The sequence below is a fragment of the Emys orbicularis genome, chromosome 2 (assembly GCF_028017835.1).
Source record: "Emys orbicularis isolate rEmyOrb1 chromosome 2, rEmyOrb1.hap1, whole genome shotgun sequence".
NCBI classification, from domain to species: Eukaryota; Metazoa; Chordata; order Testudines; family Emydidae; genus Emys; species Emys orbicularis.
In genome coordinates, this window is record NC_088684.1 from 205,554,850 (window position 1) to 205,626,938 (window position 72,089).

Here is a 72,089-nt window from a genome sequence, read left to right on the forward strand (position 1 = left end):
CGCTGATGAACAAAGAGATAAAGAATGGTTAATATGTGGAACCCAGTAATTGTTGGTCATAGCGTAGCTTGACCAAAAGGAGGGATTGTGAAAGTAGGATGAATTATATTGTAAAAACAGAATGGATTAAAGAAATGCTGTATGTATCTTTAAGCAGAAATAAGGAATGTTGAAATACAGGTGTCAGGAAAAGGAACATTAAGGCATAAACAATGAGTCCACTTAAGCTAATGGTGGAACATTAGCCGGAGATCTGTAAAAGTTAGTAAGGAAATTGAATATGTATGTCTAGCCTCAGGTAAACTTGTCAGTTCTGCTTTTTTGTCCTCTTGTTAAGTTCGTGCCCTTTTTATCTGTATAAAATAAGGTAGTGTGGGTCTTGTATGGTGCTCACATTATCTGAATGTATTAGCAGAGAGCTGTGCTAATAAACAGAGTGGTCTAACAAATCTAACTTTGACAGGAGTTAGAGGTGGGATCCACAAAGGTACTTAGGTGCCTAAGTCCCATTTTTAGGCCCCACTGAGATCCACAAAACTCCCCTTTGACTGCTGCTTACCCCTTTTCATTCCTAAACTAATTCAGTGCCGAATCAGGTGCAGAGGGAGTACCCTAGGTGCCTACATTTCTGCCTGTGTGCATGTGCTCTGCTGCCTCACCGTAGGTGCCCAGACGCTATCTCCTGTCTATGCTCCAGACTGATCCACAAACCAGGGAAGACTGGCATTTGTCCACCTAAATTGCATGCTGGGCCTGATCAGGTAGGCATGCCCAGAGGCAGCTTACTGGATTGGGCCCATTAGGTGAGTTAACACAACAGTTGCAGGTGGTGGAGGGAACCTTCCTTTGTAACCTTTAGCTTAGTGGTTATGGGATGTGAGAGACCCCCAGTTCAAGTCCCTCCTCTGCCTGATGAAGAGAAGGAATTTTAACAGGGATCTACATCGCTCAGGTGAGTGCTCTAATCACTAAGCTATAGTGTCATTTAACTTTGTCTAGCCCAATTAATATATAATTATTTAATTTAAGTTGAAAAACTTCAATAGAAGAGACTGAGGGAGCCCCATATCAGGATATTCCATACCATAGTGATTAGGGTTCTCACCTCAGATGTGGCAGATCCCTGTTCAAATCCCTGCTTCCTCTCAGGAGGTTGGGGGGGGGGACTTGAATGGGTGGGGGGTTCTCTTCCACATCTTGGGTGAGTACTCTAACCACTAGGCTAAAGGTTATAAGAGAGCTGCTCTCTGTCTCTCTTTCTCCCCCCCCCCCCACCCCAGCTGATTTGTGTAAACTCATCTAAAAGTCCTGATCCAGTTGGTGGCATCTGAGCACACATGTCAAATCAGGCCCATTCACCACCTAGGTGGCCTAATGCCTTTCTTACCTCAGTTCATGGATCTCTAGCAGAGGTAGGTGCTGAACTCTGAGAGAAGCGTGGGACTTAGGATACGCCCCTGTTGTCTGCATCTCCCGCTGGCTGGCTTAGGTGGCTCCTACCATGCTGGCTTTGTGGATTGCATTCAAAGGTGCTTATCGCTTTGCCTAGGGGCCTAAAAGTTAGGTGTTGTGACACTGATCATCCTATGCCTAAATCCCTTTTGTATATATTAGCCTAGGTACCTCAATACCGTTGAGGAACTGGGCCAAACACATTTCGATGTTGGTGAGAGATAGCTGGCTGACTTGATATTTTATGGACCTAGTGCTGCAACCCTTACTCAGATCTGAATTGTACTTACGCTTGTGGGCCTGTGTGATGGGGTTTCCACCCCACACAAGGCATGAAGATGAAGATTAGGCCAATTAGGCCTTAACATTTCCTGGCTTTCCTCCATGTGCAGCCTATAGGTAAATTGGCATAACTTACCCCTTCAGGCCTTGTTTGGGGATGAACACCGCATCACAGCCTGCTTGCATGAATCTGCACCACTCAGGAGTAAAAGATGCAAAACCCAGAGCTTTTATTTGAAAGGATATTTATCAAAATCTTTGTAGAGAGGTGAAGTGTGTAATGTAGCTCTCCTGTCTTATTTTAGTAAAGTCCATTTGTGTGGAGGGTTGGTTATTTATGAAAGTCTCCAGGTTGGAGAGCTCTTTTTTGATGTTTTCCTGTTTACTGTTTGTTCTCCTACAGGTTTTTGTATATTGCCATTCCTAATATCTGACTTGTGTCCATTTATGCTTTTACATAGGGACTGTCCAGTTTGGCCGATGTACATAGCAGAGGGGCATTGCTGGCACATGATGGTGTATATAACATTGGTGGACGTGCAGGTGAATGAACCGGTGATGTTGTAGCTGATCTGGTTAGGTCCTGTGATGGTGTCACTGGTGTAAATATGTGGGCAGAGTTGGCATCGAGCTTTGTTGCATGGATTGGAGTTAGAGTTGCTATGGTGCGGTGTGTGGTTGCTGGTGAGAATATGCTTAAGGTTGGCGGGTTGTCCGTGGGCGAGGACTGGCCTGCCTTCCAAGGTCTGTGAAAGTGAGGGATCATTGTCCAGGATGGGTTGTAGATCACTGATGATGCGTTGGAGAGGTTTAAGCTGAGGACTGTAGGTGATGGCCAGTGGAGTTCTGTTGGCTTCTTTCTTGGGCTTGTCTTGCAGGAGGAGGCTTCTGGGTACACGTCTGGCTCTGTTGATTTGTTTCTTTATTTCCTCGTGCGGGTATCGTAGTTTTGAGAATGCTTGGTGAAGATCTTGTAGGTGTTGGTCTCTGTCTGAGGGGTTGGAGCAAATGCGGTTGTACCTCAGTGCTTGGCTGTAGACGATGGATCATGTGGTGTGTCCGGGATGGAAGCTGGAGGCATGAAGGTAGGCATAGCGGTCGGTGGGTTTTTGCATATTATTGGCTGTGGCTTCTGAAGGTTCCTAAAGAAGATGTCATCAACCTGAAATAAGAGAAATGGAAATAGAATATTAGACACAGCTGAACAATCCCCATTTTACCTCTCCCATATGCTTTTATTGTCCATGTTAATATACCCTCAACTTCCCTAGCCAGCTGGATCTACATGACTCTTCAAAAGGATAAAATACAGAGCCGTCTTCCCTACAGTGGATCAGAAGAAGCAAGCACAGAACTGTGGGTAGAGAACAGTAGACTCCAGTATATCCCAAAGTGTTTAGTAGAGTGAACCCCACTGATTTGCATGTCTAGCTAATCTGTATTGTTCTGGGGAAGGTTGCAGGAGACAATGCCAAGGAACTGTGGGAAACTAGATCCTGTTCCCAATCTCATAAGCATGAATAATCAGAGTAGCTGCTAATGATTGTGTTTGACAAGAGGGAGGAACTAGGCAAGGGCAGGAGAACTAGTGACTCCAGGCCTTAACAGTAAAATTAATTTAATATTGCAGATAACTGAGTCTGTGATAAAGGAAACAAGGCCCTCACTCACATAACAGAGAAGGAACAAGATAGCATGATACAGGGTAAAGATAGGGAGAGGAAAAGGATTTACTGCCGGGGGAATTCATATGGGGGAATTCATGTGGCCCGCATTTTTCTGTGCCCTTGCACAGAAAAATGCAAATAAAATCTACCGGGGGACACGGCCTCTTCCCCAGCAGCGCGTCTGTTCCAGCATGCATGGAGCAACCTCAGAGAGGGGGTCGGGGGGCTGGCTATGCATGCCTGCGTGATCACCGGCGGGGGGGGAGGCTGGTGGTATGTGGGTGAACAATCGAGAGAGAGACTCTGTCCCTCTCCCTTGCTACCATAGCTCACTGGTGTGGAAGGGTAGGGCTTTTTATTATGCAAGAGGCAGTCTAGAGGCACAAATGTAGTAGCCCTGCCTGAGTTAATTGATTCATTCTCTGAGGCATTAGCAGCCTGACTATGTAGTTAGTAACATCATTAAAGTTGCTGTTGATGGTTAATTGATCTCATTCTCTGAAGCAGAAATGTAGCAGCCTGACTGTTAAAGTTAATGTTTTTAATGTTGCTATTGTTAGTTAATTGTTCCCATTCTCAGTCAATTTCCCCAGGAGCATAAAACCTGTAAAAGTTTTAAGGCCCCTACATTGCCAGAGTGATGTAAAGGAGCCTTATTATAAATGATAGTAAGGGAATCCTCAGCTAGGAAGATCTATGTGCTTTCTCACTTTATTTCTGTGCCAAAGTGGCACAATGGGGTTAGCATACAGCTCAGGATTTATTTTACTTGCCCATTAAAAAAAAGACTTTGAGGGTAAATAAAACATTTACCAAAGAGTCAATAAAATGTCAGGACAATCAGAACCAAGCACTTCCAAAGTACCCAGCCAGGTCCAGGACAATGATTACCAAAACTGTATCACTTTCATGTGTGAAAGTCTGAACAATTTAAAATGACATTCTACTTTTTTTTTTTTTTTTTTTTTTTTTTTTTTTTTGCTGTTTGGTGTTCTGTAATGTAATTTAAATGAAAGGGTATTAGTTACCAAGTGTTTGTAACTTAACTTTCATGTGCTTAGGAAATGCTGAATAGTTATTGTGATTTTTCTGTATTGTAGTTTAAGTAAATTACCAAAACAGTTGAATCTGGTGTGATTATATTGCATTATTTTGACAAATAAAGAATGCAGAATTTTGATTTTTTTTTTTTTTGCTGCAGAATTCCCCCAGGGGTAAAGGCTTATTGACATTTGAAGGAGATGCTAAAATGAGAAGCTATGACCAAGTTTTGTCTTCACTGCGGTGAGTCGCCTGCTGCCGCTCCACTGTTGACTCTGCCTGCGCTTGTCGTGGTGGCGGAGTACAAGAGTTGATGGGAGAGCGCTAGGGGGTCGATTTATTGCGTCTAGACTAGACATGATAAATTGACCCCCACTGGATCGATTGCTGCCCACCGATCCAACAGGTAGTGTAGACATACCCTGAGTCTTTGAATCACTCTGCAAATATGTTAAGACTTTCCCCTTCCACTGAAGTGCAGTGATAGGGGAGAATATGACAGTCACTAACTAGATAGTAGCAGGGTGAAGTCAGGATTGCGGGAAAGGTGTATTTGCATTGCAAGAGAATGTTAACGTGAGGAGGAATGGTTGGAGCTGGTTGTTGGTCAGAAAATGCCTAGGGTGAGAGAGAATGTAGTTCTTCCTTACAATGACTGCAGAGAATATGTTGTTATGTGTTTATCTTTTTAGAAATGTGGTAACCATATTGTCTACACCCAAAGCCCTGCACAAACTTGGACATGCACCCTCCCCAATATGCATACAGATAAAGAAGTGAAGAAATCCCAATACTCACTCAGGGGTAGAGGGTCCGGTCTGTTTGAGGAACCTTTCATAAAGCCCAAAGAACTGAGTCTCGGGGAGTACAGGGGCAGGTAAGGGAGAGTCGCTGATTAAATGAAGCCATGCTGAAGTATTCATCCTAAAATAACATGAATGGAAAGGAAATATGAGTATCAGGAAAGGAATTCTCTCCTGTATCTCCTGCCTCCTCATATACCATAATTTACATTAATAACACTGAATGATCCCACCACCTGGTAAAATCAATGTTAATGTAACTTTCTTCCATCGTCCAATAAAATCTCTATTGTTTCATTAACAGAAATTTCAAATCAATTTGGGGAACTGGGCTCCTGCAGACTCCTAAATTCTCATATCAACTAAATGGGCAAGAGAGAGGAAAAGCAGTGAGCCCCATGACTCCCTAATCCCTATATGGCCATCAGCTCTCCCAGTGCAGGAGCCCAGTTCCCCAAATTGATTTGAAATTTCTGTTGATGAAACAATAGAGATTTTATTGGACGATGGAAGAAAGTTACATTAACATTGATTTTACCATGTGCTTTATTTCATCAGCCATTCTTCTTGGTCTTGGTCATTACCAAAGGAGAAAATAAACTCCATTGAATCAGGGATGGAGCGTTACATTACTCACGGGCAAAGGATTTTAGGGAATAATCTCTTTACAAGTGATTGAGATCTTTGGAGGAGCTCTCAGTTGCCCCTTCCCCAAACTGCACTGTAGAAATACCTTTGTAAGTACGTTGTCCTCTTAGTAGAGCTGTTCCTCGCCCCCTGCCTACCCTACAGTCCCAGTGAAATACAGAGAGCAAAGTTGAGATCACACTAAACATGTGTAAACTGCTGCATTTTCTGTTCCTAATTCCCTTCTTTTCTCACTCTTGAGAGCATCATAAACTAGAAAAATGGGTCCCAAGCTCCAGATGTGGGCATTCCCAGACTTTGCTGGGGTCCAGGCAGGGGACACACCCCTGGCTAAGGAAGAGTTTTTTTAACAGTGCTGCATCCACATTTTCAGAAAGATGGGCGTCCTGTTCCATACATGTACCTGAAACTCTGCAGCCCCCAAAGTACTCTAACCTAGAGCAAGGAGTATGCTCATTGCCAGAATTACCTGATGACTGAGGCTGGATCTGGCTTTTTGAAAGGTGAAGAGACTTCATTTGGCAAGAAAAAGTACGTGAGGGGCCAAAAAGTATCTGAAAATTGGGTGTGGACACGTGGTCTGGCCCTTGATGGAGCCTTCATCCTAAATTAAATGGAAACAACAAAATGTTAGGAATGGGTAGGGCACTGAGAGGAGTCTATATATTTAGGGTTGGAATACACAGTATGGTTATTATTCTGTTCCTCTGTGTAAAATGACAGACAATATCCCAATGAGTTCCTAATAAGAGTATTTTACCAATAACCAAAGCAATTTATGAACTGTGGGTTTAAGGAATGCTGTGAACAGTAGAGGAGCTAAAGGATTGCTGACTCCAGCATTGAGCAGGAAACCTGATTTAAAAAGGTGGTTTAATGAATTTTTGAGGCACCTAAAAATATTATTTTAGGAAGGGATCTCTGAGAGGAACCCAGACATTTAACCACTCAACTGTTAGGGGGTTCAGAAGAAGACATGCAACACTATACACTAAGCAGAGCTGCCTGCAGGATTATGTGTGAAGCTGCCAGTGGCCTACATGGTATTCTGAGGCTTTTTGGCTACACTATGTGGCTCAAACTCTGACCTTTTCCCCTGTCACTTCCCCCCCCCCACACACACACACTCTCTCTCACTCTGTACAGTGTGGTACAATGTAAAACTTTTCTTATCTTCTTACCAAGAATCCAACATGGACTTCAGGTAGTCCATCGTCCACTAATGGGTTCTGAGACCTTAATTGAATAAAAATAGAGAAATTTACATTAGACATTAGGGAAATCTTCCATGTGGTTAAAGAGAGATGATCGGACAATGGGAGTATCTTGTCTTCTGAAAGTGACCAGTGCCAGATGCTTCAGAAGGAATGAACATTACTGGGCAATTTCAAGTGTTGTACAGTCCCAGCTTCTAGCACTAGAGGTTTAGGATACCTGGAGCATGGGGTTTGAGTCCCTGACCATCTTGACTAATAGCCACTGATGGATCTATCCTCCATGAATTTATCTAATTCTTTTTTGAACCCAGTTATACTTTTGGTCTTCACAACATCCCTTGGCAATGAATTCCACAGGTTGACTATGCATTGTGTGAAGAAGTACTTCATTTTGTTTTAAATCTACTGCCTATTAATTTCATTGGGTGACCCCTTTTTCTTGTGTTATGTGAGAGGTAAATAATACTTCCCTACTTTGATAGATGGATAGAGAGATGTTGTGGTGATTGGATATATATATTTAGTCTCACTGGCTAGACAGAGGATTATTATTGACTTTTGAAGATAGGACTGTTTTTCAGGTTGGTACTCATCTCATTAGTGATAGGGCAAAGGAATTAATTAAACAATGAGGTGATCTCTGCAGCTGAAGATGGCCTTAAAACTGTTCCCATATCTCACACAATATCCCTCTGTTTAAGAGACTGATTAAGTCCTATTTAAGGTTTTTTCCAGCAAACAAACCCAGTAAGCTAATGCAACAGTGGAGTAGGCTCCGCTGCTTTCTTTAGGACAAGTTCAAAATTAGGTTTGTAGCAGTTGGAAAGGCATTTAGCAGCTGCCTTTTCAATGCAGTTAATATGATCATGAAATAAATTAAAAACCAGCATTGTAAACCAAGAGTCAAATAACTTCTGAGCAATTCTTATGGCATTAACTCTCTGAGTCCTTATTTCTATAATGAAGTTAATAGTCCTTCAATATAAAGAAAAGTCAGACTGTGAAGCCCTTGGTGCTGCAGGGCAAGACATGCTCCTTGAACAATCCTTTACCAGATCTACCCATTGTGCCCACAGAAGTGGAAAATACACAGGCTACTGCACTAATCACCTAATCAATGTCTTTGCAATCCATAAAACAGGGAGTGGGCACAAGTGAGGGGATAGTGAAACAACTAGATTTTAACTTGCAAGGGGTAACCCATTTTATAATGGACACAGATACCACTAATATGTGCATATATGGGATAAAGTGAGCCTCACTGATATTGAATTTATAAGACACATAACAATACGTGACATGGACTCCTGGATTAGTATGGGGAGAATTATTTAAGGGCCATACATTTATTTTCCTAGATTATTTCAAGCAGGATGGATTTTATTCTGAGTCTTTTAAGATCTCATAATTTGAAGTAGAACTGACGTGAATAAAATACATTATGAAGAGAACTGAGTGGATTAGGGGATTGATCCCGAGAACACTGCTCTTTATATGGGCCAGATCAGTATTGAAAGCAAGCCAATGGCAAAGCTGGGGACTAGATCTCAGAAGTCTGGCTCTCAACCCCCAGCACTAACTACAATGAAAATATCCACCCGAACAACAAATGATCCACGTTAAAACCCCCATGACTGAAGGAGTTGAAATCACTGGTGTAAGTAGACAACAGACAGTTTAAAAAAGAATAGACACCAAGTAATGTTCAGGTATGCTTGAAATGTCTTGAAAGTCAAAGCTGATGTTTGATTCAGCATTCTGTCTATCATTCCTGCCATACTAGGTTAAGATTCTTTTCAGGCTTTTCTTTGTTAGCTTTGTTTTCGTTTGGAATCATCTAGGTTCAAAGTTACAGGAATAATCTATCTAATGCCCATGAAGAACTAGTCTGAAACTCCTGTGGCCCCACAACTCCATTCATAAAAAAACTCACACAGTTCTGTTATATTGGGTACATGAAAAAATTCACTTACTTCTGAGGTCTGAATGCCAAATCTTGAACTTATGTAAAAAAACTGTCAAAATTGCTGCAGTACAGCACAGCACCAACTGTCTCTCTCTGAGGCCAAGTTGAGCACTGACTTTTGTCCATTGCCTCAATAGCTTTGCTTGGGCTAGAGGATGTCACAATGAAGGATGTGGTGCAATTGCCATGACAACCAGGTGTTAACTCACAAAAAGGGGGTGATCTAGTGGCTGTTATGTATGTGTGCATCCCTGCCTGCCCTGCCTATTTGTTTATGAGTATATGCCCTCTCTAGAGTCTAGCCCAAAAAGATAAATAAAAGCTCCAATTTTAGGGAGAACTAGTGGTAATTCTCCTTTTGCTCAAGTGAAAGAGGCCTTTTTGGAGCTGAAGATCCCGAGTTCTGCTTCCCATGCTTGGCTAACAGCTGGCATCTCTGGTGTCTATCTGCAGTCAGCCCTGGTTCAGTAAAAGTAGTTCATCACATAAGGTGTAGTTCATCACATGACAGGTAGGTCTAGAGAGGAGGATAAAACAGGAGAATCAGGATATCTGAGTTCTTTTTATGGTTCTGCTTCGACTGACTGTGACTTGTAGAAATTGCTTAACATCTGTGCCCCAGGGACAGAATACAGATAATATTTAATTATCTACTTTGTCTTTTTAAGTAACGTACCTGCTGAAGAAAAGCATTATATATCTTTTTCATCAAGCTATACATTGTACAAATACATTTATAAACTGACAACTGCTCTAAATATCAGATATTAAAGCAATACCCTAATTAACTCTTTCTGATCCTTTCATCATCAAATATTGAAGTGCCAAACATTAATTAAGCAACAGAACACCCTTGTGAAGTAATTAATTATTATTAACCTCATTTTGGTGGAGTGAGTGTAAGTGGTGTAAGGGAAGTCAGTGACAGAGGTGGGAACTGAATTCAAGTTTTGATTTTCATACCCCTGCTCTAACTACTAAAAAACACTGATATGGTCTTAAGACATTTTGTGTTACTGACTACAGGTTAACTGACCTTACTTTTAAAAATAAAACTGCTCCATGGATGTGATATCTCAAACTTTACTTAGCACATACTACGTAGATATGTAATACTACTATGTACAAAAGGGCTCAGTTACCTTAAGTTCCTTTGGCCATTTGTCATTCACTCTAATTCCCTTAGTGTGGTATGCTACATGAAATGCTGTAGCAAGAGTGTCTCTCTTTTGGCTTTTTAAACCATACAATTAAGCATTGGTCTCTGCTGCTATGGGTCTTACCAGAAGATACAAAAAGCTCTGATGTGATTTCTACATTCTTGCCAGAAAGCACCACATATGAGATTGCCGAACATGATGGGTGTGATCAAAGACGTGAGCCCCGCTAAACATTAGTGCCCTGCCTTAGCTGTTCTGAAAGCCAGAGGTGCATGGTTCTGCAGTGATTACAAGGAAACTGTTGAAGTAGAACTTGTTGCCATGGAGCTGCTGACACAGAGGTTTCAGGAGTGTTCCAGAACTTGGATGGTGAAGGAAATGGATTGTTGTGGCTGGATTCTTAGGAGGGTTTTTTCCTCAAAAGGTTCAGCAGTCTGGTGTGTTGGGAGCTGTTATTCCCACAAGTGCTTGTCCTAATTTGTGCCCACAGCTTCTGCAAGCAGTGTCTGGTAAAGAGCCTTATCTGCCAGAACCGAGGTCATGTAATAGATGATTCTGCTTCTTTCTGTGCAGGAAAGTAAGTACAGATGTTCATTTAGTCTAGTCGCAAAACACAGTGTGGAGCAGATAGGTCTTCTCTCCATTTTAAAGATGGATAAACTGCGGCACAGTGAGAATTAATACTGATAAATAGCCTATTAAATATCAAACATGAAATGTATCACCTTTTTATTTATCTGCAACACTTTTTATGTATCTCATGTAATAGAACTGTCATATTCACATGTACATTAATCAATGATATAATGCTTCCCTCTCTTAGTTTCTCCAAGTCTTTCTCCCAGTATCCTAGTTTATTTATTTATATTCTCTGAAAAGAACACAGAAAACAAGAAAAAACTTGTCTGTTTTATTTATCTATCACAACTTAATATTTGTCAAAAAAGAACATGAAATCCCTGATAGCACAGTATGAACTGTCATACAGAGCTAGTAATTCCACAGGCTGTTAGTACTGCTTCCTCTCTCTAGTTTTTAAATTCTTTTTTCTGACTCTACATTGTTTTTAGTTTCTAATTTTATTTTCACTTTTTTGTCACTTTTGCAGAGATATGCACATGACCCCTGAAAGCACATATTTGTTGTAGTTGTGTGCTTTTTCAGATATCCAAGTCATGTGTAACTTACAGAGTGACTTTGTGTGGTAACATGCTGAAAAACTTAACACATTTTAATTCAACAACAAACTAAACAGAATGACTGATGGCTGTGGAGGTGGGAAGATGGCAGAATGCAACTCATTCATCAGAATAGCTCGATATTAATAGATTATAAACAAATGTTCTCTATTACTAACTGCTGTTTGCAAGAGATTTGTGTATCTGGCGATGTGGGCATCATGGCAAATTTTAGTAGAAGTCATAGAAAGGTCATAGTTATGTTTGGATACAACCAAATTTGGTTGTATCCAAATTAACCCCTTTAACTTTATAACAATAGTATTCATCAGATACCTTCTCCCTACCAAAGCACTCAGAATACAGTACAACTGTATTATTCAGTTACATTACATATTTATGTATGCACACGTGTATATGTGTGTGTTTGTGTGTGTGTGTGTATCTATCTATCTATCTATCTATCTATCTATCTATTAATAAATAAATAAAATTAAAGCCTTTACGAAAAATAGAAATGGAATTTCTAAGATTTAAACAATTTTGATTGAAAAAGATGTTGAGAAGATAACAACCCAGAAGAAAAGATGGGAGAGGGATTTGGAGAAAGAAATTGATCTGCACGAGTGGGCATATGTGTGGGAAAGGGGATATATATCTTCAATTTGTGTAGCTCATAAATAAAATTTATATAAATTTAGTGTGTAAATGACATTAGACTTCAGTTAAGATCCATCATATTGTTGCTGCTAGAGAAAAGCTCTGTTAGAGAGATTGTGGGGGAAATGGGAACATACTTGCACATGTGGTAGTTGTGTCCAGGAATTAGAAAGTTTTGAGAGGAAATTATTAAAGAGATTTATCTTATGACAAAATGCTGGCTTCTTAGAGATCCCCTGACCTCCTTACTTAATTCTCCAGTAAAGGATCTGCATTTTAAACAGAATGACAAAGTATTTTCTTCTTATTGCTAGCAGCTAGACTTTGTATTGCACATTACTGGAAAAATGTGACTCCTCCTCCTCCTATGGAATTGTATTATATAAATAGGGTGTGTTATATAAGAAAGTAAAATGTGGGCTGTCCTTGTAGTGGAAAAGCTTTCACACCAGGCACTTACACAAGCGAAACTCCAGAAAGAGGATAGTTTTTTAGAAATTTGGTCATCCTTTTTAACACAGGAGGAGAACTCAGTCAGCAAACCAGAATGTTTAGCCAGGTTCTCTGAATATTAATCTGATCCTGAATAAGTAATAAGTAATGTATAATTAGTATGATTACAACCAGTAATGTAACTTTGCCTTAATACAAAAAATTCAAAAATACAAATAAATTAAAAGAACCAAAATACTGAGAGTTTTTCCAGCACTTATGGAATAAACTTGTCTCCAGTGGTTTCAGGAAGACCAGGATGAAATGGTTAAGTCAGATCATCAGTGGTATAAGAACAGTAAGAAAAATGTATGCACAGTGCTAAAAGTGGTGAGCTTTGGACACTTTCCTTTTCCTAGAAACACTTCTTGGTACAGTAAATCCTCACTTAAAGTTGTCCCGGTTAACGTTGCTGATCAATTAGGGAACATGCTTGTTTAAAGTTGTGCAATGCTCCCTTTTAACGTCGTTTGGCAGCTGCCTGCTTTGTCCACTGCTTGCAGGAAGAGCAGCCCGTTGCAGCTAGCTGGTGGGGGCTTGGAACCAGGGTGGACCGGCAGCCCCCCCATCAGCTCCCCGCTCCCCTAAGTTCCCTGTGCGGCAGCCGCCCAGCAGGCTATCAATTGCCAGCAGTTCAGCTGTCCCTTCCCCCACTGCCATGTGCTGCTCCTGCCCTCTGCCTTGGAACTGCTCCCAGAGACTCCTGCTTGCTGTGCGGGGGGGAGGGAAAGGGGGGCTAATGTCAGGGTGTCCCCCTCCCCCCAGTCCTGCACCCCTCTTACCCCTTCTCCATATAGAGCAGGGAGGGGACACGGATGGAGAGAGACAGAGAGTGCTTGGGGCAGCAGCTGCTGTCTCAACTTCCTGATCCACTTAAAAAGACAATGCACTTAAGAGTGGGTCAGCTTACTTAAAGGGGCAGTGTGCATCTCTCTCTCTCTCTCCCACAAACAAGGTGTGTGTCTGTCTCTGTCTGCTGTGCTGTCTCCCCTCCCTCCTGTTCGTGCTGCCTTGTGTGAGAGGCTACATTAACAACAATGTGTTAACCCTTGAGGGCTCAGCCAAGTGCTAGTTCATCATTTAGCAGCAAGGCATTCCCTGGGAAATATCCCTCCCTCTTCCACCCTCTAACTTCACCACCTCAACCAAGCTTCACAATCATCATAGCTGTGAACAGTATTAAATTGTTTGTTTAAAACGTATACTGTGTGTATATCTATATAATATGTAGTTTTTTGTCTGGTGAAAAAATTTTCCCTGGAACCTAACCCCCCCATTTACATTAATTCTTACGGGGAAATTGGATTCGCTTAACATCGTTTAGCTTAAAGTCACATTTTTCAGGAACATATCTACAATGTTAAGCGAGGACTTACTGTACACCTTGCGCCTAGAAAGTGATGGCCATTCATATGTAAGCATTTGTTAACAGTTATTGCATCATGGCATCTGAGATTATTTCTTGGCATCTGTTAACTTTTAGTACCTTCTTGGATATGTAGAAAAAATAGAAACAATTAAAAATTCTATTTGGACAATTCCTAGCAAGGCAGCAACAAAATGGAGGATTGTGAACAATCCGGACAAGAAGGGCAATAAAGAAAGCAGACAAATAAATGCAACTGTGATGGGGTGTTCACCCCACACTTTCCTTGAAAGCGTTAATGCAGACTGAGAAGAGGGCTAATTAACCCAATAGGCCACAGCGGAGAGGAATCAGGTGACTAAGCAATCCACTGATTGAATGAGGAAGCCAGCTGAGGAGGGGATTATAAAGGCTGGAAATTGGCAGCAAAGGAGGGGAAAGTCTGCAGTCACTCCCTGGGAGAAGGGAGGTGTGTTTGGGCTGGCAAACCCAGTGAGAGGAGAAGCCAGGACAGGGCTCAGGGAAAGGCAGTAAGGTCTAGAAGGGAACAGGCTTTGATTGCTGGCTAGAGGGTCCCTGAGCCAGAACCCAGTGTAACGGGCTGGCCCGTGTTTCCTTGCCAGCCATTGAGGGAGTGGCACTACAAGGCAGTGAATGGGAAGACTGCTTAGGACTGCTGAAGGAAGTCTTTGATACCCCAGGAGAGGAAAACAAGAAGAGTGACTGGTTGGCGTCATAAAGAGGCAGCAACAGCTCATAGTGTGATAGAGGGGATGCAGACTCAAAGAGAGGTGGAGAGACAGTGGACAACTGCAGAAAGAGGTGATGCTCTTGCAAGCTATTCTCCAGAACCTCCAAGAGGAGGTGCCATCTTAGCGGTGTGTGGAACCCCTCATCACAGCATCTTTTATTTATCTAAAGAAATAGTATTCTTCTTCAAGTGCTTGTCCATGTCCATTCCAATCAGGTGTGCGTGCGCGCCGCGTGCACGCCAACCAGAAGATTTTCCCCTTAGCAGCGTCTGTAGGGTTGGCCTGGGTGCCCCCTGGAGTTGCGCCTTCCTGGCATCCAATATGCAGCCCTGCTGATCTGCCATCCCCTCAGTTCCTTCTTACCGCCGGTGACGGCTAGCTGGAACAACTGTTGCTCTTGCATTGCAAGCGTTTTTGGCAGTGTCCACTTCAGTTTTCATACTTTAAATAGTTAGTTATTAGTCATAGTTGTTGTAGTTGTTAAGAGTTCTTGGGGGTTCCCCCCCAAGCAATGTTTTCCCTGGTTCTGGGGTATGCCCGGATCCCTAGGTTTCAAACTCTGCGAGGACTGTGGCAAGTTTATGCCGAAGAGTGACCCGCAGTCTTCCTGTCTACGGTGCCTCGGGGAGAGCCACCAGAAGGATAAGTGCAGAATCTGCAAGGGATTTCACCCTAGGACCCTTAAAGACATCAAAGGTTGAAAATCCTGCTAATGGAAGCAGCACTTCAAGCGCAATCCGACTCAGGGTTGGCAGAATCCATGCCGAACACTTCCTCGTCGGTCCGCAGTGCTCCGGTGCTGTCGGTGCACTAGCCGGTGCCGAAGAAAGACCCTAAGGACTCACGGCACTGCCACGGCTCCGCCCAAAAGAAACCTTCTTCTGTCTGGCACCGTTCTCAGTCCCTGGTGTCACAGAAGAAGAAAAGGCCAGATAGGGGTCGCTCTCCCCCTCCAAAGACCAAGGGACCTGCAACGTCGAAGCACATTTTGAGCCAGGCCACCTCTTCTCTCCCACCTTCCAGGGTCTCGTTGACTCCTGCCCCATCTCGGATACAGTTGAGTCTGAACCCTCAACGGTCCCCGGACCGCCAAGGGGATCACCTCCAGCTCCCTTCAACGCCAGAGGCATTTGAAGCAGCCAAGGACCTTATATGCCTCACGGTGCCTTCCTCCCTACAGAGGAGAGACAAGTCGCCAGTGACTTTGCGGCCCCAGTTCCAATCAAGCGGCAAACCAGCGATGATAGGGCGCCAATCACCATCTTCGGTGCACCTCTCCCCGGCATGTCCCACTCACGCTGGGGAGCTGCACTGCTCTCCGGCGGCCCAGAGTACTACTCCTCCTACTTGGAGACCTCGGAGTCGGAATTCTACTGCTCCGATAGGACCAGAAGCAGGAGGTCCAGATCCCGCCATGACCAGCCCTACCCTGCACCGTGGCCTCCATAGTGCCAACCTTCAATGCAGTGGCCCTTTTGGACACCCTGGGTGTATCACCAGAGCCAGGGACAGATCCAGGGCTCAAGGTCCAGGTCGGCATCGTTGTCCTCAGCATCCTTCATCCCCCTGCAGGCAGCGGAATCACCAGCAGAAGCACCACTGACACCGTTATTGTCCCCTGCAGTTCTGGCACCGACCCTCTCAACAACGGCACCGCTGACAACTTCATCCTTGGTGCCACCGGTGTCAACGATATCGGCACCGCCGGAATCAACAACTTTGGCACCGCCTGTCTCTGCACCGATATTTCCGCTCCCAGTGGCCCTGGCACTGCATGCTTTCGACCTAGGGGGTCAGCAATGCTGCGAGACCCTTGGGGCGCTGAAGGGAGTGAGCAGGGCCCGCTGCCAGGCCTCTCTTCCTCATCCTTCCCCGATGAAGCTGTGGCGGGGACGTCGATGGCCCCAGCTTTGGAGGATAACAGGGTCCTCCAGCAGCTGTTATGTTGCATTGCCCAGAACTCGGGCATACAGGTGGAGGAGGTGGTGGAGGAATCCGACCCAGTTGTTGACATCCGTGCGCCCTCTGGACCCTCTCGTATCGCCTTGCCCTTAATAAAGGTGATTACAGAGACAACGAAAACCCTATGGCAGACCCCTGCATCTCTGGCCCCTTTGGCCAAGAGGAATGAGAGTTGGTACTTTGTCCCTTCTAAGGGATATGAACATTTGTACATCCACCCACTCCCCGAGTCCCTGGTGGTTGATGCAGCCAATCAGCGAGAGCGCCAGGGCTACCAGGGCCCCTCCCCTAAGAATAGGGATCCAAAAAGATTAGACCTTTTTGGCAGGAAGGTCTATTCCACTGGAGGGACTATAGCTCCGCATTTCAAATCAAAAGGCCATTGTGAGCAGATACGCACACAATATGCGCTGCGATGGCCAAGTTTGTGGAGCTCCTGCCGCAGGACTCTCGCACAGAGTTCTCGGCATTAGTGGAGGAGGGAAAGCTGGTCTCCCGAGCGTCCCTACAGGCGGCATTGGATGCAGCAGACGCAGCCTCACGTACAATGGCCACAGGGGTTGTAATGAGGAGGAGTTCCTGGTTGCAGGTCTCTGGTCTGCCCCATGAGGTCCAACAAACAATCCAGGACTTCCCCTTCGAGGGTTTGGCCCTCTTCTCTGATAAGACAGATAAAAGACTCCATAGTCTGAAAGACTCAAGGGCCACCTTCAGATCTTTGGGGCTCCATACCCCCGCCACTCAACGTAGGCATTTCTGGCTGCAGCCTCCCTCTAGGTTCTACCAAGCTCAGAACCGTGAGGACTCTCCTTGTAGGAGGAATAGGAGTGGTAGAAGAAGGCAACACCCCTCCTCAGGCCAGGGCTTGGGCCGGTCCAAGCCACCGCCCGGCCCCAGACCAGCCTTTTCAGGGTGTGATTGAGGATGGTACACCAGTGCTGGAACTGGATCCAACCTTACTTACCGTTTCATCCCAATTATCCCCTTTCTACCGTGCATGGTCCCATATCACTTCAGACTGCTGGGTGCTCCACACAGAAGAAAGGGGATATTCCATCCAATTCTGTGCCCTCCCACTCTTCCACCCCTCTTCCCATCTCTCTTCAGGGCAACTTCTTATACAGGAGGTGCACTAGCTCCTCTCTGTAGGGACAGTGGAAGAGGTTCCTCGGGAGCAAAGGGACAAGGGCTTCTACTCCCGGTATTTCCTAATACCGAAAGCCAAGGGTGGGCTCAGGCTCATCCTAGACCTGCAAGAACTCAACAAGTTCATCAAAAAACTCAAGTTCCACATAGTTTCTTTGGCCTCCATTATCCCCTCACTGGATTCAGGAGACTGGTATGCTGCCTTCGACTTGAAGGACGCATACTTTCACATAACGATAATTCCACCCCACAGAAAATACCTCAGGTTTGTGGTGAACAGCCACTATCAGTTTATTGTCCTCCCATTTGGCCTGTCGGCGGCATCTCGGGTGTTCACCAAGTGCATGGCAGTCGTGGCGGCATTCCTGTGTAAGCAGCGGGTACAGGTGTTCCTGTATCTCGATGACTGGCTGATCAAAGGCCACTCCAGATCTCGAGTGGAGGTGCAGGCTGGCCTCATAAGAAGGACGTTTGATGAACGAGGCCAAATTGACACTCTTCCCTGTACAGAGGATAGAGTTTATAGGGGCAGTGGTAGACTCGACTCAAGCCAGGGCATACCTCCCAGAAGCCAGGTTTTGGTCACTGGGCGACATAATACGGGGCCTCAGGCAGTTTCCCACCACTACAGCAAGGAATTGCCTGAAACTGTTGAGGCATATGGCCACTTGTACCTACGCAATACAACATGCCAGACTCAGGCTTCGCCCGCTTCAGTCGTGGCTAGCGTCAGTATATCGACCAGTTCGAGACGCTTTAGACAGTATCATAACCCTGCCTTGCCCGTTACTGGACTCCCTCCTGTGGTAGCTCAACCTGCAGATAGTAAGTGCAGGGGTCCCCTTCACCAGCCCACAGCCATCCCTCTCGTTAGCGACAGATGTGTCAGATTTGAGATGGGGGGCACATTTGGGAGACCTCAGAACACAAGGCCTCTGGTCTCAGGCAGACCTTGCTCTGCATATCAATGTCAGAGAACTGAGAGCGGTGCGCCTGGCGAGCCAGGCTTTCAGAGTCCATATATGAGGGAGATGTGTATCAGTTTGTGGGGGAATTGGACCTATGTCATACAATAACTAGGACAATTTTAGCTTGATTACTATAGTGCTCTATACTGCAACTCCTGCTGTAGTTGTTTGTATCCTTCTTCTGTATCCCCCTCAACAGTTCTGCAAGGCAGCTGACTGAATTCTTACAGGGCTAAGAGACCAAATTAGATGGTTTCACTGCTTTTCAGGGAGCTGACTTTAAATCTCTGGTCCATACGGATTAACCAATAATCATATTTTATACCAGTTCATTTATATAATAGGTACCCCTACAGGAAGGTTATGCTAATTAGAGATTGGAACCAAGTTCCAGGTACAGTTTGTGTACACAAATGGTATGGGTATATCTGAATATAGAAATATGCCTCCCCACTCTGACACTGAAGGCAGAAACACAGTTTGGGCCAGCTCCTAGAGGAGGTGCAGGAACCCAAGCTGCTGTGTGTTTAAAGCCAATTTTCTTGTTTAATAATCCAGATATTCTCTTCTGTATTTTATTATATAATTTATTTTGATTTTGATTACTTTTTACACTGAAAAAACCAGCACAGGAGCAATGTCCATTGCACCACAAAATTTGAATGCAACAACATTTTGCTGTGGTGGAGTTGTGCTAATGCAATACAAGAGTGTTTTTTTGTAAAGCCTGACAATGCACCTCATTTTTCTGATGCTGAGAGCAGTGCAAGATGCTGCTCTGAACATGGAACCAGGAATTCCTGAGTTCTAATTCTAGATCTAGCCCTTACTCCCTCTAATGGTGAGTAGAAGCTTTATACAAGTAGAGAGCAGGGAAGGGGTTAATTCAGGTCAGAGGGAGATTGGCAGTGGGTCAGGTGGGGTCCATTAATAAAAAGACTGGGTTTTCATAGACCACCCTCTTTGAGACAGCAGAGAATGAAGCTCTAGAGTAGGCTTTACGCACCCCCAGGTACTTTCATATGTGGAAGTCTGTGTACCCTGACTTTCGCCAGTATGCCTAGAGCATAAAACTGCCCTTCCTGCCAGCCAAGCTGGGAACAACTGGGAGACTGAGGTAGCAACTGTACCCAGCAGAAAGAGGTAAGGCACTCCTACACAATCCCACTGTGATGCTAGTCCTGTCACTTGACTTCTCTGTCCCTAAGGGCCCACCATGTAAAATGAGTTTAATGTAACTATCCAATTTAAAAGCATGTGATGTGTGTAAATTGACCTGTACTGGGAATATTCTTTGAGATGGAGAAGCTAAGTATTTTGTTCTTGCTATAGGAAAAGTAAGAACGTCCTTAAGAAACAAAGAACACTATTAGCCTTAATGAGAAGTGCTACAATCTTAGAGGCCACAGGGCTGTGAGAAAACAATAGTAAAGATCAAAGGGAAACAGTGTCTAAGAAACACTGAATCCTGCAGGAGAAGCACAGGCAGCCTCATTCCGTGCCCCTTTATTTACACTGGTGTGCAGCAGGAGTAATTCTCCTCAAGTCAGTGGCAACACAGCAGTGGAAAACCAGCATGAGGTTGGAATCCAGCCTGGACTCTGGAAGTTTTGATTATTAGCTAGAATCAAAAAATCACTGGAGAGAGTGCTAATGAATGGATACAGTCATTAAGGAGAACCTGATAAATGACCCTGCTTGTAAGAGGAGACTTCATTAGATTCAGTCTGGTTTTAGCTACAGTAGCAACAGAGCAAATAGATGCAGTTTTGCATAAACAGTTGAAATAGCACGTTAAAGAAATAATGCTAACCCAGCTCAAGATCTACATTTTGTTTTTTCATTCAAAAGCAGTTACACTATGCTGGCTACTAATATTAAAGATCTCAACGTGCTTTACAAACAGTAATTAGTTTAGTGTGTCATCACTCCTGGGAGTTAAGCAAGGTAAGAAAATAGGCAACATTTTAAAAAATGGATAAAAAGGAAACTTTTTTTTGTAAAACATGATGCATAATTAACACGTTTAACAGTGCGATTCAACTGAGATATCACTCAGGCCAAGATATTAGCATGTTTAAAACGTAAACATAAGGATTAGTCAATTTTTATACAGAATAAAGCCAACATTCACAGTGATTAGATAGGCTAGTAAAATGTATCAAGGGTGTAAACCTTCATGCAGGAGGGCATAAACCAGCCACTGGCTATCTGGGTTAGGAAGAACTCTTTCCTATGGACAGGTTATTCCATAACTGTCCATCTTTGGGTTGGTTGCACTTTTCTCTGAAGCAGCTAACACTGGCCTCTATGGGAACAGGACACTGGACTGTGTGGCTCGTGGGTTTGATTTGTTATGGCAATTTCTATGATATCCTCCTTTTGAAGATGAAAAAAAATGAGGTAAAATACACAGTGCTAAACTTGCTCACAGTTACACTGCAAAGCCTGAATTATAACTCGCATCCCTGGGCTTCCGGGCCTGGGTCTTAACCCCCAATCCATCTCTCCTCCCAAATCCTGAAATAGAGATTACAGAAGAAAAAGGGTTAATCCAAATGGTTACTAATCAAGTGTTTAGATTCTGCGATCTCAAGATTCTTGTGCAGAATAGAGATGGAAGGGAGGAACTGGCAATAGTGATGTTGAAGTGGTCCTATATAAAGAGGATTATAGGGATCTATTAAATGGCAGCAAAAGAAATGCTGCTTCTTGAAGGAGAGCCAGTCAGGATTCACAAAAGGAAAAACCCTCAATTTCATTACTAATCTTAACCTGAGTCAAGAGATCTTTTCTTCCAGAGCTGTCATTTGCTTGCATAAAAAAGGCAAATGGCTGAAGGAGCCACTTAATGATTATGAAGCAACTGAGAGAAGAGAACTTCAGTTATGTGCTGTGATAATTGTGTGACTTTGGTTAATTAAGGCTTTAATTGTATTGCCAAGTCTGCAGCTAAATGGTATTTAATATCCAATATCCTGCCCTAATGACTTTTCATTGCCTCTCTGAGGCCATGTTTCAGATTTCAGATTTGTTTTATCATTTTATAACTTTTCTGACTAAATCAAAGAATAAAACTATCTCTTCCCTACATGAATGAGCATAAAATTAGTGACCAGGACCCAGATCCTCAAATGAATGTTGTCACCTAATTCCCACTGCAACCAATGGGAGTGTGAAAGTAGAATGAATTATATTGTAAAAATAGAATGGATTAAAGAAATGCTTTATGTACCTTTAAGCAGAAATAAGGAATGTTGAAATACAGGTGTCAGGAAAAGGAACATTAAGGCATAAACAATGAGTCCACTTAAGCTAATGGTGGAACATTAGCCGGAGATCTGTAAAAGTTAGTAAGGAAATTGAATATGTATGTCTAGCCTCAGGTAAACTTGTCAGTTCTGCTTTCTTTGTCCTCTTGTTAAGTTCGCGTCCTTTTTATCTGTATAAAATAAGGTAGTGTGGTGCTCACATTATCTGAATGTATTAGCAGAGCGCTGTGCTAATAAACAGAGTGGTCTAACAAATTGTGAGTCCTGAATCTAACTTTGACAATTTGGAGGTTCCACCGAGATGGCAACCGTCTTCACTGGGGCCGTGTGATTCCTGACCGTTTTTGTAGGACGACCGTGGCAGTCGGCACCTGGGCATTTGGCCCGAGCAGTCCTCCTCCTGAACGGAAGGGCGCACGACCACAGTGAAGTCTACGCCATCAAACCTGTTGGTTCCCACTCTGTTCTGGTAGGGATCCTGGGATCTGACATCAGGAATCTGGTCAGGTAATTATTTCTGTGTTTTGTCCGGACTGAGGACTGTCCTGTCTCTGGCCAGGTCTACACTAACCCCCCAATTCGAACTAAGGTACACAACTTCAGCTACGTGAATAACGTAGCTGAAGTTCGAAGTACCTTAGTTCGAACTTACCTCGGTCCACACGCGGCAGGCAGGCTCCCCCGTTGACTCCGCGGTACTCCTCTCGCCAAGCAGGAGTACCGCAGTCGACGGCGAGCACTTCCGGGTTCGACTTATCACGTCCAGACAAGACGCGATAAGCCTTGCGTTGGATCAATGGACGATCACCAGCCTCCCCAGTTCAGGAACAATTCTCAGAGGTCACCAGTTCAGACCAGTCTGGGCCATCCAATGCCGCCCAGACCCATTCCTCCGGTACCGCTCAGGCCTGTAAAGAACCCCCCAGTCTGCCTGACTACTCTGCTTTTTCTTATACATGCAAACATAGCCTGAATAAGGATGGGGCCCGTTGCTTGCGCTCTAGCTCTAAAACTGTCCAGGCTCCCCTCCGAATCCTGCATACTGGGGGCCAAGAAGGGGTCCCACTTGGAGCTATTAACCCTGGACTCACTCAGAGCTCCTTTCAATTGTAAAAGGCTTTCTGAAGCCCCTGGAAAATCCTACCAAATTCGCAGAGGAATTTTTGTTAGTATGCGACACCTATGAACCCTCTGAGGCAGCTGTGTAAGCTACTTGTAACCCCTAGTGAACATGAAAAATGGCTCACAGCAGCAAATTGGCCCGTCAGTGAGCGCCACTCTAATTTGCCAGACACCGGTCCTGACGCTGAATACCAGAAAAAATTTAAGGACCGAGCTAAAAATCTACTTGAAGCCATCCCTCGAGTATGGACTCCTAAAATCAACTGGACGGCCATACACTGCTGTAAACAGAGAAAACCCGGGCGACTATCGCACCCGGCTGACTGATGTTTTTCTGCAACATTCTGGTATACAGCAACCGGATAAAAACGGACAGGGTGCCCTAGCTCATGCGTTTGTTAATGGCCTCCTAACTGCTATTGGCAGTATGCTAAAGCGAATAAGTGTTGGGTGGGAGACTGAAACCATGGACAAATTGCAAACAGTGGCAGAGCACTGCCAACACACTCTGAAAGGAAAGGAGGAACAGTCCTCTAAAAAATTAATGGCCCTGCAAATACAACATTATTCAGGGCAGGGCAAACAGTACCAGGGACGGGGAAGGTTCCGGGGATGTGGTTGCGGGGGAGTCGTGGAACTGGATTTTCGGGTTTTCAGGATGTTTGTAATTACTGTAAGCAGCCCAGACTTTGGAAGAACGAGTGTCCGAACCGGCCTGATAGCTCTGTAAATAACCAATTAGACCCCCTGTCGGCACAGCCCGACAATCCCCAGCCTTACTTTGTCCCACAACAATGACGGGACGACAGGGAACTTCAGGAAATTTTAGTTCCTTTACTACCACTCATTCCCATGGGTGAGTGTGTTTTGACTATTAATGAGCTTTCTCTCCCTTTCCTTGTTGTTACGGGAGCTTCGCTCTCTGCATTTCGTACTACTGATCTGCCTGCGGTTCCCCGCTCCGGAAAAAAATGTGTCCGCTGTGGGTATTACAGGAGTCCCAACCCCTTATCCCCTTTCAAAACCTCTACCGGTCCAAGTTGGTCCCCTTTCCGTGGATCATGTATTCCTTCTCTCTGATTCCACTCCGGTAAACCTTTTGGGTCGGGATCTGTTATGTAAACTTGGCTGTACCATCTATTGTTCCCCGGATGGTGTCTACTTACAAATTCCCCAGTCTTCTCTGAGCGATCCTGTGGCCTCCCTGCTGTCTGAAACTTCTCTTTCCACTCCAGTTCCCTGAGACGGTATTGATGTGATATTTTTTTTTTGGTATTATGGAGTCATAGAATAGTAGGACGGAAAGGGACCTCAGTAGACCATATAGTCCAGTCTCCTGCACTGAGGAGGAGGCAGGACTAAGTATTATCTCCCTGACAGGTGTTTGTCTCACCTCTTCTTAAAAACCTCCAGTGACAGAGATCCACAACTTCCCTAGGTAATTTGTTCCAGTGCTTAATTACCCTGACAGTTAGAAAGCTTTTCCTGATGTCTAACCTAAATCTCCCTTCTCCAATTTAAGCCCATTATTTCTTGTCCTGTCCCAGGGGTGAAAGTAGAAATAGGGACTTACCGGTATGGGGCTGGATTGGGGCCGGCTCTGGCCCCCGGAAGGGGTGGGGCCTTGAGTGGAAGGGGCGGGGATGGGGGGGTCAGAGCCAGCCCCGGCCTGCCCTGTACCGGTAAGTGCCCTCCCCCGCCGGGGTAGCAGCAGCAGCTGGGGGCTCCGGCAGCAGTTTAAAGGGCCCAGGGCTCAGCCACTGCTACGGCCCCGGCCCTTTAAACCTCAGGGCTCCGGCAGCAAGGCTACTGGGGCTATTTAAAGGGCCCGGGGCTCCCCTGCCTCTACCGCCCTGGGCCCTTTAAATAGCCGTCAGAGCCTGCCAGAGCAGCGGCTGGAGCCCAAGGTGCTTTAAATTGCCACCTGGGGAAGCCGGGCCACCCCGGTATGGCGCACCGGCTCTTCCGGTACACCATACCAGGGCGTACCGGCTTACTTTCACCTCTGTCCTGTCCTCAGTGGCTAAGCAGAACAATTTATCACCCTCCTCTTTATAACAATCTTGTATGTACTTGAAGACTGTTATCATGTACCCTCAGTCTTCTCTTCTTCAGACTAAACAAACCCACTTTTTTTCAATCTTTCCTCATACACCATGTTTTCTAGACCTTTAATCATTTTTGTTGCTCTCTTCAGTTTGTCCACACTTCTTTCCTGAAGTGTGATGTCCAGAACTGGACACAGTACTCTAGCTGAAGCCTTATCAGTGCTGAGTTGAGTGGAAGAATTACTTCTTGTGTCTTGCTTGAAACACACCTGCTAATACACCCCAGAATTATGTTTGCTTTTTCTTTTCCCCCCCAACTGTAGCGTGTAAAGGTAGTGGGTAATTATCTCTCTAATGTGACTGTCTGTCTCTGGTGTTTCAATACATCCCTCTTTTTCCCATTCTTCTCTGTTCTTGTTCTAAAAGATTTACAAGCCAGAAAGCATGAGAGTGATGGGAGCTCTATTTTTATGTGATTTTTCTTGGGCTGTGACTAGTAACACAGAAAAGCAGAAAATAATGAGGAAAGCAGTCATATTCATGATGCAGGCTGGAGGTTGGTTTTATGGAAGCTTCTACTTCAGGACACTCAACAAATTGTTGTCTCCCTCTTCCCTTTCTATACTTCCACTGACATACAATTCTCTCTCCTAATCTAGTCAGATCCCAGGCCACTGCCTTTGTCTAAACTTTATGAGTTGGACTAGCATATCTGCTCTGCCCAAAAAATGTTTTAAATGTTGGCCAGGCGCAAAGGAACATTAAGATGAAGAATAAGAGAAAGATGGGGGAAAGAGATTGAAATACAGTATCAGAACTAGGTGAGAAAGTTCAGCTGTTTCTTCCCAAATACCTGTTTTGCCTAACTTTCCTTTGGCTGTTATGGAAAGCACCTTTCCTTTTTGCCCAGCTAAGGATACACAGCAGGCCCTGGTCCTGCTCTCCAGAATGGAGTTACTCCTGATCATGCTGATGTTTCTGAGGGTATGTCTACACTATGAAATTAGGTCGAATTTATAGAAGCCGGTTTTATAGAAATCGGTTGTATACAGCCGATTGTGTGTGTTCCCACATAAAATGCTCTAAGTGCATTAAGTCGGCGGACCGCGTCCACAGTACCGAGGCTAGCGTCGACTTCCGGAGCGTTGCACTGTGGGTAGCTATCCCACAGTTCCCGCAGTCTCCACCACCCATTGGAATTCTGGGTTGAGATCCCAATGCCTGAATGATGCAAAACAGTGTCGCGGGGGGTTCTGGGTACATGTCGTCAGGCACCTCCCCCTCCGTCAGAGCAACGGCAGACAATCGATTCACGCCTTTTTACCTGGGTTACCTGTGCAGACAACATACCACGCCAAGCATGGAGCCCGCTCAGCTCAGCTCAGCTCACCGTCACCATATGTCCTCTGGGTGCCGGCAGACGTGGTACTGCATTGCTACACAGCAGCAGCTAATTGCCTTTTGGCAGTAGACCGTGCAGTATGACTGGTAGCCTTCATCGGCGATCTGGGTGTTGGCAGACGTGGGGCTGGCAGACGTGGGGCTGCATTGCACACAGCAGCAGCCCCTTGTCTTTTGGTAGAAGATGGTATATTATGACTGGTATCCGTCGTCATCGTACTGCAGTGGCTGTCAATCATGGGCACCTGGACAGACATGCTCAGTCCTATCGAACTGTCTTGACGATGATGGCTATCAGTCGTAGTATGCTATTTTCTGCCAAGCGCCCAGTATTTGCTGCCAAGCACCCAGAAGATGCCGAGGGCTATCAGTCATGCTGCACCGTCGTCCGCCAGCTTAAGATTTAAAAAATAGATTTGTTCTGTATTCATTTGCTTCCCCCTCCCTCCGTGAAATCAACGGCCTGCTAAACCCAGGGTTTTGAGTTCAATCTTTGGGGGGCCATTCTCTGTGACAGTTGTTTGTGTTTCTCCCTGATGCACAGCCACCTTTGTTGATTTTAATTCCCTGTACCTGTACGCCATGTCGTCACTCGCCCCCCCTCCCTCCCTCCGTCCGTCAGATACTAGTTTCGTGCCTTTTTTCAGATCAGACGCTGCTGTGTCCACTGGGATCATGGAGCCCGTTCAGATCACCGCGGCAATTATGAGCACTATGAACACCACGCGCATTGTCCTGGAGTATATGCAGAGCCAGGACATGCCAAAGCAAAACCAGGACCAGCCGAGGAGGCGATTGCAGCACGGCGACGAGAGTGATGAGGAAATTGACATGGACATAGACCTCTCACAAGGCACAGGCCCCAGCAATGTGGAAATCATGGTGTTACTGGGGCAGGTTCATGCCGTGGAACGCCGATTCTGGGCCCGGGAAACAAGCACAGACTGGTGGGACCGCATCGTGCTGCAGGTGTGGGACGATTCCCAGTGGCTGCGAAACTTTCGCATGCGTAAGGGCACTTTCATGGAACTTTCCCCTGCCCTGAAGCGCCAGAATACCAGGATGAGAGCAGCCCTCACAGTTGAGAAGCGAGTGGCGATAGCCCTGTGGAAGCTTGCAACGCCAGACAGCTACCGGTCAGTCGGGAATCAATTTGGAGTGGGCAAATCTACTGTGGGGGCTGCTGTGATCCAAGTTGCCAGGGCAATGAAAGACCTGGTGATATCAAGGGTAGTGACTCTGGAAAACGTGCAGGCCATAGTGGATGGCTTTGCTGCAATGGGATTCCCAAACTGTGGTGGGGCGATAGACGTAACCCATATCCCTATCTTGGCACCGGAGCACCAAGCCACCGAGTACATAAACCGCAAGGGGTACTTTTCAATGCTGCTGCAAGCCCTGGTGGATCACAAGGGATGTTTCACCAACATCAACGTGGGATGGCCGGGAAAGGTACATGATGCTCGCATCTTCAGGCACTCTGGTCTGTTTCGAAAGCTGGAGGAAGGGACTTTCTTCCCGGACCAGAAAATAACCGTTGGGGATGTTGAAATGCCTATCGTGATCCTTGGGGACCCAGCCTACCCCTTAATGCCATGGCTCATGAAGCCGTACACGGGCAGCCTGGACAGTAGTCAGGACCTGTTCAACTACAGGCTGAGCAAGTGCTGAATGGTGGTGGAATGTGCATTTGGACATTTAAAAGCGCGCTGGCACAGCTTACTGACTCGCTCAGACCTCAGCAAAAAGAATATCCCCATTGTTATTGCTGCTTGCTGTGCGCTCCACAATATCTGTGAGAGTAAAGGGGAGACATTTATGGCGGGGTGGGAGGTTGAGGCAAATCGCCTGGCAACTGATTACGCGCAGCGACACCAGGGCGGTTAGAAGAGCACAGCAGGACGCGGTACGCATCAGAGAAGCTTTGAAAACGAGTTTTGTGACTGGCCAGGCTACGGTGTGAAACTTCTGTTTGTTTCTCCTTGATGAACCCTCCGCCCCCCCCCCCCCACCCGGTTCACTCTACTTCCCTGTAAACCAACCACCCCACCCTCCCCTCCCCCCTTCGAGCACCGCTTGCAGAGGCAATAAAGTCATTGTTACTTCACATTCATGCATTCTTTATTAATTCATCACACAACTAGGGGGATAATTGCCAAGGTAGCCCGGGATGGGTGGGGGAGGAGGGAAGGAAAAGGACACACTGCAGTTTAAAACTTTAACTCTTATTGAAGGCCAGCCTTCTGATGCTCGGGCAATCATCTGGGGTGGAGTGACTGGGTGGCCAGAGGCCCCCCCACCGTGTTCTTGGGCGTCTGGGTGAGGAGGCTATGGAACTTGGGGAGGAGGGCTGTTGGTTACACAGGTGCTGTAGCGGCGGTCTCTGCTCCTGCTGCCTTTCCTGCAGCTCAACCATACGCTGGAGCATATCAGTTTGATGCTCCAGCAGCCGGAGCATCGACTCTTGCCTTCTGTCTGCAAGCTGACGCCACCTATCATCTTCAGCCCGCCACTTGCTCTGTTCATCCCGCGATTCAGCCCGCCACCTCTCCTCTCATTCATACTGTGCTTTTCTGTAGTCTGACATTGACTGCCTCCACGCATTCTGCTGTGCTCTTTCAGCATGGGAGGACATCTGGAGCTCCGTGAACATATCATCCCAAGTCCGCTGTTTTCTCCTTCTAATCTTCACTAGCCTCTGTGAAGGAGAAACATTTGCAGCTGGTGGAGGAGAAGGGAGAGGTGGTTAAAAAAGACACATTTTAGAGAACAATGGGTACACTCTTTCACGTTAAATTTTGCTGTTCACATTACACAGCACATGTGCTTTCGTTACAAGGTCGCATTTTTCCTCTTATATTGAGGGCCTGCCGGTTTGGTGTGAGAGATCACTCACGCAGTGCCAGGCAACAGATTTCGGCTTGCAGGCAGCCATGGTAAGCCACAGCCTTTTGGCTTTTTTAACCTTCTTAACATGTGGGAATGGTTTCAAACAGTAGCGCCCTCATTTCCCATACCAAGCACCCATTGGGTTGGCCATTTAAAATGGGTTTGCAATGTAAAAGGAGGGGCTGCGGTTTCTGGGTTAACATGCAGCACAAACCCAACTAACCCCCCTCCCTCCCCATACCCAATTATCGGGGATGATCACTTCACCCCTCCCCCCCACCGCGTGGCTAACAGCGGGGAACATTTCTGTTCAGCAGAGCAGGAAGGGGCACCTCTGAATGTCCCCTTAATAAAATCGCCCCATTTCAACCAGGTGACCGTGAATGATATCACTCTCCTGAGGATAACAAAGAGCGATAAGGAATGGATGTTGTCTGCATGCCAGCAAACACCGGGACCATACGCTGCCATGCTTTGTTATGCAATGATTCCAGACTACGTGCTACTGGCCTGGCGTGGTAAAGCGTCCTACCATGGCGGACGGGATAAGGCAGCCCTCCCCAGAAACCTTTTGCAAAGGCTTTGGGAGTACATGAAGGAGAGCTTTCTGGAGATGTCCCTGGAGGATTTCCGCTCCATCCCCATACACGTTAACAAACTTTTCCAGTAGCTGTACTGGCCGCGATTGCCAGGGCAAATTAATCATTAATCATTAAACACGCTTGCTTTTAAACCATGTGTAATATTTAAAAAGGTACACTCACCAGAGGTCCCCTGTGTGCCCTCAGGGTCTGGGAGCATGCCTTGGGTGAGTTCGGGGGTTACTGGTTCCAGGTCCAGGGTGATAAACATATCCTGGCTGTTGGGGAAACCGGTTTCTCCGCTTCCTTGCTGCTGTGAGCTATCTACATTATCTTCATCCTCATCTTCCTTGTACCCCGACCCGCTTCCCTGTGTGTTTCTCCAGTGAAGGAGTCATAGCACACGATTGGGGTAGTGGTGGCTGCACCCCCTAGCATGGCATGCAGCTCCGCGTAGAAGCGGCATGTTTGCGGCTCTGCCCCGGACCTTCCGTTTGCCTCTCTGGCTTTGTGGTAGGCTTGCCTTAGCTCCTTAATTTTCACGCGGCACTGCTGTGCGTCCCTGTTATGGCCTCTGTCCTTCATGGCCTTGGAGACCTTTTCTAATATTTTGCCATTTCGTTTACTGCTACCGAGTTCAGCTAGCACTGATTCATCTCCCCATATGGCGAGCAGATCCCGTACCTCCCGTTCGGTCCATGATGGAGCTCTTTTGCGATCCTGGGACTCCATCACGGTTACCTGTGCTGATGAGCTCTGAGTGGTCACCTGTGCTCTCCACGCTGGGCAAACAGAAAATGAAATTCAAACGTTCGCGGGGCTTTTCCTGTCTACCTGGTCAGTGCATCTGAGTTGAGAGTGCTGTCCAGAGTGGTCACAATGAAGCACTGTGGGATAGCTCCCGGAGGCCAATAACGTCAAATTCCGTCCATGCTACCCCAATTCCGACCCGCTAAGGCCGATTTTATCGCTAATCCCCTCTTCGGAGGTGGAGTAAAGAAACCGGTTTAAAGGGCCCTTTAAGTCGAAAGAAAGGGCTTCGTCGTGTGAACGTGTCCAGGCTTAATTCGATTTAACGCTGCTAAAGTCGACCTAAACTCGTAGTGTAGACCAGGCCTGAGATCAGAATCTTACCCTCCATATGCAGAATGACTACTCCATCTGCTGGTCATCCTTGCATTCCAGGAAGTTTACGTCAGTTGAAGACAAGAGGGAACTTTCTTTATCTACAACTGGAACAGTGTGATGGAGAGAGATCTGTGACAACGTGGTATTTGTGTTTTGCAGCCGTGAAAGTGAATATATGCATTGCGTTAGCCATGACAACTTGGACACTTATTTTTTAAAAAATCTCCCTCTTTTTTAGGAATATGCATTTTAAAATTACATTAGTAATAATGATTGCTATTAAATATTAGTCTACTGATAAGTGAATGATTGCATCAGGATTTGAAGTGGACGGGGGCTCAATGGACCCATCAATGAGCCTTAAACACTGTGCAGTATTATGTCTGGAGGGGATGAATCCTTGGAGAACAGCATCCCCCATGTTCCAACCCTTTCTTCCTTCTTGAACTCCACAGACTTCCATACATTGCAGAGCCAAGGAGAGGGGAAACCCAACCCACCCTCCAGCACTGTATGGAAAAATCTTTACATGGATGATCCACAAGGGATCACCTGTTCCCGTAACTGGAACCCATGGCTTAAAAAGTGACTAGTAATTTTGGGTGCCTAACTCAAGACATCGTAAAGGGACATGATTTTTCAGAGGTTCTGAGCAGGCCCATTTAAGGGGTCTCAGTTTAAGCACTCAAAATTGATAGTCACTTTTGAAAATGTAGGTTCATAATTCCTAATGCCTAGATCTGTTCTTTAATTACAAGGACTCTCTTTTATGAAATGCCCCGTGCAGGAACTGTTAAGCTCTTCAATTACCATCTTACTGAGAACATGTTCACCGGTTGTAACCATAAACCACAAAAAATGTTTGTATGTATTTGTATCCTTGTACAATAGCTACAAACTCCAAAAGCTATTAGTTGTCTAAGGCAGCATGTAGTTGAAAGGTGAAAAGGGAACCTCCAGGGAAGTCAACTGTTACTTGCAGAAGCAGAAAGCATTTTCAAGTTGGAGTGTGCTAGTTATGCAAGATTCATCAAGTTACCATTATTTAAAGCTTGCTTTTCCAAGTCTCGTTTTTGTAAAAAGATGGAACGGGTGAGAAGAAATTGTATTTTTTTCAGTGCCAGATATTTGATTACAAACACATGACTACAAGGCCCAGAAAACTTGATCGTGTTAGACCAGGAAGTGGTCTATGATGAAGGTATTTCATCAACCAAAATCAATTTTCCTGCATAACTATTTTGGTTATTAACAAGTACTACAGCAAGATTAATGTGGCTGTTATAGCTTATTGTGTACAAAAAGATTATTTATTGTGAAATACTCTTCCTCTTTATTCTTAAGAATGATTGATTTCAACAGAAGATTGCAAAATAAAATAACCGAGTATGGGTATAAGTTAACAGCGTACAGTTGTGTGGAACCAATGTCTTCGAATATATCAAAGAAAACATGAATTAGAGAGAGCCCCCCCAGCTAGAACTCCAGATTTAAACACCTTTTAAGGATTTGGGAATTTCAGATTCAAATCCAGATCTGATATTTGTTGCTGGATAACAAGCTAAACCAAAATCCTCTATGCAGAATTATGATTGTTTGGGTGACCTTAACTATTCTGTTTGTTCAGAAACAAAGAACAAAACCTGTATTTTCAACCTAGATTACTTTTCTTTCACATTAAAGAAAAGAAAACAAACAACAAATAAAAATACCCTATTTCTCCACTATGTTATACTAGTTTCCATGGGGTCACAGTGACATAAAATTATTGTAAGAGACTAGAGGAAACAAACCCAAAGTCTCTATGACAGAAAGATCATTGTCTCACTCTTCAACATTATGCAGCTGAACTGGAATACAAAATGGTAGCTGTTTCCAAAAGATTCATCAACATTTAAAGGTATAGTAACTGTTACGTAGCTACATACACCACATTAACGATGCTTTTCCTGATTTTCATAAATGTAGGTGTCTATATAATTTTAATCGTAACTCTGAATTCTGTGGCTTTCTCTTGCATTTTTTCTAAAAACTGAATGTTCTTGTAAGATTTTTTTCACTCCTACACTACTGATATGTACTTTCAATCTGATCTGCAGCTTAACAAAGATTTTTGTCTGAGACTAAATCTTATGCATATATGTCCTATATTATCTTGTAAAGTGGTTGCTGTAGCTAAGTAACGGTATGTCTACACAGCAAAAAACATGGCAGTAGTCGCAGAGCGCTGGTCAACTGACTCAGGCTCATGAGGCGTGTGCTGTGGGGCTAAAAATAGCATAGTAGACCTTAAGGCTCAGGCTGGAGTCTGGGCTCTGAGACCTGGCAAGGAGTAGGGTCTCTGAGCCCAGGTTCCAGCATGAATGGGAACATTTACACTGCCATTTTTAGCCCCATAAGTGTAAGCCCTGCAGGCCCAAATCAATTGACCTGGGCTCTGAGACTTGCTACTGCGTTTTTTGTTTTGTTTTTAAGCCCAGGGTTCGAACTCAGTGTTAAGCTTAACACCCTTCCATCTATACACACATTGCGCTAACCTAGAGCTCAGATCAGGGTCTCAGGACTTTACGGGGGTGGAGGGTCCGAGCCTGAGCCAAGTCAGGACCTAGGGTTCAAACCCTAGTGCTTTGCAGTCTAGACATAGCCTCACTAGATTCCTGCTCTGGGAGTCTGTCAAAAGTGTCACAATCCCATGGGCTGATTTTCTTTGTTCTCTGAACAGTCAAGTTTGGTGGACAGTCACATTTTCCCACACTGCACCGAAAACAAAGAGCTAGAGTGGCCACATTTTGGGAGGGCATTAGGAAGTCTGGGATATGGGTGGTTGGACTCTGGCCCACATAATGCAGTATAGATGCTGGTGACCCAGGCTGGCAGTTCCAATATTCCTAACCTGTGGTAACAAATAAGTGTAGACACTCACGCCCCGGTTAACAAACCCAGGGTCTGTTAACTCAAGTTCTACTAAATTTGGGCTTTCATTGAAGTGTAGACATACCCTGGGCCTAAGACACTTTAACAAATTGGGCCAAATTCTGTGGTGATATTAATGGTTGTGTAAGTCCCATGTTGGGTGTAAGTTGGTCAGAGAACAAGTGTTAGTGGTAGAATAGTATAACTTCACTAATATGACATTTAGTGGGTGTGGCAAAATAAGTGCAATTGATATAAAGGGGATAGAAAGGAGAATCTAGAAGAAATGCAACTGTCAGGAGGATATCAGATCAGGTAGGGGAGAATCTGCTTTATCTTATACCCTCTTGTTAGTTGCTTTTCCTCCTAACATCTTGCCATCCTCTCAGCTGTCACTTTCACTCACTTTGGTGGATGTACAAACTCCAAATCAGTGCAAGTCAAATGACTTCACCACTTATACCCATTTTCTACCTGATGTGTATTATTCTTTGTTTTATTAACGTAGGACTTAGAAGCCCTTGTCATGGGCCAGGACACGACTGCATTAGGTTCTGTACTAACACAGAACAAAAGAGTTCTTTTCCCCAAAAAGCATATACTGAGAGTACATATAACTTACACCTTCACTTACATCACACTGAATTTGGCCCCAGGAGCCTGATCATCCCAACAATTACATGCACGCAACTCCCACTGGAGTCACTGATCATACCCGATATATTTTATGGTCCCTGCCTGAATGTTACACTTACAATATGTATTGGATTTCTGTAGCCAAACCTTAGCAGTCACTGTTGATAATATTTAAGGAGTATCCCATAATTTCTTCTTTTAACCTAGTATCTTAATAAAATTGTTAAATAAACATAATTAATTTTATATTTAATATCTGGATTTCTTTATAGGTACCTGAACAGAATCAAGACTAAACCATTCATATGGTAAAGCTGTGTTTGAATCTTCAGTTATTGTTAAATAAACATTATTAACTTTATATTTGGTGTCTGTTTTTCTTTATTGGTATCAATATTAAACTACACCAAACTGCTCATATCAGAAAGCTGTAGTATTTGTGTCTTGGGCTACGCTGATATGTGTAAAGTATTCTAATTTTGATCTTGTGGTTTATATTGTTACAGCCTTCAGTGTAGACAATAGACAAAATATCATGCAGTTGGATGTCATTTATTCACCATACATACACACACACACACATATATGTATATAATGTAAATATAGTAGGTAGAGAGATAGCTATAAGAGGGAATGTTGTGTTTTAAAATCATTGGAGACAGCAAAGTTATGCTCCCTCTCTTTAATAATAACAAACCAGTGCTTATAATTCTTATCAAGCAGTCTGTGCAACGTCTGCATCCTTTCACTAATTTCAACAAACTGTCCTACGGAGTGGGAAGATTAGCCATGGGGATGTTTATCCTCTGTGGAATTGTAGCCCTGTTCCCTTCAAGTGAGTAAGATATGAAAATCAAATTTTGTTTGTATTTCTTCTTTCCTGTGTTCCTGGGATGGAAGAAAGCAATGTCAAGTGATTTAAAGTGTAAGCATACACGGTGCCTTTTCTCATAGCACTTCCATTTTAGGGGGCCTTATAATCATTTTAGAGTCAGACTATTTCCTTTAGCAGTGCTGCCCTGGGTGGGATCTGTACATGAGGTCCTGTTTCATGAAAACAGACACCATTCACTCTACATGTATTATAAACTGCTGAAATAAATTTTCTTTCATTAAAATTACTTAATAAAATAGTTAAATGTTTGTCATGTAAACATTATCAACGTCCCAACCCTCTGCTCCCATTTTCAGCGAACAAAAGAAATGGAACATTCCAGCAAACAGGTCGTAGATGCAAAGCTGCTTCTCTGCAAAATGATAGGCTTAGAAATGTTCAACTGACTGAGCAACTCAATTCACTGAACACCACAAAGTCCTTCATAATGCTCCACGTTAATAAGCATTAATTGTAAATTAAAGATTAACTGACAATAACCTCTGTTATCCATTGGTTTTTCTTTTAGGCTCAGAAACTTAACATTTCCCTTATTCATATGCACAGGTCACTTTAGAGCTTGAATTTCCATTGCTTTGTGGGAACAAAGGGTACTGTGGATTCAGACAGCTAGTGAGGGATTTGCAGCCACCCACTCCATGATGCCAGTATTTAAACAATGAATGGGCTTCAGAGGTGACTTAAATCATAGTGCTGGGTGCACATTGGAAAGTCAGTGTAAGTTACATAGGGACAGACGTCAGTGGGAGATGTAGAAGGAAGATGTAATGAGGGTTTGTGCTTTTCTTGCTATACCCAATTTACGCCCATTTTTGCCAATATGTAATTTGTACCACTATTTGTCTGTCTGAATTTAATATGAAATGAAAGCCCAGATTCTGATATCAGTTACATAACTGTAAATCAAGTTATAGCAGATTTCTACCATGTAACTGAGATCTGAGCCCCGGGGCCAATTCTGATCTCATTTGGCACTAGTATAACTCCACTGACTGCAGTGCGGTTGCTCTGGATTTACACTAGTGTAAGTGAGATCAGAATCAGGAACAAAATCTCTTGTGCTTGCCTGGATGTTCTTTCAGGAAACATTACTTCTGTGGAGAATGCTCAGTGTGGCTTGAGCCATAGGCGCCAACTCCGCGGGTGCTCTGGGGAAAAATTGGGTGGGTGCTTAGCACCCACTGGCAGCTCCCCGCCCCAGCTCACCTCTGCCTCCGCTCTGCCTTCGCCTCCTCCCCTGGGCGCACCGCGTGCCCACTTTTCCCCCCTGGCTCCCAGCGCTTGTGCCACAAAACAGCTGATTTGCATGGCAAGAGCTGGGAGGGAGGAGAGAGACGGGGGAACGTGGCGCGCTCGGGGAAGAGGCAGGGCTGGGGTGGGGATTTGGGGAAGGGGTCCAATAGGGGCAGGGAGGGGCGGAGTTGGGGTGGGGACTTTGGGGAAGGGGTTGGAATGGCGATGGGGAGGGGAAAGGGTGGGGTCAGGGCGGGGCCAGGGGCGGGGGGCGTGCGAGCACCCACCGGCACCGGGGAAAGTTGGCGCCTATGGCTTGAGCCTGTGCTTTGTGTGAGGGTCTGTCTCTTCCTGTCCCTCTACACTCAAGGTACAAGGCTGTGATGGTGCCATCATCCTCAGCTGCTGGTAACTTGGCCTTGTTCAGTTCTGCATCTCTCTGTTTCCTATTATTCCTGAGGCTCCACTAAGTGAACTAATAACTATGTTGTCCGAAAGGAACAGACTAGCTTATTTGAACAGTCACTAAAAATAAATAAATAAATAAGAGCGGAGATCGGGGGAATCCTTCAATGCTTTAATGGTTCATATATAAGTGTATTGACACTGAAAGTCTGGTGCCTCAAGTCTGAGCTCCCACAGGGCCCGACAGGCTGCAGCTGCTCTTGATGCAATATTGGAAAGGCCTAGAGGGAGGAATTGTTCAGGAATTCTGACAAATAATATGGGCAGGAAATATGGGCTAGCTCAGGGTGGAAGCTGCAGAAAGTTTTATTTTTTATTAATGAGAGAGTTTGCCTCCAGTTTTGTTTATCTCAGATGGAAAGGAAGTTTGCAGCCAGTGTGATGCATGGGAGGGGTCTGTCAGAATGATGTCATAGCGAAAGGGAACAGAGACTGATTGTGTGTAACACATACTGGAAGCGGAGCAGCTGAGGCCCATAGCGGCCACCTTATCAATTAGGTAATGTCTGACCTAGATTGGGGAATTTCATTACATTGTGCTAAGTTGTGTTGATGTGCTACCAAACATCTGTAAGGGCCCTTTCATTTTCTTGGGGAGCAGTGACTTCAACTGAATCACACTCACAAGACTGAGCGGGTGAATAATTCCCCAAAAAGCCAGGAGGGCTTTGCCCTCAATGGATTTCCTACTGAGATACAACAGACGCTGCTACGGGCAGTGTTGACGGCGAGATAAACTGTTGTTTACATTTACACTTCTAAAATGCATTGGTTACAATAACAGCAAACATTAATTAGTAAAGCTGAGCAGTTGTTTTGTAGAGACTGCGAGGATATCTTGCAACCACTGCTGGATTTTTTTATCCTTTTTAGAGGCAGATTCAGAAGCCAAAAGAAACAGTAAACACTAGTACAGTTCTTTCCTTTGTAAATGTGTATTTTGCTATTTGAACAAAGTTGTTTATTGGTAACGGTTAGTACTAGGGTGACCAGATAGCAAGTGTAAAAAATCGGGAGAGGCGATGGGGGGTAATAGGAGCCTATATACGAAAAAGCCCCCAAAATCGGGACTGTCCCTATAAAATCGGGACATCTGGTCACCCTAGTTAGTACTGAGTTCATCTGAGCCTCTAATAGTATTTTACAAACAAAACTTAAAATATCCCCATGATGATGCAAGATTGTAAGCCGGGACCATCTTTTTGTTCTGTGTTTGTACAGAACCTAGCACAATGGGGCCCTGAGCTATGACTGGAGCTCCTAGGCATTCTAGTAATACAGATAATAAACATAATAATATTTTACAGGTGAGTAAAACAAGGCACATAGAGGAAAAGGCCAAGCTTTTCAAAAGTGAGTAGTGATTTTTAGTTCCCCAGGTTTTGGGTGCCCAACTTGACACATGTTAAAGGGGGGGGGTCTGATGTTCAGAAAATGCTGAGTGCCAACTCACTGAAAATTAGGTCCTTTTTAAGGTGTCCCAACTTGGAACTCCAAAAATGGAGGTACCCAGAATCATAATCACTCTTGAGAATCTTAGCCAAGGTGACTTGCCAGAGCTGAGAATAGATCTCCAACTCAGGGACACCCAAGCTCTAGTGAAAGCCATTAGACAACACTTCTGCCCAGGTGCCCTGTCTAGATTTGCAGTTATTTTAGCTGAAGTAAGTGATTCAGGGTGAGCTAAGGATTAAGAGGCCAGGTGCAAAGGTTCTCAAATTAGTTGGTAATCTAATCACACTCCAAAACTATATTATTCTGTTTCCCGTGTGCCGAAAGTGCCATTTGGAACTTTACAAACAAATAAGAAATGGGCCCTGCCCCAAGAAGTTGACAATCTAGTTAATTAATTATGTATTTTGTTATTGCAGTCATGCAGAGGCCATGTTTTTCTCGTGAATGTAGCCTAAGCAATGTCACAGGAGATCGGTGATCACATACTATAGACAAAAGAATACAATAATAGCAGGATGTCCAGATATGGGAGAATCAGAATGACTGTTGGACATACAAACACAGAAAAAAAGGACAGTGACAGGACTAGATACATAACACCTGATTCTGATCTCACTTAACACCAATGTAAATCAGGATTAGCTCTGTGGAATCTGTGAAGCTACACTCATGTAAATTCAGCATGAGAGGAAAATCAGGCCCACAGAGAATTAAACAGACTAACTATGCAATGTGCTCATTCTTGCCAAATGCCCATCTTTTATCCTCCTAAACAGACCAGTCTTGTAAGCCTCTTTAAGTCTCTGGTATGTTAAAAGATATCAGAGCTCAGCTATTACTGCGCTATAGAGACAAACACTGCTGAAAGAAAACTGTGTTTGCTTGTTGTCCTTTGCCATTCAAGGCCCCCACCTCCCCACATTTTCCCATCAGAATAACAAAACAAAATTGGGCAATGCCTGGAATATTTCCCAGTGCTGGCTTTGGGAATATTCTCAGGGGCTTCTGAACGCAGAACTGGCTTCCCTTCTTGTGGAAGCCAATCTGCAGGCTATATAGTCTACAACCTGTTGAGCCAGTGGGGGAGAGCAAATGATATGAAACTGCTGAGTGGAGAAAACATAGCATCCCCTAGCTCAGAGAGCAATTGATTTAGGAGCTTTTCTTAAGTAAAAATTTCATCACTAAAGAGCTTTCTTCCAAGAGCCACTGAGAAATTGTCTCTCTCTCTCTTTATATATATATATATATATATATATCTTGCAGCTCCCCTGACCCAGGCTGCGAATACTTGAACTAATGGGCTTATTAGTTATCCTTGCCTGAAAAAAATGTAGTGGCAGGGTTTAAGGTGGCACAAAAATGACTGACGCATTATTGCTGAACATTAGGGAAGTTCTTCATGGTGTATTAAGATGGATAATAACCTTGACTTTTCCTGTAAGACTGAAGGGAGCACTAGGAAACAGCAAGAGTCATGTTTCCTATAATTCACCACACTAGAATTTCAATCAAAATCAAATAAACACACAGTCTTGTAATTACCTTTAAGATACAAAAATATCATAATTCCTTGCTGGGAAAAGTTAGTGTCCCTCTGACCAGTTGGTTATTTTTATAGCCTTTATAATTGGAATTTTTAGGCCCCCCAGCCTGGAAGTTACTCCACTTGGGTGGAATCCTGCAAGGATTGAAATCCACAAGATCTTTATTAAAGTCAGTGTGATTCCATGTAGGGCTATAGACATGGTAATTTGCAGGATCGGGGCCTTAATTCCATATGTGTAAAGTAATGTTTGAAATGTGATTAGCTCTTGTTAAAAACAAGCCCAGGGAGAAAAATGTTGAACTGTTTTTATGAAAATCTTTGTCAAAACTTGAAATCCGTAACATTTTATTTAGCTGTACTAAAAAAATGAAAACATTGGAGTTCACGCTCTTGAAGGGGATTGGGAAGGTCCTGTCGCACCCAGAAGCCTATTTAAATGTTAATGAAGAAAGGGTGCAATTTGAGAGATAAGGACCACTTCCAATACTGGAGTTCAAGTCTTAGTTTTCTGAGTGGTTTAGTATGGAATAACAAAAGACGTATTCTTCAGAATAGGCTACATTTTCAAGGAGAAGAACTTGGATTGCTCAAAGCAAGGGAAAGTGATAATGACCCACACTGTTTACACAACAATTCCATCACTCCCCTTTACTCCACTTCCAATCCGCAGCAGTGAGAATGGTGGCTTAGTTATCCTTTTAGGACCTGGTTCAATACCCACTGAATTCAACGGGATTCTTTCTATTGACTTTAGGCGTTAGATCAGGGTCAATATGTAGCTGATTTAGAACTGTTTGGAAAATGGGGGATTTGCTGATTAAAATTCCTACAGGAAAAATCCCCATTTGAAATTTTCCCCAAATGAACTGTTTTCCCCTGGGAAAATTAGAAGAATTAAGAAAGTGTGAAGTATCAGAGGGGTAGCCGTGTTAGTCTGGATCTGTAAAAAGCAACAGAGTCTCCTGTGGCACCTTTAAGACTAACAGATGTATTGGAGCATAAGCTTTCGTGGGTGAATACCCACTTCGTCAGATGCAACAGAAAGTGTGGAAATAGTAAGAAAGTGTGGAAAACCCTATTTCATCCCACTTTCTTACTATTTTCCAACTTTTGCCAATTGGAAGAGCAATACCAAATGTAAAATAATATTTCTCTCCATTTTCTCACACTTTTTGACTTTTCCAAATGGGAAATATCACACGGTGATATTTTGTGTTACTTTCTAAGAAAATGAAAGTGAAAAAATGAAAGAAAGTGCTACTTTAAGTGTTATTTTTAAAAAGGAAAGTGTTACTTTCTTCTATCTTTTTAACTTTTTTAATTACTGCTTTCTCTTGTTTTTCTAGAGGAAACTAACTAACTAACTAACTAACTAACTAACAAAAAACCTGAGTGCTAATGGGTATTTTCCTACAATTTTGAAATTAAAAGTTTCAAACATATCAATAAACGTCAGGGTTTTATCCTGACATTTTTCTTTTAAATAGCATTTTGAAAAACACAAAGGGGAGGGATAGCTCAGTGGTTTGAGCATTGGCCTGCTAAACCCAGGGTTGTGAGTTCAATCCTTGAGGGGGCCACTTAGGGATCTGGGGCAAAATTAGTACTTGGTCCTGCTAGTGAAGGCAGGGGGCTGGACTCAATGACCTTTCAAGGTCCCTTCCAGTTCTAGGAGATAGGATATCTCCATTTATTTATTTTGGGGGGAGGGATAGCTCAGTGGTTTGAGCATTGGCCTGCTAAACCCAGGGTTGTGAGTTCAATCCTTGAGGGGGCCACTTAGGGATCTGGGGCAAAATCAGTACTTGGTCCTGCTAGTGAAGGCAGGGGGCTGGACTCAATGACCTTTCAAGGTCCCTTCCAGTTCTAGGAGATGGGATATCTCCATTAATTATTATTATTACAATATTTCATTGAAAAGAAGATCTTTTTCACAAAATAATTCATTTTTAATAAAATTACATTGATGAAAAAACTTTGCAGAAAAAATATTTCAACACTAAGCTGAGGGTGTGAAACAGTTAATTGCATGATCAGTTTGGAATTATATAATTTACAGCTGTGTGAGTAATGACCAGTTCTGGACGAGTCATTAGTACCGAATAATAGTTCAAATCAGTGTGCCTCTTTGTGTAATTTCAAATGGTCTGCAAACACAACGAGATTTTCTTGAATTTATTTGTTGTTTGAAATTATGTGGCAAGTAACTTTTGTGAATAACATTTGGCCTTCAGCTATCTTGGGAAGAAGTTCATTGCAATGACTTGGATTATTTTAATAGGAACTATTTTGGACAGTCATGTAAACCACGTTGAATGCACAAAAGGAGTTAGGCATCTAAATCCCTATTTTAGGCATGTATGTCCCAGTTTTGTCTCCACTGCGATGCACAAATCTCCTGCTTAACGCTATAAGCACCTAAACACACTCGACACCTAAGTTTTCAGAGTAAAAGTTCCCTGGGTGTCTGTTTTAGCCTCTAAACATGTGCACTGCTGTACCTCTGTGGATAAATACTTAAATAGTCTGAGGGGAGGGAGAGGGAGCCTGACTGACTGTAGTCCAGTGGTTAGGACATCCACCTGGAAGGTGGGAGACCCAGTCCCCCTGCTCAAATCACTCTTTCATTCTTTATCCACAGTGGTACAGCTTCAGCAAGAGAGTTTGAGGGAGCCCCACATCAGAATATCCCATAGCCCACGGGTTAGAGCACTCTCCTGAGAGGTGGGAGACCTCTGTTCACATCCTTTTAATCCCTCCAGTAGAGAGGGGACAATTGAACCTGGGTCTCCCACATCCCTGCTGAGTTCTCTAACCACTGGGCTAAAAGTTATACGGTGGGTACCACCACCTCCTCCTCTGGCTTTTGGTGCCTAACTCAAAAGAGGGTTCCCAGCTGTGAACTGCTAGCAGAGACAGGTACTTCCCTGTAGCCTGGACTTAGCTGCCTGTCTCTGTAAGGGTATGTCTACACTAGAGCTAGGAGTGTGATTCCCAGCTTATGTTAAATGTACTGGTGCTAGCTCTCCTAGAGCTAGTGTGCTAAAAATAGTAGTGGAGCCGAAGTAGCCTGGATAGAGACACAGCTGAGCCACACCAAGTACGTACCCACCAGCAGGGCCAGCTCCAGGCACCAGCCAACCAAGCATGTGCTTGGGGCAGCACCTTGGGGCAGGGCGGCGCTCGATTTTTTATTATTTTATTTTGATTCGGCGGCGCGGCGCTCGGAGGGGGGGCGGGGGCTTTGGGCGGCGTGGTGCTCGGGGGGGCGGGGCTTTGGGCGGCGTGGTGCTCAGAGGGGGGGCGGGGACTTCGGGCGGCGTGGTGCTCGGAGGGAGGGCGGGGGCTTCGGGCGGCGTGGCGCTCGGAGGGGGGGCGGGACTTCGGGCGGCGCAGCGCTCGGAGGGGGGCGGGGGCTTCGGGCGGTGCTTGGGGGGCGGTGCTTCAGGCAGCGTGGTGCTCGGAGGGGGGGCGGGGGCTTCGGGCGGCGCTCGGAAGGAGGGCGGGGGCTTCGGGCGGCGGGGTGGTCGGAGGGGGGGTGGGGCTTCGGGCGGCGTGGTGCTTGGGGGGGCAGGGGCTTTGGGCGGCGCTCGGAGGGAGGGCGGGGGCTTCGGGCGGTGTGGTGCTTGGGGGGGCGGGGCTTCGGACGGCGTGGTGCTCAGGGCGGACGGGGTCTTGGGGGGGCGGGGGCTGGCGCGGTGCGGCGCTCGGAGGGGGAGCAGGGGCTTCGGGTGGTGCGGCGCTTGGACGGGGGCGGGGCTTCGGGCGGCGCGGCACTGGGGGGCGGGGCTTTGGGTGGTGTGATGCTGGGGGGGCAGGGATTTTGGCGGTGCTCGCGGGGCGGGGGATACGGCGGGGCGGCGCTCTTCTTTTTTGCCTGGGGCAGCAAAAAAGTTAGAGCCGGCCCTGCACACCAGTGTCAGGTGTGTTTGTACTAGGCCCGGCTCAGCAATGCCTCTGTTGCTGCTAGCCCTGCTAGTGCTACTACGCTGCTATTTATATTCGTGCTAGCTAGATGGGCTAAGACAAGTATGTGGACACAAGCAGGGGAATCACACCCCTAGCTCGTAGGGTAGATGTCGGCTTTGTGAATCTCAGTGATTTTCCAGAGGCTGAAAGTTAGGCACTGCGATACTCTGTCACAGCACCTAACTCCTTTGGCGCATCCAGACCCATGTCTGTTGCTGTTCCCTTACTGGATGAGCACCATCAGGCTTCCAGTTCAATTACTATTACAAAGCTTGAAGTGTGCTCAGTGAATACTCCGCAATATTCACTTAAAATTAGCTGCATCAGCAAACGTTCCTGGGAGTAAACATATTTGTTAGAATAATTATGGAAATCAAACTCAAAAGGGTTGTTGCAATACATGAATTCATTAAAGCAATTCAACTGCAAGTGAAGGAAAGTTCTGCTCTCCTTTCATGCCGAGGCAGCAGCACTGCAGGATGTCGGCTCTTACAACGGAAATTAAAAGGTGTGGAAAGGGATTGCAAAGCATCACTCTGAGTTGGATGTTCACTTAACTGGGGACCAAAGCCAAGAGAAAGTAAAGGGTCAGAAAGTGGCTCACTGGACGGCAAAGTCAATAATAAAGGTGCAAAAGGGCATCAATGAGGGTGCCTAGCCTATGAGGAGATAGCGTTAGGAAGGGCTGCCTTCATAGTCCTTCATGGAATCGCTAGGAGTTTGGTTGTTGTTGCTGTTTGATTTTGGCTTCATGTAGGCTTTTTGGGCTACGAAGAAAATGATATTAAATTTTGAAATAACTGTCTTCTACCATATCACGCTCAGAACCAATATTCATATTTGGATAAAAATACTGTGTTCAGAACCTGGAATGAATGCCAAAACCAGGGCCGGCTCCAGGCACCAGCCCACCAAGCTTGTGCTTGGGGCGGCACCAGGAGGGGGGCGGCGCGGCGCTCCGGCCGCCGGGGAGAGCGGGGCCACGGCCGGGCTCCCTGGCCGCCGGGGGGCTCGCCGCCCTGCCCCCTGCGCTCTGGCCGCCGGGGGGAGAGCGGAGCCCCCGCCGGAGGCTTTTTTGCCTGGGGCGGCAAAAAAGCCAGAGCCGGCCCTGGCCAAAACTGATGATTTCTGAGGTTGCAGAAAGGAAAAATCCACACAAAGAAAGCAGTGGGAATTTTTTGTCTCTAGGCCAGGTCATTGTTTTATGTTTTTACTCCCAAAAATATAGAGATGTTTTCTCCAAGAAAACTGCATTCCACTTTGCCTCAAATGTAGGCTCCATGCTGAATTATGCTTGCTGTGCCATTATAGGCCCTGATCTTGCAAACACCTACGTATGTGCTAAACTTTTCTGCCATGCATAGCCCCATTGGTTTCAATAGGACTGTTCATAGCAGTAAAGTTAAGCAGTCTTTGCAGGATCAGGGCCATAATTAGCAACTTTTCAGATTCATACTGAGAACAGCTTGTGTAGGCAGCTCAAAACATAACCTTCCCAATCAGTTTTATTGTACAATTTTCAATATATAAACATTTTGGCACATATCAAGACAGTGGTACAAGAATGACTGAGAAACTGCCCCTCCCTGCAGTATGCAAAAGAAGACGTCATCCAAATCATAAGAAGTTCCCACTGCTGCTTTGAATTCTGCTTCGGCTGTCAATCTTGGAGTTGCTGCTGGTCCTTCCATCCCTCAACTGCTACTCATCAGAGAGGGGGTACTGACTCATTTGTGCCCCAGAAAAAAAAGCAGAAACTCTCTAAGCAGAAGATACAGAACTGCTGCAAGAGGTCACCTTACAACTTCGTGCAGAAACCTGAGTGAAAATAGAATCCCTGCCAAAGAGACACAGGTGTATCTTCCAGCCACTGATTTGGCTGCTACGAGAAACCCGTGGAATAATTCCCAGCACAAAATAGAGAAAAGCTGTTTGAAAGCAAAGCCAACCCACCCCACTGTGGTATCTAGGAAGCTACGAAAGATCACAACAATTCTTGAACTTCACTTCAGTTAAGCGAAAAGCTTACTGGGAGGATGTAGTGAGTCGGCGTGGCTCCCCTCCGCCTCCGGCAGGGTAGAGCTGCATCCATCCCCAGCGTGGGCGGAACTTCCAGGTCCGGGGCCCGCCCCTCCGAGGTCACGGCCCCGACCCGGAAGTATAAAAGCCCGACACCAAAGCTCAGTAGCAGGCAACCGGCCGGAGAGAGCAGACGTCCCGGACCGAGCTCCTGCCTGGGAGACACCGGCAGACCGCGAACCGCCTGCTAACGGCCCGCGCCGGTCTAGCCTCCCTCTCGCCAGGTACCCCGAGGAGGACTGGCCCAGCCTGCCCCGGACCCGGTACCCAGACGAGGACTGGTCCAGCCTGCCCCGGACCCGGTACCCAGACGAGGACTGGCCCAGCACGCCCCGGACCAGCGGCCCCGAGGAGGAGTCCAGTCTCCCCTGTGCCAGCTATCCCGGGGAGGAGCTACCGAACCAGCCCCCCAGCCCCGCCACCGAGGAGCCGATGCTGGTGGACTGGCCTGAACCCAGCCCCACGGACGAGGTAGGCCCTGAGGGGGACCTTGGAAGTAGCCCGGGGGTAGCCGACCCCAGTCAGGCTACAGAGGCCTGTGAGCTCATGTCAGTGTGTTGCGGTCAGGATACCCCACTGACCGGCAGCGAGAGTCCTCGCTGCTAGGGTCCCGGGCGCAGTGGAGTGGGTGGGCCTGCGTCCCCCCCTGCCACCCCTACACACGGGCCTAGGCTCCCTGAACTGTTTGCCTGCCCAGCCCCTGCTCCAGAGGGCCTGGGCTCTTGAACTGCTGTTTGCCTAGCCCCTGCCACAGAGGGCCTAGGCTCCCTGAACAGTTTGCCTGCCCAGCCCCTGCTCCAGAGGGCCTGGGCTCCTGAACTGCTGTTTGCCTAGCCCCTGCTACAGAGGGCCTGGGCTCCTTTAACTGTTGTTTTTTCCTCAGCCCCCACACCAGAGGGCCTGAGCCCTGAGCTGACCGGCTATTGATTTCGGCCGCAGTGAGTCGGCGTGGCTCCCCTCCGCCTCCGGCAGGGTAGAGCCCCGACTCACTCTATTACAGAGGACAATGCCACACAAGGTGAGGAAACCGAAATAGAAGCATTTATAGATCTCGAAAGAGACTTATTAATAACAATGTGTGGGGAAATGTAACAGCTCATATATATAATGAGCACAGTGTATTTGGATTTTAAAACCATAAAAGCATAACAAAAACCATAACCCCTTGCATACTCAAGACTTTTACAATTTCCTCTAACGAGCTATCTGTCACAGATCATCCCTGATTGTTGGTATTGGCTATACCAGCAGTTCTCAACCGGGGTTCTGTACCTCCCTGTGGGGCTGAAGCTGGGAGCTGTGGGGTTGAAGCCCTGAGCCCAGGTGCCCTGCCCACACATAGCCCCTAGATTATCCCCCCCTGCACCCTAAACTAACCCCCATCCACACACAGCCCCTAACTCCCCCCCCCCGAACCCTGAGCTACCTTCCCTGCACAGCCCCTAGCTACCCCCTCCCTACACTCTGAGCTATCTCCCTGCCTGCACACAGCCCCTAGCTACTCCCTTCCTGCACCCTGAGCTACCCCCTCACTGCACACAGCCCCTAGCTACCCCTCCCTGCACCATGAGCATTTTTCAAACTTTTTGAGCTGAGTCCCCACTTTGACTTATATTTTTTGGTTGTCTTCCCCCCCCAACCCCGACAGGTGGGTGGCCTGCTGAGCTGAGTCAGAGGGTGGAGGTGGCACTCCCTCTCTGGGCCCCACTATGCAGAGCTGGCCCGAGCCCTGCTGCCCTTGCCCCCCCAAAATAGAAGTCAGACTATGCCTATGTCCTAGGTCCCCCACCCTGGCCCGAAGCCCCGAGTTGTCCCCTCTGCCCCTGCTGGGCCCTGGAGTTATTATAGCATGTTGAGGGGGGCCTCAGAAAGAAAAATGTTGAGAACAAATGGATATAAACTGGAGATTAGGAAGTTTAGACTTGAAATTAGACGAAGGTTTGTAACCATTAGAGGAGTAAAGTTCTGGAACAGCCTTCCAAGGGGAGTAGTGGGGGCAAAAGACATATCTGGCTTCAAGACTAAGCTTGATAAGTTTATGGAGGGGATGATATGATGGGATAGCCTAATTTTGGCAATTAATTGATCTTTGATTATATGCCCAATGGTCTGTGATGGGATGTTAGATGGGGTGGGATCTGAGTTACTACAGAGAATTCTTTCCTGGGTGCTGGCTGGTGAGTCTTGCCCACATGCTCAGGGTTTAAGTGATCGCCATATTTGGGGTCGGGAAGGAATTTTCCTCCAGGGCAGATTGGCAGAGGCCCTGGAGGTTTTTCGCCTTCCTCTGCAGCGTGGGGCATGGGTCACTTGCTGGAGGATTCTCTGCACCTTGAAGTCTTTAAACCACGATTTGAGGACTTCAATAACTCAGACATAGGTTAGGGGTTTGTTACAGGAGTGGGTGGGTGAGATTCTGTGGCCTGCGTTGTGCAGGAGGTCAGACTAGATGATCATAATGGTCCCTTCTGACCTTAAAGTCTATGAGTCTAACTTCTGGGCTATGCCACACATGGCCATTTCTGCTCGATCCAGAACAAGCATCACAAATGAGTCTTGCTACCAGCTTGCTGTTTTGGTGTGAACAAGTGTGAATCTGTGAGACTTGCAGATCATCTCCACCTTCCCATCATGCCTCAGATGTGGTCTCCTTTTACATGTCCCCTGAAGTTCCATACATGAATACACATTGGCTAATTAAAAACATACTTATTATTTAAAACCATACCATTTACTATACACTAGCGTTAAACATTAAATGTTTTAGGGAACAGTAAATATTCTTTTCCATGGGGGCATTTGTCTAAGCTTCTTTTGTAAGTTCCCCATGTTCGCCTTCCTTACTTCTTATTGCCCTGCCATTGCAGACTAAACCCCACAGACCCAATGTGGTCTCGTGCACCACTGAACTGCAGCTCAGGAATCCTTGGTTCCATTCTTGGCTCTGCCATGGACAAGTTGGGCAGGTCACTTCATTCTGTGCCTCTGTTTCCCCTTCCGTCTCTTGTCTGACTGATCTACTTAGACTGAAAACCCTTCAGAGCAAGGATTATCCATGTGTTTGTGTAGCACCTCCACAATGGAGTCCCGATTTCATTTGGAGCCTCTAGTCACTAATTCAGCGGTCCCTAAACTTTTTACCTCATGCCCCCCTACCCCTGTCGTGCCCCCCACCCCCGAGTCAGGGTTGGGGCCATGGCTACGGGGGGGGGGAGGGGAGATGCGGACGGGGTAAGGGGCTGAGGCTGGGGCCACCTCTGGGGGTGGGTCTGGGAACGGAGCCAGCAGCTGGGGCCAGGAGTGGAACAGGGCATCACTCCCTCCCTGCCCCTGTGTTGGGGCTAGCCATGGCCCCCGCCACGGCCCTCTGAACATTCCTCTGCGCTCCCCTGGGTGGGGGAGGTGCACCCCACAGTTTGGGGACCTCTGCACTAATGTAATAGCAATGATAACATGTAAAACTTCCTTCGTGCAGAGAAGGGATGGACTTTGTTCCCTCCGGAACCTGTCAGTGCTATTCCTAAAATGACCAAAAGGGATACTGCAAAGAAACGATCTTATTTTCCATTGCCTTCATCTGAGTGTAGTCCTTTTATAGCTAGGACAAAAGTGAGTGTAGCTCATAAAGGTAACATTTGACTCCCACTTTGCGCTCATTCTTGCACAGGCATAAATGACTAAATAAAATTCATGGTAGGGAAGGATCTGTCATTAGATTCTGCTTCCCCACACTCTTCAGGGGTGAGCCTGCTGCCTTGACAGTGCTCTGTGTCCCTGCCTGCTGAGAATCAAAGTGTGACTCCTGAGCTGTTGTAGTTCTAAACCACCAGGTCAAACCAATCGGTTCTAATTTTATTGGGGATTAGATCTGTTCATTTAAATTAGATTTCAACCAACCTCGGCTTGCGAACTTGGAGAGCCCTTTCCATTTGTATGCAGATTAGTGGTTGCCAGTGGTGGTTATGAAACTTGGGAGAACTATGATGGCATTTATTTCTTCAGTGTTGCTATTTTTGACCTTAAAAGGGTGAGATTTTCAATTTTTTTTACCCCCCAAAAATGATTTCCAGAAGTCCTCAGCTGCCTTTGCCATATCTCCTCCATGCCTCTGAATGCTGCTGCTTCCTTGCTTGTGTGTGTATGCCCTCTGCAAAAAATTTTTTTGTACATATTTATATCTCGCTGGCTGTGTTGCCAAGGAGCTCTGAAAGAAAGCAGAGCTGAGATAACTTCTAATCCACCTTTCTGTGATAATGTGGCGCAAGTGAAAAAAGCCAGGGGTCTCTCTTTCTACTTTAGCTATGCCCTAGATGTGGTAAACGGGGGGCCTGTAACAGACGCTACAGGCACGTGACAGAGTAAAGATCCAAGGCCTGCAATTGGTGGGGGAGGGGAATAAGTACCTGGACAGTTGGAGGCCTTTTGTTAGGAAAATTTAGAAATTAAATGAACACCGGCTGTCAAGCATGAGACAGTGGGTTGAGAGTGACAATGCCAATCACTGAACAAACGTGAGTGGTATCCCACAGCAAGGCTTCTGACAGAGTCCTGGAGTTAGATGTGTTAGCGCACACACTTCACTCTGTCAGACAGGATTGTCCAAGCCACTGTGCCCCTCATGCTGGGCAAGCTATTATTGTTCTCTCCGGAGAAGTTCTTACCACTATGCAAAACACAGTGGATGAAAACAGGAAGTAGTTCTGGGCAAAAAGTGGGCATGGGAAAGGGAGGAAGAGGGGCTTCTTAGCATTACTGATGTGTATGGCTAGCCTCTATTCTTCACAGCTCTGAGTATCTTGGCCTCCTCCATGTTCTTTATTTATAGATAATATAACAGAGCCCTTGGTAGCTGGAACTCACAATGCTATTCTGCTGAGTCTATCCCTGTCTGGCACATAGAGATGGCTTGATGGAGAATCTTTGGAAGAGAACTAATTCTCTCTTTGAGAAGGATTTCAATTCAGTGTTTTACTCTTCTCCATACTTGGGTTTTATTGCTGGGCCAGACTCACCTGTGATGTAACTATGTTGCTTCTAAGAGGTTCACGCTAGGGATAACTGTGGCCTATCATACATATTTTCCCAGTTTGGGCAGTTTTTTTGCCAATTGATTTTTTTTTGTTTGCTCCACTAGTGCCTTTGGAACCTGTAGCATTTACTACATGGGAAGTGTTTTGAAAAGATTGATATGTCATGTAGCTATGGAAGGCTGGGATCAGCTCAAATCTTGCTCAGATCACTACTGATAGAAAGTTGCTGCCATCTGACTGCTCTTTACTGGCTACTATAAGATTATTTGTTGTTCTCTGTAAAACTTCTAATGGGCAGGTGTCTGTGTAAAAGTAATGCACTAATTATTGGGACCTTTGTCTCAGCAAAGAGGTAAAGTACCAAATGATTTTAGGAGACCAAGCTCCTGTCTCACCCTTAATGTTGATACCTTCAGGACTGGGTTGAAGCATCTTTGCAGGGTATTATGTGGAACCCATAGGTACTGGAACTAGGAGTGCTTTACCCCCTGGCTTGAAGTGCTTTCCATGATATACAGGACAGTTTTTGGTTCAGTGGCTCTCAGCACCCCTACTAGAAAAAATTGTTTCAACACCCCTGGTGGCACCTGCTGTACAGTATCTGCTCTATACAAAACTGAGGATTTCTTTTCCCCTAAAACACTGTTTTGATATTTATGGGCAAGAGATTTTATTTAATCAGGGCCCTCTGCTACTGTTTACACAGTCTTTTACCTGAGAGGTGGCTTAGGCCTGGGTCAGGAGTGAAGAGCAGGGAGTGAACTTGTACTAGGGACAAGTTGTGCATTTTTTGTCTACGGATTTTTTTTTTTTTTTAAGACTCATTCCACAAATAAAATACAACCGAATCAGCCTTGGACCTTAATATACCATGTTAAGACACAATGTATATCAAACGCAGTGGCATCAGCAAATCAGAAAAAGGCACAGGTCTATTGAATCTCAGAATTAGCAACTTTAATTCTGGCATTTCCTAACTTTTCAGAGGCTGACTTTGCAAACTTAATAATGTAGCTTTTTTGGGACATAATTTCTGAGTTTTTCTTTTTCTTTCAGCAAACTGGAAAAACAACAACAAAAATTTCACCTTGTGGAGTCATATTGAGCCAACACATGGTTCAACAGCAGGCTTAGGGTCTTTAGATCCATAGAACTGTTCTCTACTACTTGAGCTGGTGGGGTAACTGATAGCAGTAGCAGATTGTTATCCTCTGTGCAGACCTGCCACTAGAGGGATGTGACACACAATTTGCCAGTTGGTTTCATGGCCCTTTGCTGACAGCAGAGGAGTGTTGAAATTCAGGAATCTTGGGTTCAATCCCAGGTTCTTTAGGGGAGTGTCCTTTAGTGGTTATAGACCCTTCTGTCCCTTTCTGCTCCTAGCTCCCCCCCCCTAGCTCCTGCCCCATCCCCAACTCCTGTCCCTTCCACCTCCATTCTTCTCCTCACTCTCCCCCCCCAGGCTCATATGCCTCCTCCCCACCACCCAAGTTCCTGCCCCCTGTACCCTCACCCTATGTCTCTTCCCCTCCCCTCACCCCCATTCCTCACTAATTTGCATTCCAGTCAGGCTGTTTCTCCTCTCCTTTTGCTTAGGCACCATTAGGGAGCAGTGAGAACACAATAAATGCAGTCTCCCTGTTCTCCATACCTATGCCTGGCTCCACATTGGCCAGGAAGAGCAATTGCAGGGAGTGTCCTGCTCAGCCCCAGCAGCCCTGGGCTGGAGATTGCTCAGTCACAATGTGGGGATGATGCACACACAGGCCGGTCAGCGTGTAGGAATGGTGAAGGGATGGTGCATGCTCAGTGCAGACAGGACCTTCAGAGAATTTATCTGACAAATTAACATGTCTCTACCGAGCATGTGCAAATTACATTTCTTCAGATTAGGGCAGATTTTCACAGGGATGGCAAAATGTGCATCCATGACCTCAGGGAGACTACCTTTGCAAAGTTCAAACCTTTGCTCCAAGGCGTGGAGGTGCTAGCGCTTCTCAACAAAATGTTGTCAGAATTATTTTTAACATGGGCAGTACAACATACTTCCTCCTACTCTTGTTCCCAGAAGTGGCTGAATCATTTTAGCTGGAACTTCCCCAAAAACTTCAACCTGAGGAGCCACCCAGTATGGAAAATTTCAGCCCAAATGGTAAGTCTGGCAAAGTTACAAGCAATGTAAAGAGGGTCTTACAATGGGACTTGTCAGGCAACCTTATCTACAGGCAGTTCTGCCTGCACTGTCTATAATAACTCTGTTCCTGCTTGTTTATCCATTCCTATTTTGTAGCCAGACCTACACTGTGCCTTGGGATGTTACCACTGACTCACTTTTTGTCTGCCATATATGCTTTTTTGCTCTTCGTTTATAACTTGCCTCCTCCACTAAGCTGCCTTGTCACAAGGCTCTCCTTTTCAGAAGGTAGGCACTGCATCTTCAACACTACAACAGTTTTATATGAAAAGGTTGCTCCCTTCCTGCCTGTTCTTGAGATTATATTGCTGCTTCTCTGCAGCACGTCTGACTTCCATCCTCCTGCGTCACTGTGACTGGCTCTCAATGCATGACCAATGCGTCAGTCCAGCTCTGCCATTCTGTGTCCGTGCTGCTGTGCTGTTGTCAGGGCCATTTCTAGCCTGTACTGCAGCTGCCACTGCCAGTTCTCTTTCCGGTCTTGTAGTCGAGAGTCCCTGCTGCCCAGGGCTTTTGTTAATGCTGCCCATTGCTTTGTCGTCCCCTCCCCAGCTGCTTGTCAATGCCCAGGAAGCAGTAGTGTTATTTTTAATGGGTGGACAATACTGGGTAGAGAAACTTGGAGAACATTACACGGCATCTGTGCTAGCTCCTACGGTAATCAATGGATCACCGTAAGATTCTGTAATCGGGACCTACAGATTGCTGCCATGGTACAAACCTGGGGCACACTTTTCAAAAGTCCAGCTTCTGGAAAATTAGACACCTTTAAGGTATCTCAAGTTGAGCACCCAGAATCACCAGTCACTCTTAAAAATCTTGTCTGCTGCTGCCTAACCCAGCATAGGGCCCTGTCCTGTCCTAAGTTACACCAGTGTAAATCAGGAGTATATCTGTTGAAGTGAATGGAGTTATATCAGTGTAAAACTTCTGAGAGATCAGACTCAGGCCCATAATTCTCATTTTACCTCTGTTTTTATTGTTTTCCCAAATCTAATGACTTACCTTGTGAATAATGGGCTACGTGGCTACAAATATCATCTCAATATAAATCAGAATCCACGTATGTCCTTCCCTAGTGGTTGAGAATTTCTGCACTAGACAGGTTATGCTGTGCTTGTTGAGAAGGATGTTGCATCCCCAGAGGAAGTCTCTTACTTACCATGTATTTATCCCAAACTCTGTTGTAATATTATGAGCAATAATAAATAACTAAAGAGCAGTCAGCCAGGGAAGCCCTAATCCTGTTGGAAGTGGTGTGCAGGGTAACCCTTGTACAACAATAGACCAGGGAGAATGCCTCTGGCTTCTGTATTCCTTTACCTTCTGTGTTTGTTTTCTTACCTCAGGTATTTAAAGACAGGGTTACAATCTGCATGGTCAACAATTCAGTTAATCTTTATTAAAGTGTTAGTACCTAAAAAAAAAAACCCCGTTTCAGTGCTGTGCTTATTAACTTCATAATACTGGAAATATTTTATATCCATGGGAGAGAGCTTTTTAAATAATAGGACTTTCTCTTTGGTCAAATCAAAATAAAGTCCAAACGTGAGGCAAACCTCCCTCCCCACCTCCCCAAACCTCCCCAAACTCTTCTCAAATCATTCTCTCAAATATTGAGCCTTCTCTTATTCTTTTTAAAAAATCTACTTTAGTATCTTGTAGGAATGAACTGAGACAAAATAGCACCCAATATTTGGGACCATTACTACAGAATGCTGCAGTATTTTTTTTTTATTACAGAAGAACTGGATGCTAGACATTTAAAATACTATTTTTTTAAAATCTCTTGGGAGTTTGTCTGTTTGACATCTGCCTGATAGCTGGATCCATTCCTACTTTTACAGCCCATACACAGAGAGTGTGACACTCTGCAAACAAAACATTGTCACCTGAACAATTCACTCAGCAGCTCGCTTTGCTGTCCATCAGAGGGGACTCATCTCTTTCTCTTTTTAAATTCTTTTTCTCTCCCCCCTTCTGATCCTTTGTTGAAATTGACATCTCATCCTTTGGCCATCATTCATCCTAGCCACTGCAAACTTTGGAGAAAATAAAAACCCTGCTCCCCTAATCAGATTAGAGGGCCTGCAAATTGAATTCAGCCCCTCTCAGTGTCCCCTTAGCTGGCTGTCATTAGGAGCAAAGGCTGGCCCTTGGCAGAGGCCCAAACACCAGCTAACTGAATTTGAGATGCTGGAGTCTTGACAGGCCAAGGGAGGTAATTGAAGAGCCGTGGGGATATTGCAGAATTTCAGGCCGTGAGGATTACACTGGGGGATCCTCAGGGCCCATCTGTAGTGGGGATGGGGCTCTAAAAAACCACTGTCTGGGACTTTATCTTTGCTACAAAGATCAACACAAATGGATGGAAAGAAGTAACTTTTTTACCCAAACAAACCAGGTTTTCCGAATTCTCTATTACTTCCCTCTTGAGCCCAATCTGATGGTGGTAGTTTGTTTTGTTTTTGTAGTACAGGAATGTCCAAAGACTGTGTCAGGCACCGTATAAACACAGAGTAACAGTAAATGTAGCATGATTCAGAAATAACTTCATAGAATATATTAGTATAAATAGAAAATAAATCTACAAGTCAATGTGGGGCTTATTTTCACATTTTTTAACTTCTGGAGTTTTATTAGCTCTCTCTCATCTTTTGTATAATTTAGCCCAAAATAAGATATTGGATGAAATGTAATGGCCTGTGATACACAGGAGGTCAGACTAGATTATATAATAGTCCCCTTCTGTCCTTAAACTCTATGAATTTAAGATTTTAGATTCAGGGCCTGACTTTAGGTACATTTTTGCATTTAATTTAATTTTTATTAAATTTACCTACTTGTTTTTATTGTTTGTTTTTTAAATGACTGCTTTCTTTTTCTTTAGACAGGTTAAAATTGCTGTGTTCATCTCAGTAAAACTGTTTGGTCTACCCTCCAAAACAAAGCAGTTTTTATTGAATCAAGACCAAAAACATCAAAGGTCCAATTCAATATTAGTTTATATGCACATTCTAAAGCTCTTTAACTTCTACCGCAGATGCTCTTTCGTAGTCATGGGGCATTGGACCCTTTGACAAAATGTCTGAGAATGATAGATTGATCTCAAAAAAATAAACTTGAAGCTAATCAGAAACCTGTCAATCTTTATTTAGTTGGAACAGCTATAGAGGGAAAAAAATATAAATTATAAAACATTGTAAACAGCTGTTAAATTTCTAAAAAGAACACACATTCTAGGTAGATTAATGTGGTTCAGAACTGATTTGTTTATTGCCTTGTCTACACACAGAAGTTATACCTCTTTAACTACACTACTATAGATAAAGAGGTACAATCCCCATAGTGTGTACACAGTTATATCGGTATACGCTTATTTATACTAGTAAATCTTATTCCTGTATGTGAAGGGGAATAAGCTATACCCGTACAAATCACCTCTATGCCAACAGAATTGCATCCACACAAGGGGTTGTACCACTCTAAGTAAATTGGTACATTTATCACACCCCTAACTGAAATAGTTATACCAGTACAAAAACAGTGTGTAGACCAGACCTGTTTATACATAGCACTAAGACAGAGCTTCATCTCCAACAATCGTAACTTTCTTTAAGTTCTTCAAAGACTGATGTTTTTTCAGAGAGAACCATGCTTTTAAAACTGTGGGATTGATGCTGTTGTGAGACATCATGTTTTGCACACCAGTCACATAACATGCAAACCATGCAGTTTCAAATGAGCTAATGGTACATGTTTACATGTCTCATCCTGAAGAATTCTCATCAGCTGCCTCAGCCCTCTAATGTATCATTTCAACATATGGATTGGTAGAACACAGCACACACTAGGGGCCAGATCTTCAGCTTGTATAAACTGACATAGCTCCATTGTGTTCACGGGAGCTATGCTGATTTACAACAGCTGAGGAACTTGCCCTATATGTTTACGCACAGTACTATAGGTGGGGCCGGTAGTGCAGCCTACTGCTAATGTTGCCCAAGACTTTTCATTATAAGACCCTGTTTTCAGTTGCTCATAACTTTGCCAAACTTTAACCGGTTAAACTGCAATTTTCCGTGCTGGGGGTCTATCTCAGGCTGAATGTTTTAAAAAAAATTTAGCCAAAACAGTTCAACTGTTTTTGAGAACAAATCTAGGGGGAAAAGGAGTTTTGTCCATATGAAAAAACTCTGGCAGCTTTCTTTGGAAAGCTTTAGCATCCCCATGCTTTGGAGCAGGACCATGCCATCCTGGTGAAAACACGACCAAGTTTGACCAAGTATTTGCTGCATTCTTTGAAAAATTGCAGTTCACACATGCTCAGTAGGGACTTGTTACATTTTAGAAGCTAAATTATCCAAAGCTTCTATCCACACTGACCATACTTTAGCCTGGGTCTGAGCAGAACTTTCCCTATAATTGCAACCCTGGGATACTGTGGACTGTGTTGGGTCTGGGCACCTGAACTGAGAGCAGGGAGACTCACTCCTGTACCCTTAATGACCCTCCTATTAGGCCTAGGCAGCTTGGAAGAAAAAACTTCCTCTTTCAAATGCAAATGTGACAAGAGCCAGATTTGTGGGGGTGGATTAGATTGGGAGAAAAAGCCTGGGGAAAATGGGGGGCAGAAACTGGGACTGGAGGTGGGAGAATAGGACTGGGAGTTGGGGGAGGAGGCTGAGACCATCTAGGCAAAATCCTATTTTTAAAAAATAATTTCCTTTTTAAGTCCTCATCCTCCTTGCCCATAACTCTGATCATGTTATGTCTCCCTCCCCCCTTTTCATTCACATCCCTCCATGAGCTTCTTTGCTTGATCTGCATCCTGATCAAGGCTCCCCACAACGCTGCTTCACCCAATGACTCTGTCCTGGTCTCTCTCCACATTCTGCCTTTACTCTGCACTCTGTCGCCATCTCCAGTCTCACAGGATCCTTTGTCTCAATCTTCCACTTGCATCTCTATGGCTTTTCCTGTTCAACTCTCTGTCCGGAATGCTCTCCTTGATCCATTCCTCCTTGCTCTTCTCCTTCAAGTCACTCGTGTGCTAGACTACTTCTTGCAAGTCTTCCAGCCACTAAGCATCCACCCTTCCACTCCAGCGTACAGTGAGATATATATATAAGTGAAGTTGCTACATATAAAAAATTCATTAAAATAACAAGGGACTCCCAAGATCAGTGCATCACCAAAACTACTGAAATTACATGTTTTGCCTTATCTCCTTCCTGTACAGGCTTTGGCAGGTGCAAAGCTTTTCAACTCATTTTATTCTGTTACGGGCAAAATGTGCCCCTTTTCAGTGTGCACAGAGGGCTCTGCCAGCAAAGGAACTGAATGTGATTCCACTGCCTTGGAGAGGGTCAGGTTTGAGGAGCCCACGCAAGAGGTGCATGCCTGCCACAGTGCCATCTCCAGAGGGGCACCATTTCATTGGGACTGGGACTTGTGGATCACCTGCTTTACCGACCCACCCAACCATTCTCTGCAGCAGCACAAGTACCACAGAGGACACTCTGGTCCTAATATTGGAGTCATGGTACTAGAACATCTTCGCTGCCATTCTGAGGCCTAGAGGGAATTATTCCTTCTGCCCCATCCTTAAGGGACTTTGTGACATGCAGCCCAGCTGTTGGGGTTCTACTGTGGAGATAGAATTCAGAATTGTGGCCTCAGTCATTTAGGAGGTCTAACAATTCTAATTTTTCTTAAAAAAGTGTTACTTTTCCTCTTTAAGGCCAGGTTCTACTCTGAAAAGAGCTTTTTATTGAGGGGTTGAACTAATGGGATTGCTACAGCTTTAGAGGTGGGAGAAGATGCAGACCTCCTTTCACCCTGTGATTCAGGATACACTTAGTTATTGCCAAAAGTTGCCTCTTCCTCCCACACCAGTGTATTTTGCCTCTTCTGAAACCTATCTAATATCCTACCCTATTAAGCTCTATCTCTAATAAGAAACCTCTCTGGCGTGGCCTGTGTATGTTTGCTGTACAGCAGAGTGTGAGGCCTCACTTTGTATAATGGTTTAATTACAATGTCAGTATGGATTCATTAGCATGACAGCTGTCACTGTAAATGGGCGAGCAGGGAGGCTTTCAGAGCCCCTGGGGTCAGGATAATTGATGTAGTGAACAGAATACTGTATTTACTAAACAATGGGCTGGGTCTCTATTTTGACCTGGGAAGAGCAATCAGTGTAAGAAGGGAATCGATAGCAGCTGAATTTTCATCAGGGATCAGATTGATTCAGCCACGTTAACCTCCTCACACAGATTATGTTCTGCTGGAGCTTGGATGATGATAGCAGGCTCCAAAGGAGGGCTTACAGACTCTTACAGATTCATGATGGTGTTTTTTGTTTTTGTTTAATACGCAGCATATTCTGAGATCTAGATCAGCAGCCTTGGCAAGTCAGAGAAAGAGAGAATCTACCTGAACTGTATTCAGATGTTCTTTATATTTGTTTCTCCTTCACTTCCCCAGTCTCTTACTTTTCCTGATATACCACCACAGAATAGTTTTCCTCTTCTACTTCTCTTTGTAAAATGGGCTAATGGAATAGTAGTTGGACAAGAGTTAACAATATTGATATTTCTTCTTGAAAGGAGTTCTCTTCCATCAAGTTTTAATGCATCACCTTTGCCACCCAGAATCTGCTGCTTCGTGTAGTGACAAGTTGAGGTTTTATGTTGGCTTCCCAATGACACTGTTGCTGTAATTCCATAGGCTGGCTCCACAGCGGGGGCCCATCTTAAAGCTTCTGATGGCACACTTGCCATTCAGAAAAAATATCTCAGGTTTACAATTGTTCCTTGTATTTCTTCTTTTTCTCATCTGCCTGTCTTTGAAGCATGGGAAGTTTGCAAAGTTATTTTGTAAGTGATCCTAAAGACAGAGGCCAACCAAATAAGGCCCCGTTAGACCAATATGTAAGATAGCTGGTTGAAATATTTCAACAACAACAAAAATGTTGTTCTGATTAAGTCAAATGTTTTGCAAAAATGTATCAATTAAAAAAAAATTTAAATTAAAATTGAAAATGAAAAAATTGGTAGTATTACTTTTTGAAATTGTTTTGTTTTCTTTTGGTACAGAAAAAACACTTTCTCCGCTTTTACTTTTTTCCACTGGAAAAAGGGGAAAAGTAAAAAGTAAGGGGTCCCCCCCCAACTTTCTAACTTTATAAATTCCCCCTTCCCCCCCCCCCCACTTTTCCCATTCAAACTAGGGGGGAAAGCTTTTCTTAAAAAATGGATCATGAATGTTTGGGATTTCCCCCCACCAAAATGAAATGATTTTTTTTGGAAAGTTTAACATAAAAAAGCTGTTTAAAAACATTTTGTTGAAAAATGAAAAATTTTGAATTAAACAAAAATATTTTTTCTATATATACTTCCCCTTCCCCCAATGCTAGTAGACATACAGTACACCATATTTATCCTGCAAAGAGGGAATCCAACACCGTTCCTGTGGAAAGGCAAGCCCCATCTTTTCATCATTTATATCTTGTACTGTAGCGGCCTTAGTTGAGATTGGGACCCCATTGTGCTAGGCACTGTACAAATGAATGGGAGGGAAAAGCTCCACAAAGCTTACTGTCTAAATAGGGAGGGAGGGGAACTAGAGACAGAGAGAAATTAAATGATTTGCCCAAGGTCACAGAGCAGGTCTGTGGCAGTGGCAGGATTAGAACTGAGGTCTTATGACTCCCTGTCCACTAGACCACATGGCCTACCTTATTATAAGGGTTTTATACTTGCTACCACCAACATAGTATCTACGCACTCACTTCCATGACAAACACAGTAAAATGAGTAAATGCTGGACACTGTACATGTCACACTTATCAAGTTTGGGGCATATTAGTAGAAATAAATCTTTTATAACTCTCGTGAGCCATAAACATCCTGTTAGGGTCTAAATGGGGAGCCTAATCATAATCTAAATGTTTTCACTCCAAGTGCAAAACCAGAGGGAAAATATTTCACAGCACTGTTAACATGCTGTAGAGTAAACCGGACTGTTACAATATGCAAAGTCCCTGAGAAGGCACAGGAAATTGGCACACCAAGGGTTAATCTAACAGCCAGGGGATCTTCACTTAGTTAAGAGGCAGTGACTTCTATGATAAGTTAGACTTGCATAAAGTCATCGCAAGGGCACTATGTGTGTGTTTCGCCCAAGACACTGACCTGCCGGGATTTAGTATTGTACTATAGAAGCTAATGTGTTTGTTTGGTTTTTTTAAAAAAGGTATCATCCTATGCCTGGTTTAAAAAAATGTAAAATAAAATGATTAATATTGGTAATGGGTAGCGAAAGGAGTAGGTGGGGAGGGAAGAGGGCACAATCAGATTGACTCTAGAAGAGGCTTCTGCACACACACACACTCATTGTGTCGCCTCTGTTGGTTGCATAAGTGCTTTTAAAATAATGAAATTACTGCCATCAGAAAGAGGAGAGAGAGATGCTCGTGTCATATGAGATTTTGGGGGGAGACAGAAGGGAGAGGGGGAGTTCAGTTGTTTGGTTTAAAAATATCTATTGCTATATTTGCACTGGCCCAGGAAGTCAAATTGCCAAGTCTTTTAATAATTAAAAAGGAAATGCCTGACAAAGTAAGAAAATGTATGCAGAAGGAGTTTTTTGTTTTAAAATAAGCAAATCATCTGGACGTTTCATACTGTGTGGTCTTTATTAGTTATGGTAAAAGCGTGTTTTACCATTGTTAGTGGGGTAGGAAAGGGAAAGAAAGTGTGTCTGTATGAAACATATACATACATAATATGCCTGCTTGTGAACTGATCTGAACGCTGCTACCCAAAGCAAGAACTCTGTGCATTTTGCTTTATTGTAAAGGAAGGAGTGGCTTTGTGGCAGTGAACGTTTGAATTCCCCACCTCATCAGTTCTTGTAATGTTTCTGTGAGGGGCATCAGCATTAAAGATGCAATATTAGCACAGAAGGAGACATGTCATTTCACTCAGGTCGGAGAAGGGAAGAAAGCAGGAGGAGGGGCAATGGAGGGGAGGGAGCCCTCCTGTGAATAATTTTCAATTCAATTAGTGTGTGCTGAACAAGGTAATAAAAAGCATCAGGGACGGGTGCAGATGTTTCAATAACAATTGGCTCCACTAGAATCTTCATTGATATGGAACATAATATAAATAGAAAGCCAGTGTCTGTGCTTGTGACAAATAGGGGGTTTTACTAGTCAACCAAATACCTGCTAGCAGTACTCTCCGAAGAGTGAAAACAGAGAACCCACAGGAGAAGCCAGTTCCCAGTGAAGGCCCCTCACTGTGTACAGTGCTAACAGTTCCTTGGTGACAACACAAAATCTGGTGAGCTGTGTTGTGCTTTCCCTGGGTCTGCATAGTCCTGTTAAGTGACAGAGATCAGGTAGGTTTTTTTGAGGCACTGATAATTTCAGGCACACAACTTCATAAATGTTATGAGCTGCTGTTTGGATGAGAAATATTTAGGATGGGATTTTATAATGTGGCTTGACTAACCAGCCCTTTTGTTTTCAGTAGTAGAAAACTAGAAACTGGAGTTACTCTTTGATAGCTCAAATGCTAGAAGCATGCACTTTGGATCTTATGATCCAGAGTTCTGTGCCACTAATGACCGGTTGGATTAGGGATGTTATAATAATGAGCACTTTAGCCAAGAAGTGTGCCTCACAGTCAGTCTCTCCAGATCAACCCTGTAAGCCTCAGTATTTCAATATTAGACTGCGTGTTTCATTGGGAGTGACTGTGCACTGGCAGAAGATGGATTGATGGCTTAATACTATAGATCTTTTCCCACCTGTAATTTCTATGAAAACCTGTTTGTTGCAGTAAAATGACCAGCATGTAGCTGTGCATGTGAGAAGTAGCTGAAGAGATTGGGAAGGTAATCCTTATAGAGGGCAGCATGCTAATCAAAAACAAAGGGAACTGACCTCCTCACTCCTTTCACTTCAGGGGTGTCTTCACTTCTTCTCCTGTAGCAACTTCACTTACAGGAGTTTTGGAACAGCAGAATGTGCATTTCTTAGGTATTTTGCTGACTGTGTCCGCTTCTTAGAGCTCAACTTTCTGAAGTGCTGCAGTGTGCATAGGTGCATGTAAGCCCTGTGAGAGCTGGTGCCCAATCTCTGCCCAAAATAATTGGGCATCTCCCGCTCTCCTAAGGACCTTCATTCTCCCTTAAGAGACTTGGTTTCATTCCCCCCCCCCTTTCTTCTTCAGAGACACTTTCCTGAAATCCTGAGGACTGTCAAAGAAATGTTGACCTGTCTTCTCTTATAAGTAGACTAGAAGTCTGTACTGGCAGAGTCGGAGTTGATTGTCTATCTTATCTCAGGTCATTGGTCTCTAGCTCAGGCTTTCACAATCAACTACAAGTCCTGCTCTTCTGGAGTCACAGGTTAATGACACACTGTGTTTAGTGTGGTACTCTTCAGGGTCTTTGACTATCACCTGAAAATTAAAGTTAAAATCCTTTCTATGAGGAATGTCACTCAAATCAAAATCCTGGATCCAAACACCTATGAACATGGAGGGGGGGGGGGAGAAGGGCTTAGAAATAGAGTGAGCAGGACAGAGGGGAATAAAAGAGGGGGGATTGACATTACAGCATCAGAGGTGGAAGCCAAACTTGACCAGCTAAACGTGACTAAATCGGGCGGACCGGATGATCTTCATCCTAGAATATTGAAGGAACTGGCACAAGAAATTGCATCGCCGGTAAAATGAGGGTCCGGCTGGAGATTCTTGCCTGTATGCTCGGGGTTCTACTGATCGCCATATTTGGGGTCGGGAAGGAATTTTCCTCCAGGGTAGATTGGCAGAGGCCCTGGAGGTTTTTCGCCTTCCTCCGCAGCATAGGGCAGGGGTCGCAAGGTGGAGGATTCTCTGCCACTTGAAGTCTTTATATCGCGATCTGGAGACTTCAACAGCTGAGTTAAGGGAAAGTGGGTGGGTCAGCTTTTGTGGCCTGCATCATGCGGGAGGTCAGACTAGATGACCACAATGGTCCCTTCTGACCTTAAAATCTATGAGTCTATGAGTCTATGAGAATCTGGATCTAGCTCTGAACTTTGTATCTTCAGCTCATCTCTGCATTAAATAACAGACCATGGCCTGATGGGAGGACTCCTAGAATAAAGGAGAATTGTGCTGTGTGGGTGACCCTTGGAAGCTCATACGGTTGTTGATTAGTGGGATGATAATGATTTGTATAATTTACCTATATAACATGAATATGAACAAAACACCTAAAATAAATAAGGCTGTCTCTTGAGTCATAAGTTGCTTCTGGGCTTTCACTGACCAGAGGTTTTGCCTTTTCATAGAGTGTTGAACCTAACTTTCTCTACCATTAGGTTATGGCAGAGATTTTTAGATTTATTTATAATCTGTCCAACACTTTAATACAGAAATTGTCCTGAGGGACCATATGCCAACCCTTCCACAATCTCATGGATCGTTCCCCTCATAATAATGATGGGTAGGTAGCAATTGCCTACAATGGAGAATATTTATGTATGTTTAGGTGTCTGAAGCCAGTTCAGCAGCTGGAAATGAGAAGGAGCAAGCACTATATGACCAGCCAGCTGTTCTTGGACCGCCACAAGTTTACCATGAGCCAAAAGTGGTCCATGGACCACAGTATGGAAACTTGGGGGTTATGGATTTAAACTTCTCAGCATTGTCTCATCAATTTGCTCTAAACACAAAACTTTGGCTCAAGACTGCTCCCAGGCTGGTTTTTCCAGTTATTTCTACATTAAGATAAAACTAAGGATGGGAATAATGGACCATATTGTGATCTCCATTACACCCCTATAATCCCACTGAAATTGTTGCAGAAGTTAATCGTGTTATGCTGGTGTAGCTGAGAGCAGAACTTGGCCTAGTCTATCTGTTTGCATTAACTTGGCATGCAAGATAAATCTGCCTGTTTCTTCAGAAACAAAGGGGCAAAACTCCAGCTGGTGTAAACTGGAGCAGTTCCACTGACTTGCAGTTATGATGGTTTACACCAGCTGAGGATCTGGCCCTCCCTTCTGTTTCTAAGAATCTACATCTCTTATGATGAGAGAGGCCAATTGCATATTTCCACTCGTTGGTTGTAGACTGTCTCTTTAGGTCAGTGTTTCCCAAACTTGGGACGCCGCTTGTTTCGAGAAAGCACCTGGCGGGCCGGGCTGGGCCGGTTTGTGTACCTGCGGCGTCTGCAGGTCCGGCCGATCGCGGCTCCCACTGGCCGGGGTTCGCTGCTCCAGGCCAATGGGAGCTGCTGGAAGCGGTGGCCAGTATGTCCCTCGGCCCGCGCCTCTACCAGTAGCTCCCATTGGCCTGGAGCGGCGAACCGCGGCCAGTAGGAGCCACGATTGGCCGAACCTGCGGACGCGGCAGGTAAACAAACTGGCCCGGCCCGCCAGGGGCTTTCCCTACACAAGCGGCATCCCAAGTTTGGGAAACACTGCTCTAGGTGATAGATCAAAAATGCACTGTTCTAGAACTTTTGTTACAACTATTGTGGATAACATGATGAACACACATTCAAAGGAGCATATTTGTAGAAAGGATATTGTACCGTCTTGTGGAAGTAAATGCCGTACTCATGCATTCAGACTGAATGTTCTTTATTAGCAAAACTTCAGCTGTTTGCTTCACACTCTAACAGCCAATGCACTAGTCTAATTTCTAGTAATGCTGGACCAGAGGGTCTCGGGCTACATTATGTTTGCCATAAAGGGACACTATTATAAATATCCTCTTTCTTCAGGGATAAGGGAAGCCATTGGTTGACTCAAACATGATAGCTAAGTTCAGCTATCAACTTCTGCCTTTCTGCTACTAGTTTATAAATTCAATGCATTTATAGCATCCAGATTTCAATATTATAAAAAATTGCAGTATGATATCTTCTACACAATTAAATGGTTACATAATTTGGTGAATCAAAGCTGATCTGTTTTCAGGTACAGAATATTATAACAGATACAGTCCATTATTTATTTATTTTTTTAAAAGGGCTCTGATATTGTATGTGAAACATTCTATTGTTTATTTAGTACAGAGGAAAATGTATTTCTCTTACAGATCCATGCTTTTTCAGGTTAATTTTTTTTACATTATATTAACTTTTGGTACCTAACCATATATTCTCTTCTCTTCCTCCTACTTTACTTATTCAGGGATATTATAAACCCTTCAGTCCTGAATCTCTCCCCCACTTCTTTTTTTTTTTTTTTTCCCCCTTTTACCATGCTTTTGGCAGGAGGCATGTTGGCTGAGTAGTTAAGGCCAGGGCCGGCTCCAGGGTTTTGGCCGCCCCAAGCAGCCAAAAAAAAAAAAAAGCCGCGATCGAGATCTGCGGCGGCAATTCGGCGGAAGGTCCTTCACTCCGAAGCTGGAGTGAGGGACTGCCGAATTGCCGCCGAATAGCTGGACGTGCCGCCCCTCTCCGGAGCGGCCGCCCCAAGCACCTGCTTGCCAAGCTGGTGCCTGGAGCCGGCCCTGGTTAAGGCGCTGGACTACAATCCTGGAAGTTTTGGGTTTGAGTCTCACTTGATCTCATGCTGAAAGGCTGCCTCCAGTTCACCTAGTTGGAAAATGGATACCTGATCCATCGGGTTAAGGAAGTAAAAGGCAGTGAGACAAAATGCTGGTCACATGACTCCCTTGTGTACCATTGGCTGTGGAAACTGACAGGCCTTAAACTGTGTCAGCAGAGGCTGGGTTTGTGGGTATAGTTTGTTTTGAAGCACATCACATGCAATAACCCAAAGGGTTTAATGGTTACTTGTATCATAGAGTTTAAGGCCAGAAGGGACCACCAGCTCATCTAGTTTGATCTTCTGAATATCACAGGCCAGCAGTGCCACCTGCACACTAAATACAACAACCGTACAATTGTATTATATGTATGTTGATCCTATCTACTCTCCATATCTTGTTCAACATTCTTATCTGCCAACCTCTCTCTCTCCTCCTCTTTTGTCTTCAGTGTGCAGGAAATTTGCTCAAGGCAAAACCTCTGGTCAGTGAAAGTAATGGTACACTTAATCCTTTGTTGATTTTACTCCGTATAGAAAAAGCAAGCTCTGGCAGCTTTTACATGTAACCTGGTTTTGTTACTCTAATACTATCAGTTTTGCAGCTTTTTTCTTCTTCCTAGGGAGGCACTACTGTGATTTCAATTAAATTCATTTTCTGCTTAATGTCATGTTTATCATTATGAGTTTTCTTGTGTCTTGTATAATTTATTGCTTTGTATGTTTGTGCCATTGTGTTATTTATTGTGATTTTTACTGTAATGCTCTAACTCACTCAATATGTGTGCATGAATTAGGGGTGCCATTTTCAAAAGTGCTCATTGTTAATCTAGCTCTACTCCCACTGAAAAAGGGTTGGCTTAAATCTGCCCCCACTAAAGTCAATGGGAGTTAGACCAACACTATGCACTTTTGAAAATCACTCTCTCATATGTGTGTGTGTGTGTGTGTGTATTATTATTAATTTTTTGCATTGCAGGAGCACTTAGGAGCTGCAGTCATGGACCTGAGCCCTACGTAGAGAGGAAAAATATATAAATATTGACAGTTACATATTTTACATAAGCTTTTGGGGACTTTGTTCTGTATGCGTGTGCACGTAGCACACTGGGGCTTGGGTCCATGCTGCGGCTCCTAAGTGCTCCTGCAATGCAAAAAATTAATAATCACACACACACACACACACACCCTGTCTTATGCACGAATGATTTTCAAACAAACAAAAAGGCCTATAAATGCATCAAACTTTTGATTTGATGCCTATTTGACAATCCCTAGCATTTGTGCAATATTTTACAGGCATGCTGCTGGTCCATTTCCTGTCTGATTTATGTTTTATTATGGAGAGAGCTAAACCAGCTCAGATAATTCATTGGTGAGGTACTGTTGCTTTATGTTAGTGAAATTAGAAAGTAAGATCTATCAGCATGTAATATGACCATAAAAATAAGCACAGCCACAGCATCCTAAAGCAGAGTAATTGAATCATTGCAAAGATACACTCGAAAACAACCTTCCACTTAGAACTCCTGCAGTATATCAACGGAACTTTTGGTTCCTCTGTGGTGGAACAATAGACCAGTCTCCTTCTGAAGTGGTGGGGAGAATGAAAGGAATTGTTTGTGTGTTATAACATACTAGGCAATACAAAATAAATGTGATTTCTTATAAATTAAAATATTATGGTTTTCGGTCTCAAGATATCCCAAGGTGGATTTAGTCTGGACTTAATTGCCATTACAGCATAAAATAACACACTGACCCTAGAACAGAACACCAGGTGACTGGTACATTAGGTACCTTCTCTGAGATTGGAAAATTATTTTAAACTTATTTTTAATGACAACACCTGCTCTCCTCTGTGAAGTCCAGGAGGAGCCTACTTGTGCACAAAGCACAAGTGGCTAATTTCTTGGCCTCACTGACGAGCTGAAGTGTGCGACCGTTCAGAGAGCCAGACAAGCCTCAGTCAGACCCAGAGATCAACACTTCAGCCCGGCCTGCGTCACTGCTGATGAAAAGTGCTTGTCACTCAGAAGGCAGATTATCCACACAGAATGACAGCGAGCAGATCTCCCTCTCTCTCACCCACAGCATTGTTCTGGCTGGGTGATCGGGAGACTACACCAGGCTCAGATCAGGAAATGTAAGATAGGAAGCATGAATGTTTTAATTAAATAAATGGCTCTTTTTCCTTAGCTAAGGGCCAAATCTTGCTTGCTTTACTCCTGGGAGTAGTCACACTGCGGTGAGTGGGGTTACACATGTGGCTAGAGGACATGGGAGTTAGCCCTAAAACTGTCAAATTGCCACCTGCACTGCCCAGTGAATTACTGCCATTTGACGCTTCTAAATTGGGTCACGACAATGGGTAGGCCATCGCGATAAATCTTTCTCTGCTATTGACAGCATTTGCGGTGGAGGTTTTCTTGTTGTTTTCTATTCTAATTCCGCCCGATTGTATAGCTTAATATCAGCTGTCACTGTTAGATACGAGAAAGGTCATTTACAAATGTTTTTGCTAATCTTTGGATTATAACAACATTAAATGCAGCCAACAACCCATGGAACTCTGGAGGAAAAATATAACGTAATACGTATAGCAGACATTGTCAATCAGCTTGATTTCATGGTAGAAATGATATTCTGGATGAACACCCTACCTCAGGCTGTGAGAGCACAGGTGAGAATAAAATGATTTACTTTAAACTAGAAGTTTGTTCTAAGCCATGGTGTCCTCTCTCATTGCCTTTATTTTCCCTTAGCATAGATACTCTCGCCATAAATATTATGTGGGATATGACAAAGAAGGGGTTAAAGTAGTTAAAATGACCATTCACATTTCCTTTGCTATTAATGATATCTCTAACTCAGCCTACATCCTCATTACTCTGGTTGTGTCCACAATAAAGTAGTTCCATAGGCATTCTGGTTCCAAAACTAACCTATTGGATGAAAAATGGGACCTGTCGATGGACCTAAAGATCACATCAACAAGGGTTTCCACCTCAACAAGAAGGGATTAAAGGCTGGATCCTGCTCCCATTGAAGTCCATGACAAAAGTCCCCTTTACATCGGTGGTGCAGGATGAGGCCTTTAGATACCAGGAATTTTAACTGCATCCAAAATGTGAAACAAATTATTCTGATTGTTGCCGGAGACCAATGGTACAGACATATGGCACTGTCTCTCCTCTGTCAGTTTGTCCATCTGTCTAGCTCACATCACCATAGTATCCAAGCACCTCTTACTTCATTAAGATGTGTTGCCTTGACCTATTTTCCCTCTAGCTCTATCTCTGTACCTATCAAGGTATTTAATTTGTTGAATTGCTGGATTTCAAGATTTCTCTGGAGAAGAGGAAAGCCAAGGATTATATTTCAGATGTTATATATCAGGAAAATTGAAATTGGATTAGCTAGTGTTTTGTTATACTCTTATGCAACACATTTAATGTTTTTAACAGACTAGCAAGGGTATATATTCTCCAATACATGGAACAAGGGAAGATAGGACCCATATCTTATGAAGGCACAAAATTGTATAAAGTACTGTGATTTACAGGAGAGGTTCCAAAGTAATATTTGGGTAAAAACATCTTTAAAAGTGTCAGAGAAATACATGGAAGAATAGACAAAAATGCTTACTATGTGTACATTGTGCCTTTCCTCTTCAAAGCTCCTTACACGTTAATTAAACCTGACACTACCCCTGTAATGTAGTTATGAAGGGTGAAAATAGAGGATGAGAAGTTAAGCAATTTCCCCAAGGTCAGAAAGTGAGTCATAACCAGAATCAGGATTAGAATTTGGGAGTTTGTGGGCTAGGAATTTCTGAAAATTCTGCTATCTGAAGCACAGATTAGATCAATTGATAGGGAGACTGAGGGTGTGTCAGTAGCACCCCCCCTTTTTTTTTTGTTTGGTGAAGTGAGAGCTCCTTCTCCTGTTTCAATCTATCCTAATCACTTGGGTTAGGCTCCTGGAGTCCTGTGGTGACATCAGAATCTCAGCTTTCGTTTAAAACATTTTTTTTCCAGTTCTCACCATTGCAAACAAAAGCTTGACAACTTGACCCAACTGTAACCAATGAAGGGATATCTGCCTGAGTCTGCAGAAGCCAGAAACAAGAGCTCCTGGAGGTGTGAACTACCCCATTTATCTCAATGAGACACTAACACTGAAAACCCACTGCTTTGGAGATCCCTCCTGACACCATCTCAGCAGAGGACTCTGTGTGTGGGTGGGTGGGTGGGTGGGTGGATGGGGGGGGGCGGGGGGGCGGGGATGCTTGTTTCTATCAACCCAGCATGGCGTGTCCTCTGCTTGGATTGGTCGTGTCTCAGTCACTCCTCTGGGATGGAGCCCAATTTGCCTGAAGCCACGGAATGGTGGTTCAGTTTGCACAAAGATGAGGTCATGAGCAGTCCACCTACCCCACAGATGGCTCTTGTGTCAGAGCTGCTAAGACTAACATCACAAACAGGGACTAGGCCACAGCGCCCAATGTGGGGATGTGCCTAGGGACCTAGGTTTTCTTAATCTGGTCCTGGCCTCAGCAAGACAGAAATAAAAGGTCTGGAAAAGAGTGTGAGAGGGTGCACGAAATGTGAGAACAAGGCCAGGAGAAGAGAGAGAGAGAGAGAGGTAAAGAGACAAGACCTCATGTCTCATTTCAAAGTAGTATTCTGCAATGATGCTTTTCGATCAGTGGAAGAAAAGTTGAGGCTGCTGTAGCAACATGGGTGGAAGTAATTTTCAGTTATTGCACAAGATCAGCAACTGACAGAAGTCTGCTGCTTTCCAGCCGGGTCACCTCTCTGGCCATCCTCTAGTGTATTGCTCAATGCATTATGATACAATTGCAGTCCCTCTGGTAAAGTACAAATTTTTCTTCCAGCTGAAAATG